The sequence below is a fragment of the Camarhynchus parvulus genome, chromosome 4A, assembly GCF_901933205.1.
Source record: "Camarhynchus parvulus chromosome 4A, STF_HiC, whole genome shotgun sequence".
In the NCBI taxonomy this organism is placed as follows: domain Eukaryota; kingdom Metazoa; phylum Chordata; class Aves; order Passeriformes; family Thraupidae; genus Camarhynchus; species Camarhynchus parvulus.
Genome location: NC_044600.1, coordinates 11849424 through 11907993, shown reverse-complemented (window position 1 = coordinate 11907993; position 58570 = coordinate 11849424). Strand labels below are relative to the sequence as shown.

The window sequence follows — 58570 nt, the reverse complement described above, 5'->3', positions numbered from 1 at the left end:
TGTGTTTCAGAAAAGGGCACAGCAGGGCTCCCCAGCCCTGGTGCACCAGGGGCTGTTCCCAGCAGCTCCTCCTGGGCAAGGGATGGGGTTTTGCTGTGCCACATTGCCATGGGGCAGTGGCAGTGGGAGGACAGGCTGCTGGAGCTGGGGTCAGCCAGGAGCTTTCAGGGACTGGTGCAGGGCCCTGGGGTGCTTTGGTGTTTTTGCCAGGGCAGAGGTGGATTTGTGAATAAAAGCTGTGCCAACCCCTGGCTATTCATGGTCCCCTCCCTTGGGCAAAAGCAGCTGCATGGTTAGCTTTGACTGGGACACTGAATGCACAGCTCCCAGGGCTCCCAGACACGATGGATCCTGGGTTCAGAGCAGCATAAAGACATGTTTCCCCACATGCAGCATGCTGGGGAATGTGGCTGCCCACAGGATGGAGGCAATGAATGCCTGACAGCCTGTGGCCAATATCAGGGCTCGTGCCTTGTCAGCACAGACCCTGGCTGGGCCCCTGCCCACACAGCACATGCGGCCCCTGGGTGCTGGGCAGCCAAGCAGCTGCTCTTGGACACTGAGCCAGCCCCTCCATTTCACACCAGGACAAGAAATCGTGGCTACAGCAGAGCCATGGGGCCACCTCACTGCTGGTACTGGGATTTGGAACACCTGCCTTTGGGGGGCAATCTGGGGCTGAAATATTAACACCTGGGGCTTTCCTGCTCTGCAGGTTTGTTCTGCAGGAAGGGCCAGCACAGAGCCTTCAGGGTAGGAAACACTTGTTTTTAAAGCACTCTTAGTTTTAGGGTCTCCCTTTCCCCATTCTAAGGCAGCTGGGTTGCTCATGAGGATGCAGTAGGAGGGAGTTGTATTTTTGGGATTTTTTTCCACCACAGCCTTGGCACATAACATCAGAGGTGAGGCAAACATATATCTGTGTTAGGGCTCCAGCATTGCACAGTTTGTGGCTGGCTGGAGGGAAAGGCTGTGGTTTCCCTGGCTTCCCCATTAAACCTGCATCACCCCAACATCCCCATGGCTGGTCTGCAGTGTCCCAGCACCACACAGCCCAGCCATGGTGGGTGGCACTCACAGAGATCTCAGAGGTGGTGGTGGATGGGGTCAGGGCCTTGAGGGGTGTATTTTTTAACAGGGCTTGGTAGGGAAGAAGCCGAGGCAGAGCAGTTTTCTGGCATGGCTGTGGTTTTGACAGCAAGTCCAAAAAAAAGAGTTGGTAAGGGGTTCTGGGGGAGGTGGGGGTGGTGGGTGTGCCAGATGGGGCCGTGCCCTGGGCACAGCTCTGCTGATGGCAGCCCTGGGCTGCAGGGACAGAGGGCTGGGGCACAGCCCCTGCTCACAGCTCCCAGCCAGGGGCACAGGAGCTTGGTGAGGATGTTTACATGTTAGACCAGCCTTGCTAAAACCAGAGACCTAAAAATGCACTTTATCACGTGCCCCCTTATTCTCAGAGCCCCCCCAGCCACTGGCCTCGCTGCTGGTGGGTGGGGGCTGCCCAGTCCCAGGTGCTGCCTCAGGGCAGGGCCTTGTTTTCTCAACATGTTCCAAAGGACAAAATCCCACCGACCCTTTCTGGGGCTTGCTTGGCCTTTGCTCAGTCTGCCTCTATCCAAGGGCAAGGCTGAGTCAGGGCCAGGGGGGTTTTGCCTTATATTGTCACTCTCAAAAAAACAGATGGATGAAAGATGTCTTTATTCAGGTTGATTTGTATGTGTTTACCTCGGTGTTAGCTATGACCTGTGCTTTTATGACTCATTTGGAATTGAGGGTTGCTGGTGGGTTTGGTTCATGCCCCCCCAGCCTCCTGCAAGAAAACAAAAGTGTGACTTGTTGGTGATGGGCAGAGGGCAGGGACGTGACTGATGGCAGCAGGGCTGGCCTCCAGTGTCGGTGTTGAGCTATCAGTCATAAATGTTCTGAGGTTTTCTAGTACACAAGTACCTATATACCATAACTATATATAGATATACGTATTTTTAATGTACATTTATATGTATGCAGATGTATATCTATATATAAATATATATAGGCCACACAATTCCAGACCTCTGAAAACACAGGCAGCTTTAAATAATAAAGTCTTGCACTTTTAGCATATTTGTACATATAAGCTAAAGCCTGGTGGGTATAATCAGGCTGATTTGACAAACACAATGAGGAGTTACTGTATATATTGTATATAGTCCATGCAAGAAAAAAAAAGAAAATAAGAAAAACTCTAGAATTGAGTATAAATTTTGGTTTATTTTATATGATGTTGAATATAAATACATTTATAAATGTTACTATTCTTAAAAGTATTTTGTAATGGGAAAAAGTAAGTGTCTTATGAAGATGAACAGTAAAGATTTTATTCTTGTTTTGAATCTATGTCCCTGCACAGCTCCATTGAATGGGAGCCCATGCATTTTGACAAGCTTTAAACAGATTGTACATAGTATTTAAAAAAAAAATTAAGAAATAAAATAATACTTGTAGGACCTCTTACACATTATGTACTTTTGTTATTCCCTGGGTGGTGTGGGTCTGTTAGGGATCTGATCCCTGCTCTCCAGGAGAGACAAGAGCAGCAGCCATTGTGTCCACGTGCATGGACAGCTGCAGGGATGGGGCTCAGGACAAGGACTGGGATTTCTGTGACCAGTGCCAGAGGCAATAGGAGCAATACATAAATTAGAAAGAACAAGGCATCAGGCTCTGCACATTCTGTTTTAATTTGGATGGACAAAGCAAGTGCCAGTACTCAGCAGCCCGGCACTGAAGCCAGCTCGGGCTTCAAAATTCAGGTCTCCATTTTTCCTCCTCCTCTGGGAGGCTGCTGTCCCAGCAGGGGCTTTGGCTTGCTCCTTGTTTTGCAAAGCACTGACTAAATGTGGCTTTAACATGACCAACACTCTTGAAGGAACTTCCACAGCAGGCCATCACAGGAAATAATAATACCTCAAACACAGGGGTTTTTTACTTAAGGGAAACAATATTTTATTTAACACCCCATTTGTCTTACAGTACCTCTGCATACAACACATTGTATAAAAGCCAATCTGTCAACACAAACATGTGCTGCCGTCTTGGTAAAGTGACAAAGCTATAGCAAAAAGACAAAATAGCCTATTTTTCTGGAAACAAATCAGAGCATTTCCTTCTGTTTTAGTCCAGATAACAACAGCAATCACAATCAAGAACCTTGTATGGTACAATTGGATGAGAAAATTCTGATAAAATCAACACACAGCAATTTTTAGTCACTACGGTAGCAAACCCTTCTAAAATTACATTATTATTTAGCCATTAGAGAGATGAACAAGTGGCTTGTTTTCGAAATGGATGGAAAGTGATTTTTCTGTATCACATGGCAGCAGCCACTTCCATGTCCTGGAAAATGCTACTGGTTTAATTACCATCAGTTGTCCCCCATGGTAGAAAGAGCTGGTATTTTTATTATTTGAGCTATTCCCTCCCCTGAGCTGGGCACACAGAGGCCAAGCAGCCAGTTCCTTGTGGGGGTCAGGGCTGTCACCCAGAGCACAGGGAGCAGCCAGGCTCCAGAGCAGCACATTCCATATGGCAAGACCAGGAAGATCCCAGCTCTGCTGGCTGTGTCCCCAGGCACAGCTCTGACAAAAGGCATCTTAGCACACAGCAACAATGGCCCAGCCACAAGCTGGGGCTGTGCAGTGTCCCCCACAGCATGGGTGACCATGACACAGCTGCCAAGTCACACTGCAGTAGGCACTGCAATTGTCAAGCTGGACAAACAGCTGTAGCAATCTACAGCTGTCTATTTTTACTGAATGATGCACCTTCATTTATTTCCTATGACTGAACCTGAAAATAAAGGTGGAAAACTTCATGGAAACTTACAGAAAAAAAGTAACACAGGTGAGTGAAATGACACAACAGAATAACTTAACCAAGCTGCTTCCTGTTCATGTGCACACCCAGCACCCTCAGGGGATGTGATGGGAGTCTGGGGCCATCTCTGTATCACCAATTTCACCTGGCCAAGAAGCAGCACAGCACAGGGATCTCTGTCCCTGACTGTGCAGGGCTGTGAAGTCAAGGCATCACTCTCCAGGAGTGAAGGAAGGGAATGAGATGCTGTCGCTCTAGCTCCACCAGTCCCAGCTAAATCTGCATCTGTTTGTGAGCCAGCCTGTCTGGAATAGGGATGGAAGGAGCTGGAATAGGAAAGGGAAGGAAAGAAGCTGGACACTAACTCCAGAGTTCCTCTGTCACAAGCAGAGCTCAGCTTATGGTGCCCTGAGGAATTAGCTCAGCAAATAAAACATCTGGGTTACACTCGTTGGAAATCACTGGCACTTGCTACATCTACCTCTCCCCAAACAATCAGCCCATGATCCAGAGGTTCCAAAAAGAGGAAAAAGAAGAACCTGCCAGCTAAGTGCTGCCAGCCTATTGGAAGTGACCTCACTCCACCCTCCATCCTGCTGAGACTGGATGCCTGGTCACTGTGACTGGTCTTCCTGGATCAGCCTGAAGCTGTATTACAGGAACAATTTAAAGACACTACTCCTTTTGGGAAAAAGTATAAATAAATTTAACAGAAAAAATCCATGCAGTTAATAAAAGTTAGTGTTCCCCCCTACATCATCACATTAAATCTATTTTGATAAGTAAGCTCTTCATACATGGATATGACATCTGACAAGAGCTACTACCCAGCTGGCAAAAGCTCTGCAGTCTCTTGGGTGGGCACGAAAAGGGCATTGTACAAACTGAGCACCTTTTTACAATCCAGGGAACAACAGAAGGTTGTTGTACTTTGCAAGTTCCTCACCTTCTTCTGCACTTAGATCTTCACATCTTGGCTCTCAATCAAAAAATTCCTTGAGTTTTAAGACTTTTATATCTCTATTACTTTAATTGGCAAATAGTTTACAGCTTTGACTACTTGTTGACATAAACAGCATCTCTCATAAACCTACAAAAGCTTTTGGTAGGGGCAGCTGTATCTGTTCTCATAAGGCTCCATTAATTTCATCATGGCTATTTGCAGAATTACTCACTGATCAAGCCTTATCTGGGTACATCCTGGGCTAGAAAAACATCATCTACTTTGTATTTCTGAACAACTTTGTGAAAACATTTTTAAAAAGTAACACAGTGTGGCCCTATCCATATCCATATAAATGGATAAATTCGGGTTTTTTTTATTTTATACATAAAAATACAAATCAGCAGTATATTGTACCAACTGCAATTACTTTGTGAAGGCTTCTGAAAAAAGCTTCCTCATTCTTCACATATATGATACAGCTTTTGGACTTCTTCAGTAAAACTTTATTTTACATTAATACCTGAGAGTATTGAGGAGAGTGTAAGACATCATTCATAAATTTAACACCAACTGCAATGATGGCATTTCACAAAGTGCCTGTAACACAAGTCAGAAATTTGTTTTATTCTTCATTCATACTAGTATTGCACAAAAAGCCCCCAAAATATACCATCATCCCCATTCTGCTTCTTTATAAAACATGCACAGTATAAAAATAATGCTGCTCTGCAGAGAAAGATTGTCATACAGGCTTTGGAAACAGATGTTTTAAACTAGTTTAGCAAGACTCCCCACTTACTTTGCTGTTGTTGTTAAAATACAAGCTCTTACCCTCCTTCTCTGAATTCCTTCTAGCATCAGCTACCAAAAATTCAAGGTCAACATTTCTCAGCTTTTACACTGGCAGAGCTTTCCTCCACAGGATGTCTACTACATCATATTTTATATATTAAAAATTTCAAGTCAGATTCAAGGGGATTTTCTTGTTGCCTTGAATCCTGACAGAGGGAAAATATTACAGCAGCAACAATCCAAAGTGCTATAGAAAAGCAATAGTAATTACTGGGTTGAGATATGGACTCAGGGTAGGCAAAGAAGCAACTGCAATCTGTCCCTAAGCAGCTCAATAGTCAACACTCAGCTACAGATGGCCTGTGTTTGGGCTTTCCAAACACCAGCAAAACTCCACATTCCATCAACATGCTCCTAAGAAGCCAACAATAGTTTATCTTGCCAGATAAACTACAACCACCATGTAGTCAGACAGATTCAGCCACTGCTTTCCCTTGATTTTAATCAGTATTAGTTTCTGCATCCTTGTGCAGCCTGGATGACCAAATAAGCTTCCATCCTTTTCAGCTTTTCTTTGTAGGAGGATTGGCATGAAAATGGAAAGAGGGGCTGGAATCTACTACAGTCCTGACCCATGGGTAACACTGAAGCAGAGGAATTGTGAGCAGGACAACTTCCTTTTTTAATCTCATGGTCCTGTCATGCTATCACAGCCTCTGTTCTTAGTCTTCACCCTGCTTTGGCCCCAGCCCACAAGCAATTTGGAAATAACTAATTAATGTGGAAGACAACCTCCAAACTGTTGACGCTTCTTTAAAGTGAAAATGGGAAAAAGTCATTCCTTTTATCATAGTAATAGAAAAGAACCAGGAGAACACCTACTCTAACAGTGATTCAGACAGGTTTGCAACAGGTACGCATCCAGTATCTCCAAGCAATGCTGCATGTTTTTATAACATGGTAAAGGCAGTTCATTATTTAGTTCCTATTTTGGAGTGAAACTTTATGAACAATGCAAGAAAGTGACAGTGCTTCAAACTATTTTTATTTACATTACATACCAGTAATCTGATACTTAAAGCTAATTCTTCAAACTTAATTTCCTATGTCAACACCAGACTTGATTTCCATAGTTACAGCCTTCATTGGTAAGCACTTTATGTGATTAATTCAGAGTCAAATGTACAGAAAATTACATTCTGGTTCTTGCTTTAAGTTGTAAATTTTTAGCACTCTCTATTTTAGCTTTTATGTCATGAGGTTTTTCAAAAAATCTCACAAAGGCTGGCTCATTTAATAAGGATGCCAGAATCTGTTCAAAGGCAAAAGACCATTCATGGTTCCCTTCCAAACTCTGTGCTCTACTGCCTTCAGTCTGCTCAGAGCTGCTTTCCTCCTGCCTCTCTCTGGGCACTTCAGCAGCCACTTCTGTAACAGCAACTGGACTTCTGACAGGTGACATGGGACTCTGCAGCCTTCTGCCAACTTCTTCCATTTTCAGCAGGAGGCTGGTGACCACCGCGATGGCTCGGTACAGGAGCTCCTCCTCAGGATCCCCATGGAACAGATTGTAGAGAGTTTTTGAGAACTGGATGAACTGAGACTACAGAGAGATACAGAGGAGATTGCTATGAGAAGAGCAACACAGCTGTTCTGTTTCACTGCCTGCTGTATTCTCAGCCCAGTGCCTGCTGCTGCCTGGCACCTGGGGCAGCAGCTCTAACGACAGCATGGACTAGCCCTGAGAAACCTACGTGTGTCTCACAGTCCCTGCCTTGATACATTACAGCAGTTTTAAAAAGCCACAGTCTAATGACTGATGTGAAGATTTGAAATTAAAGGGATCCTACGAATCCTTCAGAAATATTGTAATAGGATTTAAAGAGTTCTAAAATAGATTTAAATAAGACTCAAACAGTTTACCTGATTCATTCGTGGCAAATCCTTGACATTTTCTTCTTTTTTAAGAAGTTCATCTTGCCATTGCTTCAGATATGCCTGAATGTCAACCTTCCCCTTCCCTTTTTGAAGGGGAAGAAGTGCAAAAAAAAAAAAAAGTGAACAAACAAGAACTGAGACCTTCCCACAAGGGATGATAAGCAAAAGAACTGGCATCTTCAATGTCATTCCTTCTCAACAGAGTGGTGGGGCCAAGGACATACAGAGGACCAGAGTTTACTTTTCCCCTTTTGCTCCCATGACTACACTTACATAAGAGGACAGTATGTTAGCAGCACCCTAAGGTTGATGTTACTTAATATACTCTGCCACCCACACTTTCCCAGCTCTACTCCCCCAAAAGACACAGTTACCAAATATGCCACCAGGATTCTTTTACCTTTTTCTGGGCTGCTCTTCAAAGAACCACTTTCAAGATTATCCCCAACAGATGAAACTACAATTTAAGGGGGGAAAAAAGTTACTTATTTCAGAAAAAAAGGACCAATGTTTCATTTCCCTTAGCAAAAATTCCTTCCTTAAGGCACAAGACCCTCAATGTTCTCAGCACAGATTAGGTCAAGAAGAAACCACATGGCAAAATCTGCATACTTTCTACAAAAATAGAAGTCACTGTGAAGATCACCAATGAAACTGCTATCAATTAAATAATCTTTACAATATTCATGGTGCAGGACTTGAAGAGCAGCAGGAACAGCACCTATATATTGTCTACTTTAGGCAGATTGTAAAACCAAAAAGGGATCTGTCTTCCCTATAAAAATTCCACAGGTTTCAAGAGTATTTGAAACAGATTATTTTATCAACTCCATAAATTTACTAAAGCTTTTTCAGCTCACTTGGTCTAAAATGAAAGCAAAGAATTTTGAAATGCTTAGCACCTCAAAGTAAGTATGGATTTGGTATTTTAATTCTTGAGGCAGAAAATACCATTCCTTTACGCTCAGGATGCAGAAATGAACCAGCCATCACTTCAACACTGCAATAGGCTGCCCACAATGCTGACAAAGCCAACCAAATCCACTCCCCTATTTCCATGTAAACACACACAGGCCTTTGAATTCAACCATCAGATGAGCTATCCACAACTTGTGCACAAGTTTATTAAATTGTAACTATCTACAGAAGATCTTCACAAGGGATTCTGTTAACAGGGATATGATTTACTGGATTTACTTGTTTTCAGAAGAAAGCTCTCCATTTTTCACAGGATAATTAATAGATTCCTTCTAGTATTCTGCAGGCAAAACCTCACACTCTGGAGCTTACCACTGAGTTGGCTGAAGTGCATCAGTTCTTCTTTTGAAAGATCATCCCCTTTGGAAGGGCTTAGAGATTCTACTTCAGTAAAAGCTGCAATAAATAATTAAATAAAGTGGGTTCATGGTACCCAGGCCTTACCAAAGCAGTGACAACAATGACAAAAACCAAATGCCACTGTTTCTCACTTACCTGGAGGGATGTGCAACTTAAAAAGAAACTTGAGTTTGTCAGTGAAGCTTCCATTATACATCGTATCTGTTAGGGGAAAGGACAGTCTATTCAAATGGACCAAACTTTAAAATACCCTCTTAACTTAAACAAATACAATCCAGAGAGGTTGGAACTGGACATGTGCCCTACCTTACAGGGAGTATAATTAGATATGAAGCTTAAAGAAAGTTCTATCACTTGTGGCTGAGCCAGGGGTTAGCCTACACTGATGAAAGAACACTAATAATGTCTATGACTTACTAAAATAAAACCACAGCACCAAAAGAAATAAAGCACTAATGTCTTCAGAATTTGCCTTAAATTTTTGTTTCCTGAACATACCACTTTGAAAACAAGATGAAAGGAACAGAGCAGTGAGCCAAGACAATTTTCAGTTTCCCAGAGGAATAAGGCATTGGTCATCCTGCACAATCAGGGTAAAAGATGACTTAGTATGAAGAATTATCATAAACCAAACAGGCTGGGCAATGAGATCAGACCATTCTTCATTTGTGGATATATTGATGGCCAAGCCACATGTAAATTTAATCTCCAAGAGGAAACTATTCTGCCTGTAATAAAAATCACATTATTTGACCCTGTGTTAAGAGACTCAATCTCCTCAGCTTTTTGTATAGAGTATGGAAGGTGATACACCGCAGGACTACTCCCAGGAGCCATGTGAATGTGCTCATGTGTGTTTTGTTGCCATACCAAGAACACAGGCAAATTGTTTGAAGTTTATAAGGCAGTTGGAACTCTCATCCATCAGTCGGAATGTCCAGAGAGCCAGGGAGTCTCTGTTGGCACAGTGGGACCAGGGGCTCAGGAGGTGGCACAGAACCCTGAACTGCTGGCAATCAACCCGGTACTGCTCAAGGTAGGGCAGGCTGGCATCATGGTGCTGCAGCACAGGACTATTTACACTCCAGTAACAGGAAAGGAAATGCTCCTTCTGCAAAGCAAAGATAAAACATGAGGTTTCAGGAAACAACAAGTCTCTCTGGGGGAAAGATGTGAGGAGTTAATATATACAGCTGGCATATAAAACATATATTGAGTCCAACCTTTATTTACTAAAACCATTTCAAAGTCTACTGTTAAGATGGCTGTTTGGTAAGTGAGGAAAATGGCACATTACCTTGAATAATTCATAAAGCTCTTCAAGATCAGTAGGACTGAATTTTACTTCTTGAGACACAACACGTAGCTGAAACAAAGTCAAGAAAAAATTAATTAATGTGTCTTCCCTCTTTGGAACAATATTATGGGAGATTTAACACTACATTAAGAGACAGTGTTTGCATATTCCAGGTTTTGCCATGTTACAGTTACAAGAAGAGCACTTCTTTTAAAAAGTAATCAGAAGATTGTAGATTAAAATAAATAATTTCTCAAAAAAAAGACAAGCTTAAGGCTAGTCACATTACTAACATACATGGAGCCTACACTATGAAACCCAGGAGATAAAACTCAATTATTTATAATGACATAACATATAGCTTCCTTTAAATGCACAAATGCATGTTCAGCTCTCAACAGTAAAGCTGAATCCTCGTTTTTTTTAATTTAAAAAAATTGTTCATCACTTTTAAAAAACAAAGTTTGCAGTAAGACCAGCTTCTAACTTCACAACATATATGTTTTGTAAAATTAAATACAACAATACCATCTTAGCATAGCCACCAGCACTTAGCTTATGTTGCTACCAGCCACATTTACCACAGAAAGAAGCACTAGGTGGTGGACAGACTAGTATTATCATCAGGTATTGGCAAAGAGCCACTGAAGAAAACAGGCAAACAAAGGAAGCTCCTCACCTTCACTGAGCAGTCTGAATTGAAAGGATGAGATAGACAGATAGAGAGCTGCCACATTACCAGACATTCACACACAACACAGACAAAAAGCAACCCCTATTGAATGCACTACAATAACCTCTTCAGTGCTGCTTCCTGGAGTAAAAATGCAGGTGCTTAATTGTTTTACTGTATGGTGCTCTATGCCTCTAAGAGAACAGCATTAACATCAGCAGATAGAAATATAGGTCAGCCTGTTCCAATCCATGCAAAGTGTGAGAGATGCACCAGCCTTTTGAAGTGGTTGGCAATGGTGCTGCTTGTAAGGAGACCAGAAGGTCATGCTGTGATTTACAGCCTGAAAACATCACAGGCCAAGCCTCAGTTAACAGACACCCTGCAGACATGAGGGGGGTTCAGTATAAAATCATATATTTGGCCTGGAAACTGCAGCTCTTCTCAGAACCTTCCAAAGGGGAATTTTATCAGGAAGAAGGTTGAAACTCTTGCCAGTCACTCACCACATTCTGCTTGGTCGTAGCTTCCAAGGTCTGGATCACATAAAGCCGGTTCCTGCAGCGCAAGCTCTCCACGTCCTCATAGCGAATGTCACCGTACCTCTGAGGAGAAAAGCACCATTGCATGCAATCAACTGCTGGGAGACACATCTAAACAAGCACCTTTGTCTCTCTAACATCTAATAAGCACATTACAGGCATGGACACAAAGGAAGATCAAAGAAACTCTGAGGAAAAAATAATTTATTAGAGCACTAACATTCTCCCTAACCAGTGTAACTTTTAAAAGGGTGTTTGAAAGGGTGTTTCAGAGATTGATGGAGAAAGAAGAAACTGGAGTAGTTCCCTGTGTGGGAAGAAAAAGGAAGGGATTTTACTGTGCGTTGGCTCTATACCCAACTCTGTCATCACATGGTGACTACTTCTGCAAGGCAGCAAAGTCTAAGATGTGCATGTTTTCAGGGACTGAAGTTCACTCTAGTGAAATTAAGAAATCAGCTAAGTTATTTCTGAATCATTCCTGGCTACTTCTGTAATTTCTGAAGGACATGAAAGGTGTCTGAGCACTGGAGTGAATAAATGCATTTATCTTTAAGGAAAAGCGAGATAGGAGGCAAGAACTAGAAAGAAATTACCAGATAAATCATGGAACAAATTATTAAAAAATTAAAATCTAAGCAGAAACCGGTTGATCAAAACAGGACAACATTCTTTATCAAGACCATGTCAAATCAATTAAATTTCCTTTCATGAGGAAATTCAATAGATTCAACTTCTTTTCTGTAAGTTTTTTGACACTTTTCAGCAGCACAGGCAATCAGGAAGACATGGCCTAACCACGACCACCATGTACCATGGGCAAAACTGCTTCTAATAACAAACTTTGAGAACAAATGAGTGATAAACAATGAAATTAGGCAGGACTTCCAGAAGCTCTTCTGCAGTCTGTTTGTCCCCTTATCAGCAATGCCCTTTAAACAAGATATGAAAAACTGCAACACAGACAAGAGAGTCTGAGCACATTAACTTTGATGAAAGGTTAAAGGACTGGTTGTATTAAATCTAGCAAAAGAACAGATCTGGGAATTCCCTTAGAGCAATCTGTTAAAACTCATTCTTCTCACTTAGAGTCATGATGAGGCTGGACTCCAACTGAGCAGCCTGATCTAGATGTCCCTGCTCACTGCAGGGGGGTTGGATTAGGTGGTCTTTAAAGGCCCCTGTCAACCCAAACTATTCTGTAACTGATTCTATGACCAGACTTGAAAGGGTAAATGATGAACAACCACCTAACAGCAACAAGGAGCTATGGAGAAAACCACAGCCAACTCTCCTCAATAGTGCTTTATGAACATCCAACAGAAATTAACTCGATAGCTTCCCACATGGGCAGACAAACCCTATGATGGACTAGAGTTTCTGCAGATTTTCTTTTGTGGAACTGTTTTAACAACACTAGACTTTTCAAAGGATGATCTGGGAGGATGCTGGACAGGAAGCTGAACTGGATAAGCTGTTGAGTTTTCTTCCAGAACTAGCTTTCTGTGTTCCTGTGGAGACTGCTACCCAGCATCCCTCAGGTTTGAAACAAAGTGGAAGCAGAGAGAATTTGCATCTCTGAATTGTAACTCATTCACTGCTCTGGCTTCTGAGCACTGGTATTGGGCAATGTAAGAATATACATACAATATATAATGAAAATCTTAATTAATTTAATGTGATAAAATGTTATACAATCTTCCATTCTCCAGGTAAACATGACTTCTTCATGCCTGATTAGACTTTGTCATGAGTTAAAGGAATGAAACTGAACTACATTTTAAAATTCAACAAAGTAAAGAGCCAAATTTCTACCAATCCAGACAGATTTTCTACCCTAGTTTGTACAATGCAACTGCACTGTTTCAAAGTAGCCCATGAAACATTAACACTGCACAGCATGCAAAAATATGCCCACAGAACACATACTTCATTTGACTCTCGGATCAGATCAGTGATGTCCACTTTTGGATGGTCACTCTTTGTATCACTGAGGTTGGAGCCCTGCTGCACAGCTGGAGGTAAAGGACTGTCTTTGTTAGTGACACTGTCAAAAAATCTGCACAAAGCAAACACATGAGAAATCAGCAGGAACCAGATTATCACAATAAAACAATAACATTGGCATCTACTGAAGAAAAAGTGAGAAGAGAATAGGAAAAAAACAAAGAATATCAGAGTCAGTAGCACAAATATGCTATAATAGTAACAAAGATGAACATTGGAACTGCCCACCCAGAGGAGGTTGTAGAACTTCTAGCCTTGGGAGTTTTTAGGACTGAGCTTATGTGATCTAGTGCTAGCAGCGATCCCCTTTTGAGTGGCAAGTCAAACTAGACTCTTTCCAAGGTCCCTTCCACTTGGCAATCCCCTGGTCGTCTATTTCATTTAGCAAGGCTGTACTAATTGGGACAGAGAAAAAGGCTTGTCCTGAACTGTGAACAAGACAATCTTAATTCCCCCAGATGTATAAGACAAAGACATGCCTGATCTGTACCTGCTTATCTCACCCACATAACCAGCCTAAATAGATCCAGTGGGGAAGACAGATTTTACCATAGACACCAGACTGCATGGTCTCATAACAAAAACTACATTTTCTTCAACAATTCTGTAGCTCCTACCCTATTCAATCATGCACCATGTAAAAGCCTCACTAAACAGAAATTCTTATTATCAGTTCTTAACAGTCATAACTCGTTAACTGCTATAGCACAGCAATTTTCCTGTTCTAATACTCCATGATACACAATCACAGCATCAACAAGAGAATTTAGTTAGTGAAGAAAAAACAAGTTTTGTTTGCAGTACAGTTTAAAGTCAGTTAAAAGCACACTTCACGTTGCTAACATAGAACAAACATCTCATCATGACTGATGAGCTCATCACATTTTCTTGGTCTGTTTTAAGCCACTAACAGCAGAGGATTCAGCAGCCTAAACTACAAGAACTAAGTTGAAGAACTTGCTGCTGTAAGTTGATGCCTGAACTGATGTCTGGAACAGCCATAATGGGCTTTAGATATTCTCATCAAGACAATCTGCCTTCTATACATCATACAAATTCAAGGTTAAAAGCATATAGCTTTTTCTTTAAAATGCACAAAACAGTTATGGTTTTAGTAGAACTTTAGGATGGGATGTTCAGAGGATCCAGGCCCACTTTCCAGCCACCTCTTCCGGAATTTCAGCCTGAGATGAGCACTAATTCCTTTGAAGCCTTTGGAAGTCTTGACTAGATGTCTTCTCAGCTACCTCAGAATGACTTATCTACCTACAATTATAGCAGCTGCTATGTAGCCTGAAAGAGTAACAGTTACAGTGATACCTGTTGAGAACAGTGACTGCTTCTGCATCATCCTTACAAGTGAGCAACTTCTCCATGTTGTATTCCAGCACTGCAAGGCCCAGCTGCAAGATTGCCTTTATTCCATCATAGAAGAAACAGTCCACCACATTGACTGCACATTCAATTGGCAGCACACTGATAAAAAGGGTAAGGAACCAGGAGAGAGAGACCGAGGAGAAAAAAGTCATGTCCGTCATGTGGTCTGTCAACTGAGGCAGGTGAACCCTGATGAGCTCCTCAAACACTGCCTGATCTACCAAGGCACCTGCAGGGAAAGGAAAACAAAACCACCACCCAAATCTTAACACAGAGAAGCACACTTCTCAGAGCACCAGCCAGAAACAAAGTTCCCATCCTAGTGCCTCATTGTTGCACAAGCACATGCAGGCCCAGCTGCAGGGAGCCATTGGCTCCTTCCCCCATGCGGGAAGCTGTGCTCTCCATGCCTGGGGACAGAGCCTTGGGCATGCTCCAAGTGTGTTGGCACTTCGGTGACTACATGGCTGCTTCCAGTGACTCTCCTGACAGCCAGCACAATCCCTCTGCAACAAGAATGAAACTTCACACCCCATTAGCTTCCAACATATACACCTGTAAGAACTGTATATGAGATCAAAGTCCAAGTCTGGACCTGAAGTAACTCCTTTTTCTTTATCTAAACTGGCTAAGTTTCAAATAAATAGTATGAACTGCATTTATAATTCCAAAAGAACAGTATAACAGTCAAACTATTCCCTGAATAGCTATGCCTGGAATACTGACAATATCTGAAAATCACATCCGTGCCTATTTAAGGAGGAGTCATGGAATGTTCTCCATTTTCTACTCCACAATACTGAAACAAATGCAATGGTTTCTCTCCACTGCTCAGTCTTCAGCTCATTCCTTACATTTGTTCTTAATGAATAACCATTGACATTCAATATAGGCAGACATTCAGTTCAAGAGAGATAAAAAAGCAGATGGATGTTACCAATGATTCGGCGATTGAAATAATCAGGGAGCATCCTTTCACACACAGCAACCAAAAGCCAGAATGCTTCCTCCTCTTTAGCATACAGCAGAAGTACTGATGTTAGAATATTCATTGCCTGCAAGATTCAAACAGGAAAGGAAACATTTAAGAGAAAAGACAGAGAAAACACAACTGGTATTATTTCTTAGAATTTGTATTTCTGAAAGCACTTTACAGAACATTTTAAAGTGCAGGGATAACCTACAGCCACGACAAAAGTTTTACTTTTATGTTATTAAACACAGAAAAGAGTATCTAAAGTAGATAAAAAGATTTTTAAGTGCTATATGTCTTGTTAGAATGCAAATGCATATATGAAGTAGACATGACAGCATTTATAAACTAAACCAAGTACAATGTAAAAACTCATTTTACACAATGGCATGAAATAAGCAAAGTAAGTGAACCACTAAGCAAGAAACTATTCCACATTTCTGTGACAGATTATATGAGGTGCTACCATACTGCCATCATGAGCTAATATTTCAACAACTAACACTAAGACTCTCAAATCTTCTATACCTGACAATATCCAATTTGTGGATTCCTGAATGCATAGGCTGTAAGAACTCTCCTGAGGGCAGAAATTCCTGTGTCACTTTGAAAAGCAGGATGCTCAGGCAAGGAGCGACGTAAATCTCGTTCAATTTCATCAGTAGCCAAAGTGCACGTTCCTAAGGACTTCTCCACCAGCTCAGTGTAATAACCAGGGTTGGATGCCATATCATTTACAGCACCTGCCAACACATTGCATTGCACAGTATTAGAGGACAACAGTAAAGCAGCAATCTGATTGTTTGAAATTTGTATAAAAATTGTGGTGACTACTGAGGTACCTCATGAATCTCCAGATATTTCCAAAGTAATGTGTCAGAGTAATTCTACTGGAATTAATGGAAACATTCAGCAATGAAAATTGCCAATGATGACTCCCAAAATGAACCAATTATACTTGTTATGCAATACCTGAGAAGAGCAGCCAGAGTTCTCCTCTTAATGCCTCTGGGATGCCTCTTACAACCAGGTCTCGAGTCTTCTTTGTCCGAAACATACTGACCCCATGGCCCCGTTCTGCAAACAGGATGTTCCATGACTGCTCCTTCATTTTTTCTTTCAACTACCAAAAGCAGAAGATAACAAGCATTAAGTATACTGGTAGATTCTCCTCAAGTGTCAGAGAACAGAAGTAAATTTTGCTCCCAGTTATATTCACATAAACTGGAAACTGCAGCGTTGGCATCCGTATTGATGTGTGAAATGAGCGATGAAGCAAATCAGAGCAAAATCCAGCCCATGCAGAGCACAAATTTAGCATAAAATGCCATCTCATACATGACCTACTATTCTTTAAAGTATGTTTATACAAGATGAGACAGAAGGTAGATCTAATTCAGTATCCCATCTGACAGAAACCAACAAGTGCCACAGAACAGGAAGGTCAAACAGACATTTCTCTGAAGCAAAGCAATTGTTGATCAGGTGCTCCAGCCCATGTGAGGCTCCAGGGCTGAGACAGGGTGAATGTCATCACTACAATTTCTGTGCATGCAGCACTAAGATTTAACATTGTTAAAGAAATTAAAGGTACTGAAAGGAAAAGTAGATTTTGTTCACTTTTGTTCACCATACTATAAGCAGCATTTAAAAATCTGGACTCCCTTTTGTCCTGCCCAAAGGGTATTTGTTTGCTGGTATTTCTAATATAAAAAAATTCATATCCTAATTTACTCTGTTCTGCTGAAAGATTTATTTTGAAATAAAACCTGTCTTCTTTCACATTCTATGGAGAAGCAAAAATTGGATGATCTGCTGCAAAAACAACTACATAAATATTCTCCAGAGCCTAACTCTGTTAGACAGTGGTGCAGAAGAAAGAAACAAGGAAGAAGTTAAATCAATTTCTTAGAACATTCTCCTTGCTCCCACAGTTTGCAGTGACTTTGTATCTTGAAAATTCAGACAGAAATGCAACATGTTCACTATCATAAAACAAACAGCCAACTGTTCCCTGAGGAGTAGAAGAGCAGGAGAAACTAAGTCCACGAAGCTAAAGCATATCATTATTAAATGAGATGAGCAGAAAATTGAATGGAGCTATGAAGAAGCACCCTGTGGACTCCAAATACAGAAAATACAGATGAAAGAATACTGGCAAAGCCCCTGAGGAAATCAGCAGCCTGGCTGGAATTCATTTTGATATACTTCACTCCTTTCCAATTCAATTCCAAAACCTGTTGGCCATTTTATCCCTTACCATTTTAGAGTCAAGGTTCTCAGCATCCTGAGGATGGTAGACAGTCATAAGTGCTTCTGTACTGACAGTTTTGATGTTATCTCTCTGGCCCATCTTTGACTGTCCTGCACCAAAATCCTTTGGACTGTCAGTGGCAGAACCAGCTGCAACCTTGAAAAAAATTTAACAGTGGTACTTGTAAATAACAATCCTCCAAGAAGCAGCACTGATACCAGACCATTACTGCTCATTATATTAAGTTACAGGTCCCAGATACAGACTTCTAAAATAAATGATAAACAGCAGTCCCTGCTTTGCACAGCTGGGCTTTCAGGAGGCTGCACTTGGGAAAAAAAAGACATTTCTCAAGCAAAAAAACTAAATTATGAAAACACAAAGATTCATAATGAGAACTGAGAATAGGAGGATAAGGAGGTCTGACCATTCATCATCACCAAAAAAACCCCATTCATACAGTGAACTATATAGAAAACCTGAGAGCACTTAAAAACCAGCATTACAGCTGGAGTTGTTTTTCAAAACCTGATGAAAAACAAGGTAAAAGAACCCAAACAGGAATGCACTCACAGCAGCACCATTGTCCAACTCATTCTCTTTCACATGGGCAGGGTTATTTATTTTTCTAAACCTTAAAACCAGAGCTTCATGACTTATTCCTATGAGCAAATTATGAGAAATTAGAATTGCCAGAGCAGTTACCTCAGTACTTATGATGTGTTGAGGACTTGCAGTTGCATTGCATTTCATCCTGAGCTTTGCCACAAGCAGTTCAAAATCTCTCACCTCTGTGAAACGAAAAGCTGTTTTCCCTTTGGTACTGATGCTGACTCCTCTGTTGGCTGGATCTCCTTTATCCACCCCTGTGACCTATGGAACCAAGGAAACATAAATTAAGCAAGGAATTTTACCTGCTTACTTATAAAAGAGAAAACCTGTTAGGAATATATGTGTAAATGGAACAGTGGATGAAGAACACAAGCAGACCAGGTAACACAAGTCACAAGTTGAAAGCTCAACTGCCTGTAGTTATTTTAGCAAAAGGCACTAAGTATTATACAACAGATTTTTGACAGAGTACCAGAAATCTTCAAAAAGGTTTTCCCAGCTGTGAGTGCTCAGCTTCTTTGAAAAACCTTGTCACCTTCTACCCACTCAAGCAGTTGCTTTTTTTCTTACCATCCAAAAGCAGAGAAAACATGACTTTTGTAAGTAATCAAATAAAACAAGTTTTACAAGACTAAATTTCCACTGAGAATACCCTGTCAAAACAGCTGTCATAACACATGACAGCTAGAGCTGACTTTAATTGCCATGATGGAACAGTTACAGACTAGAGCAGTTAAAACAGTTTAATCATGCAAGTTCAAGTGTGACAATCATGAGAATCTAGACTGACTGGCATTGCTGATGTATTCATGTTGTTAAAGGTAAAGAATGGAAAACCACTGAGCACATTGTTGTAGGTAAAGAAGGAAAGACCTCTGAAATGAGGTAACTGCGGTCCTGCAGAACAAAGAGTGAAGGTCTGACAACCCACAAGAATAAATTTAGAGGCAGCTCCTTTAACACAGCCTCTTATGTTATAGAAGTCTCTATTGTTTGCAGCACTATTTACATGTAATATACATTTTTTATGTAGGTGGGGAACACCAAGTGTACCGCTGAGATTAGTACAGCTCACCCCCTATGTCAGGTGTCTTATGTTAGTGTGTACACAGTGCATGTAAAGCAATTACAGAGCAATTATAGAACCTGGCTTATTTGCAGGCTATTGTAAAATGTGCCTGGTGGTGATGAAAAGCTTTTAACACTGGACAACTGAAATGTGGCAATGTCCCAGATCACATGAAGTCAAGACAGAAATGAAGAGGGTTGGCTGTTTAGAAGTTATTCTGCAAAATACTATAGTACTCTATTGGAATTCCAAAGCTGTGCCCTTTGCTATATGGTCTTTATTCTGTCCTTATAGTCTGTTGAGATTATCAGCTGTAATGGCATTGCTACTTGCTCAACACCTGGATTTTCCCAGACTTTTGAACAGACAGCACTGCTCAACTGCTGCAAAAAACTGCACTACTGAGCTAAGAAACACAGCAGCATGATTACTGATCCTCAAAGTCCTCTACCCACTACAATTCTTTACTTCTTACCTTGAGAATGTCTCATTAACTCACCCACAAGTACTAAGAAAAAGCTTTTTTATTTAATAAAAAAAAGTATTTAAAAAATTGGATTCTGTACCAAGTTACAGAAATAAGAGGATATAGAAAGGGGAAAGAAGACAGAGAAACAAGTCTGAAACATGAAAGCAGTTCCAGAAATCTACAAACAGAATTCCTACATGTGGTATCCAGGGTAGGAGGAAACACATGACATCACATAAAATAAGGAGATTCTAATGAAAATCTGCTAAAGTGGCATTAAACTACACAAGTGCAAAACTGCTGGTAGAAGTGACTCTGATTTGTATTTTGCATTACCTCTCTCAATGGAATGATTACACTGCACAGGCTGCCATCCTGGCTAGCAAAGCAGATGTAGTTTTCTGAAATGCACATTTTCCCATGGGTGTTATAATGACTGAAAGGAACCCATAAGAAGCACTCATGAACTTCCTTCAAGGACTCTTCTTTAGGTAGCCTGAAGAACGCACTAAAATGCTTACTGTGGGCATAGCTCTCCAAGCCTCTGGATTAAAAACATAACACATGGGTAGAAAAGAGAAAGAAAAATTAATAAGCTTTAAATGTCTCTACAAATATAAAAGTCAAAAATATCTTGGGAAAACACAGTGAAATATCATGCTCTCCTCTCCCATAATCTGTGGCATCGATTTGGAAGGTTCAATGTTTTTCTTGAAGAGGCAACAAAGGGCAAGACACACCTACCTGTACATTCGCTTAATAAAACATTTAAATATGTCACTAAACAAGGCCAGATTCAACAATGTTCTTACACAGTAGAGCACTGCAGGGCTACAGGTAGTGCAGAAAAGATACTAATAGCATTATGTGCTCTGTTTCCCCACACATGAGACTAATCCATTTAAAACTAGAACAAGTTTTGGCTTGATGGAGGGTTAATTAGCTAGAAATGTAGCACATGTTGTAAACATCTGCCAGGGGCTAATTTTTCACAGATAACTGCAGCCAGAAACAGTATTTTGGTTGTAGAGCAGCATCCCTCTCCAGCATTGCTACCAAACTGAGGAATCAAAGGAAAAGGAAGGACCTTAACCATTAAATTACTGGTATTCATGTTTTCCCAACCACCAAAATAATGCTGTACCTCAGGAAAGCCATGCACCCATCAGTTATCATTTATCATATAACTCATGCAGTTATCATCTACACATGTCTATTAAATGATTTCTTCCCCACCTTATCCTTCCTCATCAGGTATCTCTGGAGACACTGTCGCTTAACCTGAATTTTCTAATTCTAAATGCTGCAAGAACACCTTTTCAAAATTCAAACTAATATAAACCTTTTACTTGGAAGACCAGCACTGAAGATTTGATCACCTCTTGCCTTCATACAGACTTTGGATCCTGAGAAATAATAACAAATTACAATGCCTCACATGGCTTTGGTCCAACGTTTTAATGATTCACTTGGTTAAGAAAATGTCAGCTTTGCTAATATTTACAATCTCCTTGAGACAAGGATTCTCTTCCTCTTTTGCTTAAACAAATACTGGGCCCAGAACAGATGAACTACAAGCAATGCATTACCTCTTGGTGATCTGCAGAGGGTCATGAAGGACTGGATCATTCTCAAATGTCTCCTTGTCAAAAAGTCTCCTAACTGCATAGTTTGCCAGCTGCTCCATGAGCAGGAATGTTTCACTTATGTGCAAAAACATGGAAAAATAATGATCTTCCCCATGGGAGCACACATGAATGCTCTCTGTCAGAATCACATTGGAAGTTTTCTCAAGTTTTGATATTTCATCCCAGGAGATAATAAGTTTTACTGAAAATAAAAATGTAAGGACATATGAGTCAGTTCTCACTATCTGCCTGTATTAAAAAAGAAATGCAGTAGTAGCAGCTCTAATAGAGTATAATTAAACAACACAGTCAAATGATAACACACTTGGAAAGGACTACAAACTAATAAGCACAAAATGCATTCTCTTCACATTTCCTAAAAATTAATTCCATTAGAAAGAATTTCATAGAAAAGCATTAAAACACAGACCATGTATGACAACACAAGTTTACACCTCCTTTTCCTTGCTCTTATATGAAACTGCAAACAGCAAATAAATACCATCACACAAGCCAACTCCCCTTCAACAGCTCACCAATAGGGCTTCTTAAATTAAATCCATCATGTGTTGGCATGGAGAGGAACTGTGCCCCTTAGCTATGGCATTTATCAATACAGACCAAATCAGCTTTGAAAAGATCCTATTTTTTGTATGTTTTCCATTTTCCACATAAATACAGTTATAGAACACACTATTAGAAGCATTTGTTTGGGCACTTCAAACTAATGTTACACAGGGAAAAATAGAGTTATGTGCAATTATCACCAGTGTGTAGTGCAGCCATGTGAAATATCAAGCTTGTGTGTAAAGAAATAACTGAAATCCTCATAGACTTAATATTGCAGCATGAACTAAAGATGATGGGCAACTTCTAGCTACAGTCAGCTTCTGGAAGTCTGCCTTCTCTCTGAAGCTTGAATTAAGGAAGCATAATAATGGATATTGAGTAGTATGTTACACAAATGTATGCATTTCCATAAGTTATGTTGGCAGTTTCTGCTCATCTCTGTAGACATCTGCTCACATGCCAAAATAGCTCCCTTAACACACAGGAAGAATCCCTCCTAATCTGAAAGATGAGCAGTGCAGCATGAAGGGACACAGCTCAGCATCAAGGCTTACTTACCTTCTGCTCCAAGCAAAAAGGAGTAGAAGCTCAGGAAGTTGGTACTAAGATAGAGCCATCCTTGACAGGGCACTCTGCCCTTCCAGTAACTGCATGAGTAGTAGGTAATCAACTTCTCCTGCTCTGGTAATCCAAAGCACTTTTCAAACTTCATAAGACCTTCACGAAACTTCTCAGGATCATCTTCTCTTACAAAAGAATATTTTCCCTCTTCAGCAATCAAACCCTACAACAAAAAAATCACATTACTTTATGCATGTGTCCATGTGGGTGGTTGTCATATATGCACCTGCATGCACACAGCACAGTTCCTGCTCTCCCAAGAGAAGATAAGTTTTAGAAGGGGAAGAAGAGTCTGAGGATCAAATCAAAAGTCACAAATAAAATGTGCTATTTCAGACTCATCCACCAAGTCTCTGACACAGCTTAAGCAAGACACACATTCCTGTGTCTCCTCCTCTGAAACATACATATTTTTCTCACTTAATCCCAAGAGTTCCTGGGCTAAATATTTAGCATATATGGAGAAAAAAAAATAGACCATATGCTTCCCAGGCCCTGTTAAAATTACTGTGAAATAATTTATCAATAGTTTTAGACCGCTATCGAAAGGCATTTGATGTGTCATTTACTAAGTGGAGTTTATGCCCGACAATCTTACTTAGATGTGGGTGAGACAGAGGAACAATGGCACACGCTAAAGTGAACAGTCACATACTGCTCAATCAGAATAGGCAGCACTACAATGCTGTCCTTGAATGTTCTATAGAGAACATATTATTTGTGTACAGTTAAAGGAAAAAGAATATTTAGCCTTTCCCAATTATGCCTGTTACTTACTCTTATCTTTCCCTGGACAAAGCTTGTAATGTCTTCATTTGAATCAAACACTGATAAAGTCTTCATAACATTGTGTTCTAACCACTCCCAATGTTCTGTTATTTCTTCTCTGCTGGATCCTATTGAAAAAGAAAGTATTGCTTTAAATTAGGACAGACTTAATCATTTCACCAAAACTATTCATCAAGAGAATACTTAGCAAATTCCTGAGTCACAGAGCAATTTAGATACACAAGTCAAAATCACAAGTTTTAAATTTCTTGTTACCCCTTGTGAACACTGAAAATGTATTCAGTGTACATGAACCATATGCACTGTTTTTATCTTTCAAGTCCTTTACGCAGCTCTATTTCTGGTCATTAAATCCAAAAGCATCTCAGCTTTGTCAACATTATGTGGCTCAGTCCTGAAGCCTAAGTTGGACTGACAGTTCCTTCCTGTCAGCAGCACCTCCCCAACACAGACAGCACAGCAGCACTGCAACACTCCCCTTTTAACAGGCCAGAATGTGGGAAATGTGAGACCAAATCCATGAGGCTCAGCAGGAAATTAAATCTGTGCCTTTGATATCCTCAGCTTTGATCAATAGCCCACAACAGTTTCCAGAGCAGAACTTCAAGACCAGGCCCTGCTGTGCAAAATCCCTTACACGTGCAAGGATGTAAAGCAAACATCACTGGAACCAGGGAGGCAGCAAGGACTGAGATGCCACGAGTGAAACTGCAGCGTTTCAGCAAATTCAAAACAGACTCAGTGCTTAAAGACAGTGACTCCCCATCACATGCTGGGGGACAGGGAAAGTGAGAGAACTTACACAGGTTTGAATAAAGGCATTCTAGAATATAAATTAATTGGCAGCTTTATCCTCCACAAGAATGCTCACCAATCAAAGAAGGCAGTGTGATCATATACTGTTAATACCCTCAAGCAAGAACACACCTTGAACACTTGCTTTTTTTTCAGCTTACTTTGTAAAGGGTAATTAACCAACTTTCAATGGACTCCATAGAATTAAAGTGGCCCTGTGAATGAATAAAAATTGCTCTAAATATAGTTAAAGAGACCGTATTACACTGGGTGGATTTGCAGCTACACTTAACAAATTATATGAAGAGTAATTAACATAGCAATTACATCTCAGAAGTAATTCTTTTTCTCAGACTACACATGTAGGCCAATTATTTGAGTCACAATGTGAATCAGAGGCACAGAGGTGATCTAGAAATAATGAAACTTTTTTGTAATTGTTTAAGTGGTTTAAGTGCACTGTTTCAGACTCTTAATATGTAATAGCAGGAACAAAGTGTCAACCCTTGAGTTTCTTCACTGAAGAAACAATCTAACACAATTAGGACAATTATATTATGTAGCTTTCTGTTATAAAGAGTATCTATGCCTCACAAAATCTATATGAATTCAGTCCTAAAACGAAGATTACCCTTTGTATTTTCCCAAGGGCTGACCTGATGGCAATAGAATTCCCCAGAGTACACTTCCAACATACATATTAAAGTACTTTTTTGACAGCCTATCACCCGGTCTGACTTCTTCAGAAGTGGTCATGAAATGTTATTTATTGTCTATTCACAAAGTGTTTAAATTCTTTAAGGCTGCTCTTTTAAAGTGACATAAATTAAAGCTACAAGAACAAATCTGTATTTACTTTTCCATTCCCTGTTGATTAGTAATACAACATAAAAAAGATAGAATTTATACTACAAGAGCAACAGATAGAAGGAAGAATTCAGCTCTGACGATGACTGTGAACCTGCATGTTTTAACATGCAAAGACAAAGTAAACAAAAATGTTAGGATAAGCATCTACTGTTATTCCTACCTACAGCACAGTTTGGAATAAGGTGAGATGAGCTGGGAGCTCATCCTGAACTGTGTCAAGTTATCCTCACACCTCTCAAAAGATTGTGCCTCTGTCACTGTAGCAATGTGCCCAAAGGCTTTGGTACCTGAAGGGCTCCTGCAGAAAGCAGGTAATCAGAAGGGGTAACAGGAAGAGTCCATAGATCTATTCTGAAAAACCGGAATCACACTGTGCTGTCAAATGCTTGCAAATGCTCAAATGCTTGCAAATGCTTTTAAACCATTTAGAGGTCATGAGAATGAGTGACAGTGTGAGAGGATTGAGCCAAAGATGAGCCCCACACTTTGCAGCCTCCTTGTGCCCTGTCTGGCTGGGCTGGTCCCGCACACTGTACGTACCGCACGCGATGGACCAGTACACCTGCGAGTCGGGCGTCTGGTGCAGGATGCGGAACGGGGCCACCTTCGACGTGGAGTCCAACACTGCATCCAATGTTCCCACAAGGAGACCTGGTGTGTCCAAGAAAAGTACACAGCACAGTGAAACTCGAGTTCTGAAATGCACATTCCCCTCTGATTCGTTCCTTGGGGAGCAGGAATGCTGCCCAAGTAAGGACTAATGAACACTGAGAAAAGAAGAAGCACAATCAAGAAGAACACAAAGTATTCCCAGAGGAACTTCTTTGGGATGTGATATTTTGATCCAGTAAAAAGCACAAGGCACAAATGAGGGTGAAGAAGTTTCTTGAGATGGCCCCTGTGGAAGTGACAGCCGTGCATATGTGTGAAACCAGAGCACAAGCAGGGCTGTCCCAGCCTTCAGTGAGCACAAGCAGTAATTGAACTACCTCTTAATTAGTCATTTACTGTTGTTCTGTTTTCCAGGCACAAGAAAGAGCCCTTCAAGACCATAATTGGCTGTCACCTCCCTGCCACTAAGTATTGAATTAGCTCCCATTAAATAGGGTTCAGATGAAAATATACTAATTTCACTAAAAAGACAAACTTCATCTCTCCAGAACCAGGACAAAAACATTGTCTGGGAAAATGAGGGCGCATTTCATAATGACTCAAAACCATTCTCTCTCACTGTGCAGTAATAAAGCTATTAGCCCAGATATCTTAACTGATCCTTTAAAAATCAGGAAATTCTAAAAGAAGAAAAATCAATACTGAAGAAACAACTGAAACTTGGTTCCTGATGCACCATAAAATCCTTTCTTGTTACAACAGAAACAAAAATACAATCAACAGGATCTTATGCTTCTTTCCTGCATTTCCTATGTCTGCCCCCTTCTAACATGGCCACAGAAACAGAAAATTCAATTGAAGCAAAGTTACCAAAGCAATCACACTGGGCTCTTAGTCTCCTACAGAAGAACAGAAAAATAAGAAATGAGATTACCCAAAAAATCATGCCACAATTACTCAAAGAGCTGCTGTAAAGTCTGTTTCAGAAACCTGTTGAGATTATGGAGGCAAAGCATTCCCAATAAATGCCAGTAGAGAGCTGAAATACAAAACTAACATAGCTCTTGTAGAACCTTTATATCTTTAAATACTCTTCCCTGTTTAACAGAAAATGATTTTTTGATTATTAATATTTTGTAGAAGCACTAGATTTAGAAAACTTCAAATGCATCCCTCAAAAGTTATTTTGGAAGTTTTTGGTTGGCTGCTTTGGTACTTTGGGTTTCACTTTCTTTCCATTAACCCCCTCCCAAATTATGAAAAATATAAATTGTGAAAGAATACAAGGAAACAAAATAAAGCAGAATTTATAAGTCTAGACACTCATCCTCAGAGCATGGTCTTCCTGAGGATACACTTTCAGCATAAAGCCTGTGGGACTACCTCACTGTGGCTATTCAAGTTTCAAATGTTTTTGCTTCTCCTCAAAAACATGGAAGTAAATAATTACCACAAACCACAAAAAAAACCCCAAAACCAACAACAAGAAAAACAAAACAAAACCTTACCAAAAACCAAACAAAAAAACCAAAACCAGAGCAGTACATTACATCTCTGGTTTTGTCTGCAATTAACAGTTTGTAAATTGCTGTTGGAAAGTAGAATTATTTTGAGTTCCTGACTGAAGACAGACATTGAATAAGTAACAACATTTATGTCTGTTTAAGCAGCTTTTGCTTACTGAATGAGTCATGACACTGAGCTGATATCAAAGATGGCTTTGCTTCAGCAAACATTGCATTATTTCATTCACAAATCTCCTAATAACATTTTCTGTTACACAGTACAAGGATATTATTCACCATTTATAAGGCTAACTCAGCTTGAGCCAATGGTTAGCACAGTGCACTACAAAGGAGCACTCCTCAAAATGCCATCACAGCTACTGTCTCCTTGGAAGATCATCAGATTTCAGACACAATGAACTGTACCTGGTGAGTATCCTTCACCTGAGCACTGCCACAAGTCATGAATGGGATCCAGACTACAGGTTTGATCCTAAGGCAATAAACAGCCCCTCAGTACAGTACACACTAATTCCATGGCTAAGGACCCTGGCATCACTGTGAGGAACAAGCAGAGGCTCACTCATCTTCTCATCCCAGTCCTGGAAGTCCTCCACGAGCTGCCAGTGTTTGGAATTCTGCATTATTATAAGTCAGGGTTGCTGTACCCTCCAGTTCTTGTGTGTTTCTCGAACCAGGCACTCCCTTGGACTGCTATTTCCCAATGGGAACCAAGGGACAACTTACAGGGCGCAACCCTACTTTCATCTCTGCCTAAAACTAGAGTTTTTCCTGGGGATTCCACTTAATTATCCTCCTGCTTTGCTCAGAGAAGGACTTCAGCTGTATCTATGAAAAGTGATGAACATTTATATGGAAAAAAGGCTCTGCTTTTAGAAGACATTTTCAGTTTTATAGCTGCCTGAGTAAAACTACTGGGAAATACCCTAGATGTTTCACTAAATAGAGTAAAATACTCTAGAAAAGAAAATAAAGGACAAAGATTCAGAACAGCTTTGAAGTACAGATGTGTCATTCCCAAGATGTCTCCAAAAGACTCGGTGAGAAAAATATCAACATTAGCTCAGAGACATGTCACAAAAAACAGCATTGAAATTTCAGTGAAAGGTTGGAACTTTATGACACCAAACACTCATTTGCATCGCTATTCCCAGCATACCCATCTCCTAATCAAGGTCCTTCCTAAACCAGAACCCAAGCTAGAGCTCTGTGACCAGCATGCTTCATCCCACTAGATTTGAGTTACAGCACACATATTCACAACTATATTCTTATCCACCCACTCTGGAAACCTGATCAGCTCTCCCAGAGTGGCTCTGCAGGAGACAGAACCAGAGGACATGGTGTCACACGGCTGCATTGTCAGACAGCACACTTTGGGACAGCCCCTGCATGATGAATAAATTACCCAAGGGAGCACCACTCAGACAGGTCCTTCAGGAGCTCTAAAACAGAGAATGAAGTGTGAAGCTAAGCAGGGAGGGAGGCAAGGCTGAGCACAGCCAGGACAAGGCTGTTGAACCTGTTCACAAGTGATCCACACAAGCAAACTCAGAAGGGTGGTGTGTGTGCACACAAGCTACAACAGCTCCCTGTGACACCTAAAGACCACAAACTGGCCCTGGCCCTGGGTCATACAAACAAATCCAACTGCAGGCTTCATTCTATTCCTAGGACAGCACCAGAATTCCCAATCTTCCTCCAGGTAAACACCTATGTATCTTTCTCCAGGTACTGGCTGCTTCCTCAAAACTTCCCTCCTTAGAGCCTGTCTTACCAATTGTACTCCTGTACTTTTGGGAATCCTTTGTCCCGTCCCCATTAGTGCTATTCAAACCCAGCAGCACTGCCCATCTTTGTCTCCACTCCTGTCCTGAGGCATTGTGACTCTTCCCTTGTGACTCTTGCACTGCTGCCTCCCTCTTTTCACTTCTCAGTGCTGCCAGTCACCTCAGGCCTTGTCTCACCAGCTGTAAAACGCTCTTCAGGAGAACAGGATTGTACATTTGGGATGATTGCATAACACAGCAGCTGTGCTTTGCTTTTTCCTAAAGAAGTGCTAATTTTCTCAAGCAACATGCAGCAATATCAAATTAATGCTGGCTTATACCTAGGAGGTTTGAATATTTCCAAACCTGCTAACACAAATGTGATTGCAGTTTTATGCAACTGTCTTGTTAATCTTGCTTAATCACAATTTTAATTCAATAACATCTCACTCCTTTTGTTTCTGTCCGGGGAAAAAGGTAACTTGCACAGAAGAATCTGTAAGAATTTACAAGAAAAGTTACAGAAATAAAATGTGCAATGCCACAGCAAAAAAACATACTACAGCAACTATCCTATTCAAGTGTTTTTCCCACACTGTCAACAGCCACCAAGAACAGGAGAGCAGCTACAGAAGCCTCACCTTCACCAAATCCCAAAGGGCACTTGCAGGGCCAGCTGTCTACCCAGCTGTAAGCCTATGAGGAGGTTTTCAGAAGAACAGTTTATTCCAGTTCTCATTGTTCCACTTTAATCACAGTCCTTCAATGAATTTTATCATGCAGAAAGTCAGCCTTCATAGCAACTTGGTTTCCTCGGCTTCCAAATAAATCAAGGTAGAGAACACGCCATCAAGCCTGATCCCCACAAGACATCCAAGCTCACAATATATCACCCTTAGTTGTAAGCCAAGGCCTGACATCACCTATCTGCTTGTAATACTATGATATGCATAGCAACCTGGAATTTTGGGATGCTTTCTTTCACACTTTTCATGTGCCCTGCCAGTGGTTCAGATGCCAATGAAGAATGCCCCACCTCCAGCCCAAGGGCCATTTCTATACCTGAAATTCACCAGCCAGAAGTTTGAATCTTGTGGTTTTATTCAATAAAATTAATTCCCACACGACAATTATGCCTTATGGTTAACACAGCTCGCTTTAGGATGACACAAATTAGAGAAAGCCTAGAAAAGCTACACAAATGCAAAACACTCGAGAACCACATCCCACTGAGGAATGACTTTATGCTGATTCCCTGTAGCATTTCTCCTTGACAGGGTCAATGCCAGATGCCACCAGTCTCTGAAGGAGTCAGTTCTAGTCAGAATAGCTGCCACCATCACAGAGGTCTCAGCAGCAGCTGGATCCCCTGCAGTGCCTGATGATACAATCAGGCAAGAATTATAAATAGAAACTCAGCTCCATACCTTGAAGTTCTCACGGAATAAAGTTTATTATACGATGATCAATTTCCTGTCCCACTCCTCTGTCACTCTCCTGACCCACCACTGCTGACAAGCCCCACCAAATCATATGCTTGCTTTTAAAACAAGCAATCCGAAACGCCTGAGCAGGAGTTCATCTCAAGCAGCCCCACAAAAAGGGATTTGGAAACGAGCATCTTGCCAACAAAGCAAGACAGATCAGTCCTTCTTCAGACGCATCCACTTCCACCGAGCTGCCCATGGGCTGTGCGGGCTCCGCCGGAGCAGAGGCTCCTCAGCCGGTGCCGGGGCTGCGCTGCCCGCGGTGCCCCGAGCCCTGCCCGCTGCCGTGCCCGCCGGACCCTGCTGTGCCGGCAAAGGACGGCGGGAAGAGCCCCATGAGAAACCCAGGAAGGGCCGAGGCTCCAGAACCCGAGCGGGTCCCCTTCCTGCGCCTCTGGCTGGGAGTCCCGGGGCTGACAGACCCCCGTCCTCCCGCTCCAGCCCTGCCCCGGCCCCACGGGGGCAGTACCTGCCAGCCCGCCTCCGCCCTCCTCGCCATAGCCCCGCCGCCTCTGCAGCACGAAGTACTGGTTGGAGCGCTCCTGCACCCACAGCTTGAGGGCATTTTTCAGCAGCACCTCCTCGGGCTTCAGCCACATCGCGCGGCCGCTCACGGCGTAGCGCTTCCAGCGCCGTGCCCGCTCCGCGCTCGCAGCCGCGGTGCCAGGCAAGGGAGGGCGGTGCTCCCAAGGCATGCTGGGAGCTGTAGTCCTTGCGGCCAAGGGGCCGCGCTGCTCTGCTGCATTAGGACTACAACTCCCGTCGGCTGTGCGCTCCCCTGCCTCGGGACTACAGCTCCCGTCGGGCTCTGCGCGCTCCGTGCCGCGTGGCGGGGCGGGGCTGCTCCGCCCCGTTAGCCCCGGCGGCCTGTTCCGGAGCGGGGCCGGGAGTCGGGGCTGTGTGTGCCCCGGAGCGTGGATCGGGGGTGCGGGCTGTGTGTGCTCCGGAGCGAGGGCCGAGCCCCGGCTGTGCGGTGCCCCGGAGCGGGGCCGGGGATCCCGGCTGTGTGTGCCCGGAGCGGGGATCGGGAGTCCCTAGCCCCGGCTGTGTGCCCGGGGAGGCTCCTGTGCTCTCCCGCACACAGCCCTGCCCCGGCGTGCCCGCTCTGCCCATGGCACGAGTCCCGTTTTCAGTTCTGGCCGAGCCTGACCCCGTTCTCAGTCCACAAGACAGACAGACAGACGTCACTGGGGACGGGGTTTGGCGCCCAGGTGTGTTTTCCACTGCAGGCGGGGTTTGGGGCGCAGAGGGAGGCTGACAAAAAGCACAAAGCTTCGGAGGGCTGGACGCCCCACTGCCTGCCCTGCTCAGCCTCTGGTGCCCAGGACTTCCCAGAGCTGCCATCTTTTCCCACCTCCGTGTACGATTCACTCCTGCTCCTAACACAATCTGTCATTCAGTACAAACTGAGTGACTGAGTCTTCCTGATTCCCAGGAACTTCTGTGCACTTCTCTTAGCACTCTATTTCTATAATTGACCTTCCTAAGATTTTCAAGGATAATGCTTTATTGATTGTGTGTCATACAAAAAATTCAGCACAGACAGTTGTTTAAATTCAGCCTCTGCTTTGAGCTCTTTCTAAAAAAAAAATTATGCCCATTATGCACTAATTGTACACTGCAACCTTGGCACTTTTGCTTTGTACTGCCTTCCCTCATGCTTTTCAATAGTACTTCACAACCAAAAATGCTGCTGCCAGCACTGGCCTGTTTGTGAGCACAGGCACACTGAGGTTTTGCCAAGCAGTCACAGAAATTATTTGGCAATGCCCATCTACAGCCAGCTGCACAAGCAATCCCCTACGAAAGGAGCAGTGTGAAAGCAGACCCAAGTGTGCAATCACATTTAACTCACAGGAAACTTCAAAACTGGGTGAATTTTTTCCTTTTCAGTCACTCATTGCACCACAGCAATGGAAGCTGTAGAATTGAAGAGCTGTACTTTGGGGACTGGATATAGATTTAACCATTACTATTCTTTTACTTGTTTTTTATAACAGAAGAGGAAGCAACAGATTTCTGGTGGTCTGTCTTTCCTAGACGGGAAAAATGAAAGTCATTAGGCAGCACATGGTAACTAACACAGCTCAAACATTAATGAGAGTCCCTGATACCCTGACACCCAGCCCTTCCTGAGGCAGTGTCTCCAATCCCCCACCTGGAGCCCCAGTAACAGACATTGCTGGGGATTTACCAGCTGAACTGACTGAGTGCTTCCTGCATGGATCCTGCTCCTCTGAGAGCATTCCCACAGAGAGTGTTAACCATTTAATTTTCTCCAATTAGACAAGCCCCTGGATACAGGAAATTAAGGACCTAACACAGATCTTCAATTCTGATGCTAATTTTAAGGAGAGATGCCCTTGGCATTTCCTACCTTGCCTTTTGGCGACTCACACACACACTGGACACGTTAGGACATGTGTTACTTGCTTATATAACATTCAAACTTTGTTAATTGGTTAATATTTAACAGTAAAATGCTACTGCTTGGAAAATGTCTGTTTTGTATTTCTCACCATGTTTCAAAGTCTTGAATGTCTTTCTCTTTTCCAGTTCCCTCAGGCACTGGATTCTTAATCAAATACTGCTCAGATGCAAAGAGTACTCCTCTATGGGCATGGAGGAATTTATTTATAGCCACTTGAAAATCTTCTTAATCAGTGCACAATCGTGCTGCAGTGTAATCAATGCCTTCTACAGCAACACAGATCTATTTAGTGCTGCAGAATTTTTCTTTCACTTATTCAAGACTTATCCTAGAAATTGTAAATTACTTCCCTCAAATAACCATGTCAAGATTACATAAATAGCTAAATAAATAAATGTTGGCTTCACTCTGTATAACCAGCAGTTGAACAACCAGTGCAGAGTTGCTCTAGGAGAATTATGTAATTTTTAGTTCATACTGCATGAACGCTGCAATTTGATTTCAATTGTCTCTCGAAACCAAAATTAATTGCTGAAGGCAGTAGATTGATTTCCTTTGATCTCTTCCAAACTGCAGACATTACACCCCTGCAGGAGAGGAGCCCATTCACATCTGCACAGGAAAGGCATCAGTCTGAGGGAAAAGGCAGGGCTACCTTCTGTGCTGGTGTGTTAAACATGGAAGGAAATTACATTAAATCACACAGGCAGGGTAGATGTCTTTATTTATTATGTCCAACTGTTAGGTCACTTGAGAAGTGCAGAATTTTCCCTCTGAAGACTGAGATGGACTAAATCTCTCCATTTTATGAAGAGTCCAACTGCCCTGATGGCTCAAACTGCTTTTATATGTTTGCAGCCCTCATCACAAGTCCTGCTTTTCCCTTTAAACAAAATTCCCACCTGAAACTATATTTCTATAGAGACACCTGAAAATTTTACTCAAGATGAGAAAATGCTATTATTTTGATTTGAAATTTAGAATGAAGCCCTGCTGTTGTAAAGCCTGAATTACAAGAGAGCACAGTAATCCAGCACCAAGGCTTCCTCTCCTGCAGGGATAAAACACCTTTCCCAGTCCCTCTTTGAGAGCACACAAGTGTTTGACTGAAGTGTTTAGATCAGAGCATTCCTGAGGGACAGGGGTAACTCCCTCCCTTTCCCTGAAGGAGTGAGCAAACACTTGGAGTGATGCCAGAGCCTGTTCAGTTTGCTCTCTGGGGACAGAAGAATTGACATGTCTGTGTGACTCAGAGGGAATATTAACATAGTCAACAGGCAGACATTTTAGCAACTGCACCACCTGTGGGCTCATTATGTCCATTTTCTTAGACATGAGCAATAGCATATCTATAGAAAACCCCAAAACTATTGCACAATAACAGCAGGTTTTTATTGCTTTTCAGGAACAACCCTAGCCCCAGGCACACTCCTGTTGGCTTCTTGCTTAGAGGAAAGAGTCTGTCATGCCACAGCATACACACACACAAACATATATACACATGACCCAGAGACAGTCTAACCTGTGGCATCACCAAAAAAAAGTGAATATTTTGCTGCACAGTCCCCTAAGCAGGGTTGGTATAGACAGCTGCTATCCATGGAAATTGGAAATACAAAAAAAAGTCATAGTGGATCTTTGAAATTTCTTTAAGGCAGTCTGAGAGCAACAGACCCAGGTTTAGTATCAAGATGGTGTTCACAAAATTTATACTTTCATTTTTTAAACCAAATCCCTTGCATAGCTACTAATTACAAACCAATCTGCAGAGATAAGAACATAGCAGACTTGCAAGTCAAGCTGCAAAACTGGAGAACCATTAAGTTCTGCCTAGCAGCAGCTCACACACTGCTCAGGTACTGACCCTGCACGTGTTCCTTTAGCAGTGGCCACATTTGATATGAGAATCCCTCTGAAAATTTCCTTCTGAAACAAATCTCTCTCTGAAAATTAGTGTAAGTGCCCTGAGCAAGCAAGCCTGCCTAGAGAGATCACACAGACTTCATCTGATCCTGGAAGGCTCATCAAGGAGAGCTTCTGTACCCCCCCAGTTCTCCACTGGTGCATCCCTTGAGAAAGGGCTCTGCACTCACCTGACCCTTAGAAATACAAGTCCTGGGGAAAGGCAGTTTGTTGCTCTAAAAAGGCAGTAAATGTAAAGCTTGAATTCTATAAACAAAGCAACCCAAAAAGTGCCTTTCAATGTATTGAAATGATCTGAATCCCTTCCCCTTTTTTTCCTTGAACATCAGCTTTTGCTCCTATTGAACACAAAACTGGCATCATGAGTCTACCCTCATAAGATTCTACTACATTGCAGCTTACACACCACAATAAATTTATAGCAATTTTGTGAAATGGAATGAAGTGATCAGGGGCTGCGTATTTACTGCTTGGCTGTTCCTTTCACTGCTCTGCACTTCAGAGGTAGAATAAAAAGGCAATCACAGCAAATGACAGCTTCAGAGTGGAGTCTGATTACAGTCAGCTTTGCAACTGGAGCTCAGAACCAACTGGTATTTTCTAGACTAGACTTGGAACTGAGCTATAAGGAAATACAAGACTTAACTGCTCCCAAACCAGCCAGAACAGAAGACAAGAAATAATTTTTAAAATGTTTTTTTTTTCCTTAAAGCAAACATAGACTTTGGAGTAAGGAAGGATGCTGAGCAACCTGACAAAGTGAGATGCAGCCAGTCTGGTCTGAAGTTCACATGCCTACCAGCACAATTCAGCAGCTCACTGAACACATCCTAAGGTGGCAGGATTTTCCTTACAGCTACTAGGTTTCAGCATCTCAACACAATTTCAATCCATGTAACAGTAGCATCCTGCACCTAACTAGCACTCCTTATTCCAATTTCTTTGAGCAAACACTGCTTCTTTTGGCCTCCCAAAAGAAGGATGTGTTTCAGGGCAAATTCAGCATCTGCTTCCATGAGAGCTGATAATACTTTATGTCAGTCGGGATCATCAAAAATAGTGTTTTATTTACATTTACATTTTCATATTCAAATTCAATACAAATTATGAAATATTTACAACCATTTCATTTGTACTATAGCTAAGAAAATGCATTGCTTTCCCCCCCAGATTCTTAAGTTATTTATTGGAGGCTCTAAGACAAAATCCTACTAAACAATAGAAACTAGTCCAAGATGCAGAGGTAAAAAAATAAAGTGCATTTAGAAGATGTCCTTAGTTACCTTCCCTGGACAAGGCCGAGTCACTTCTATTGAGGCACCCAGTGCTCCTACTTGACCCCATCTCAACTCCACACAGAGGACAGACAGCTTCTCCAGCCCTCTGTTACACTCACGGGACATCAGCTCTCCCTGCAGCTTGTGCACTTGAGCAAGACAATGTACAGCAACAGTCAGCATTTCTCAGAGACTGGATCATTTCTGAGCAAAACACAGCAGATCCTTCTGTAAGAACTATCTTTTCATCTTCAGCTGAGTCTTTCCTGAAGTCATCCCAGACTCCCACAAAGCCAGGGCTCTGCCATATTGCTGGTGCTACAGATGGTCACAGCTCCTCAAATCACTTGAGGACCTTTCAGACTGACAAACTAACGAGGTTTGAAAAGTTCCTGCAGTTGTTCCCTTTACAGTAAGTGAGATTTGGCCTGTCAGCTTGCAGCTCTCTTTTCTTCCCCTTCAGGAATGTGTGGTTGGCAGGCTGGAGTTGAGAGGTAGAGAATCAGTCGGTTACTAGAGAACCAAAGACACTGTGGACAAAATCCAGTTTGACAAGCATTAGTTTGCACTTTCTCCTATCAAAATAGTGCACTGAAACATTAAATACCATGTTGCTTTAAACAAAACTGTCTCATAAATAAGTATCAGAACAATCAAAATAAATTTGTTGACAATGAAAATCCACTTGAATGAAAATAACAAACAACAAAAAACCCCAACTCAAAACAATTCCCAGTGGAGACAACTAGGAAACAAAAAAATCTTCTCACTTAAACATGGTAGAGAAGCTTTGCTGAAGATGGAATTCTTGTTTTAGTTAAAATCTGCTGGTTTTCTTTATATTTAAGACAGCTTTATCTGGAGAGTGTTAAAGACTCCTGTAGGAAATACAGTTTTAAGAAAGGCAAACCATACAATTACAATTTGGACAGGTATATTTATCTAAACATTGCCAACGCAGGATTTTCTGCAACAGTCTTGCAACTTTTGGTTCATATGGAATGGCAGTAGGCAGCTCCTTGCAGAAGGCTTGCACCACGTGGCTGGGCGTGTTCTTAGGACATGACTTCACGAACAACTCTGCTTTCACAAACTTGTGTTTCATCTCCCTCAAAACCTGGGTTGTCACCACGTGAAAGGACAGTCACAGTGGAGGGCTGGGATTCTTCACTCACAGGATGTGTGTTGTCACCTGTCCAGAAGAAAACCAAGTCAAGACAAGTTAAAAAGTGCTGCAGCCAAGTGTTACCATCCTAAAGCAAACCACACAAACTTGATTTGCACAAGCTCAAAAAACTGCATTTTCCTGCAGAGATGGAAATCCAAGGCCATGCTCCAACTACCTCTCTCCTGCTGCCCCTTGTTAGTCTGGGAGATCATTCTTGCCCCTGCCTGTCCTTTCTGGAGATGCCTGCTCAGCTCAGTAGTGCTGAGCAAGCTGAAGTTGTGTGCATAAGCCACAGAATCCAACTAGGAGGATATTAGCTGGTCTGTTATCTTAAGGCTGCTGAAGGCAGGCATCAAGAGCAACTCCTAGAGACCAGGCTCAGGATAAACTGAGGGGAACCTGGGCTGATTTGGAGAAGGCCTTCTCCCTGCAGACTAACCTTGTCTGGCTGATGTCCCTGTGTGTCCTTCCCACTTCAAGTGAGAATACATGAGAATGACCCACGTCATGTAATGGCCCAGCATGCCTTGAATTGCTTAGAGGGATGCAATTTCAACTTCTGATGTTTAGCCTCATAGGAAGTGTCCTCTTCCCTATTGGGGTGCTTCAACAGGGCACTCCCAAACACACACCACTCGCTGTAGCAACATGTCCTGCAGGAGACAGGCAGCAAATCCCAAGTTTTCCCATCAGCTAGGCTTCCCATGGGAAATGGAGCCTCCCCTTCCTAAGGCCAGGCCACAATTCAGGGGATAGTTACTTTCATTTGTTTACCTGCAACCTTTTAATTTTTAAAGCTAACAGCAACACTGAGTATGTGTGTGTAAAGCCGAGCACTAAAAAGACATTTTCAATTTGTTTGCTCTTGTTTAAAAAGATAAAGTATTTGGAAAATCTGATATTCTTTACAAATTAACACTCTCCAAAGCCAAGGATGACTCAGCCTTGGCAAATCTGAAATTCAATTGAAGTATCTGTCTTCTCTATCTTGCACCATCTAAGCTAGAGCAAGACTGACTCCCCACAAGTTTTTTGTAACTACTTAAAGCAGACAGATCTGGCAGCAAAGCAACACTCACTCATCCAAATGAAATCTCTGAAGACAAAGGGACAAGGGACATCTTTGGAAAAATCTCTTTGCTCTTGAAGTAGTAAGCCTCTGACTTTGAACTATTCTTTCATAGGCTTTGTCTTTTAATTCACATTAAGGTTGTGTTTCATTTGAATACAAAGACCAAGTGTCAGAGCTAAGGGCTAAAACAGAAGGGAAGATTAAGATGACCCTGAAAAACAAAGTATTCAAGCCCTGTGAGATGCTATGAAGGCAACTCCCCCTAATTCACAGGCTAAGCAGCCAAGTGCAAATGATGTAGCAAGGCAGATGAAAGAGCAGACATACTTTCTGATGGTGCCTGTGCCTCCTGAGCAGATTCATCTGGTCCCTGTACAGAATCATATCCAGATGATGCTGTTTCACTAAGGTTGTCCTCTTCATTAACTATAGTGACAGTGGATACAGGTCTTTGGCCACTGGATCCTGGGGCTTGCACAGGCTCAGAGCGTGGTTCTACATCCAGCTATGTGAAAAGAAGAGAAAATGGTTAAATTACAACTTGGCAGGAGGGTGCATCTTTCTGGGAGAACAATGCCTGCAAGGACTGAGTCTGGAGCACTTTTACACTCACAGAGGGAAAAACGTGAAATGGAATAAAAGCTCTGCTGTTATCAGAGGGGAAATCCAGTTACTGCCTAATTGAGTGGGAAGCTCACAGCTTCTGCATTTTTGCCCAGTATCAGGAAAAGTCTTCTTTCCACTCAGTGCAGATCTGTCCCCCCAGACAAATGCTGGCTCACAGTTTAACTGACCCGGGCAGCATCAGGCACTGGCAACAGCATCTTCCTCTGGCACTTGCAACAACGAGCAATTACAGAAGACATCATACTCCTGATGTATCCTAGGAAGTCATGCAGTTCCAGAAATTCATACCTGCTAACACATTCACTTTTCAAGGGCTCTGGGTACTGAGCAACTAAGAGAAGCTGGTTTCAGGGACAGTGTGAGTTGTTAAAGTCTGCCTGAAGATTTGAGAAACACCCTTAGCTGTGAGCACACAAGAGTTAAGAGCAATTTTTCCATCAGGCATGAGTCAGCTCTGGCTGACATTCTGCCCAAGCCTTTAGGTGACACCAACTCACCAGGTCAGCTGCAGGCTTCCCTAAAAGGGGGAATTATTCCTACAGCATCTGGCCACACACATGGCACACCTGTGCCCCTCTAGGGGCAGCATGAAAAAGCTGAAGGAGTGGCCACAACACCAGGGTAACACTGTGACTGGCAGCTGCCACCACAGCAGGCTGCTGGCTTACCTCAACACCCAACACTTTGAGGATGTCACATTTGCACAGAGGACACGTCCCGTGTTCCAGAAGCCAGGGGTCAATACAGGTCTTGTGGAAGACATGGCTGGTGGAAGAAGGTAGCCAACAGGTTAGGTTTCATTCTAGGAAGAATTGCTCATGTGCCAGCTACGAAGGACCCTTTTGTAACACCAAGAATTTATTTCCTCTAGAATGGATGACCTTATTTTGCCACAAGTTTCAGCTGAAAGTTATGGATAGCTGATCTTTCAACCTGTACCTGGATTGTGCTTATTAGTACCCCAATACAACTTGCTAGGATTCAGCATTAACATTTTTGCTACACCTCAACAGTCTAAAGCTGTTTTTCCAAAACTGTGTACACTACATTTCCAGCTGATAATTTAAATGATACAACTATGGACATCTCTGCCTTAGCTTTAAAGTTAACTTCTGTCATACAGATGTAGACTAAATAGCATTTGTTTCTGTTGTAATTACACAGGCAAATCATTTCACAGAGTTATGTCCTCAAGATAAACTGTACTCCCACCCATTTACTGTGTCTGTGCAACCACTGTGTATTCCAAGTGGATATTTGGCAGGCTGTACACTCAAGAAAGTAAATATAGCTCAGCCATCACAGATGCAAATGTGTGCTTCTATTAAGACACTCAATTCCACAATGGGTTTAAATTAGGCCACAGATTTAGGAGGATGACTTGAAATCTTGTGATCTGCCTGTTCCCTCAGCCTGAATAGAAACAGCAAGGCAAACAAGCACTGCTCAGTATTAATCAACCCTATTATGAGGTAAGTGCAAAGATCACACATCCAGTGCTCAGCAGCCCACACTCCAGCAGGAGCCAAAGATTCTCCAATTCAGCTCAAACCACTGGCACTTCCTTCCAGCTGCACCCACCTCATGTTTGGTATAAAATCTGAAACTTTCTTAATGCCTGACTATTTTAAGTCCTTAAACTTAATACTGGACTTGTGAACTTCTGCAACTATAAATGCCTTCAGTTTGACTCTCTGGGCAAGAATGCCCTTGGCAAATACCCACACCCCAGGGACTCAGATACCATCAATGTGATTCATAGGAACATTCCTTTGATTGGTTCTTTCATAGATACAGTTAAATGCTTCCAGCAAGTAGGGTCTCAGTGTTGAGGTCAACCACCAAAATCAAGCATGTTCTTGCAGTAAATATTAGTTTAGAACTCACATGAGGGAAAATTTAATATGGTTGATACTGGCAGATATCACCACTCATGAGGATTATCAAGTCCATGAGTCATTTTAAGCTAGCATGCCTCTGAGAGCTGCATTTGGGCCACAGAGGAAGGAAACATCACAAATGTATGTAAAAGCAGTATCAGAGCAAATGCAGCAAATTTGTGTACAAAGAATACAATCAAAAGACGTTACTCCACTCTTACCCAAATAAGTCATGCTTTGTTTGCAGGTTCATACCAAGATTAGAAGGGTTTATAGGAAAATAATGAGAAGTCAGGTCTCCTATCAGGCAAAGTGTCTAGAGCCTGTCTACAAGTTTCTGTACTCATGGCACTTAGTCCATTACTAAACAAAACTACCCATGAGCATAAACATGACAAGACAACTGGATTATCATTAACATACATGCCTGAAAGGTTATTGAGTTTTGGGGTTTTTTTTAAGTATTAAGCATTAGATCAAGGGAGTTGGTTGATAACACCTTAGCAGACCAATGTTGTGTTACCAAAACAGCTTAGAGGTCCTACAGCTTGTGAGCAGAGAAAGCCTTTGCAAAGCTGTAACCTGGTGCACAGGTAACTCCAGCTGAGATTTGCCAGTGTTTGACAGCACTGCTCAGCACACAACAGCAGCTACCCATTTTTCTATTCTTCAGAACTTCATTTTCCTACCTCAAAATGTTTACAAGTACTTTTTGTAACCCTCCCTGAGGGTCATGACACCTCTTCCTTTGCACAATTCAGGCAGTTCATGTGGCAGCCCTCTGATTTTAGAAGCTTGGCCAGAGCAGTCCCAGCCAGCAGGCACAGGGGGAAATCCCACAGAACAAGTTTCCTTAAGCCCTGAGGCAGCTTCATTGCTCACCTTAGGAGCAATCACATTAAAGCCTTAGAGCTTCACTCCTGGGCTTCCACAGCAGCACAGCAGTGAGGTACAACAGGAGAGAACTGTAGAAAAATAAACTGCTATAGCTCTATATTGCTCTCTGTTTCAGAAGATGCATACAAGAACAGAAATGCTTTCCTCTAAACTACAAAAGCCAGCATGTTTTAACAAATTTAGCAGAAACACAACCCTCTAGTAAACAGTAATTAACAGAATGAGAAACAGGCAACGTTTTGCCAATTACCTGCAAGTTAGTGGTAACATTCTGATACACCAGCAAAGGAAGAAATCCTTAAAAAATCCTGGCATCCCACAGGGACACTGTGGCCTGCCAAGTTATGTGTGTCAATCCACTCACAGGGGAAGTGATGAACACAGGCCATGGGGGCACACTACAATTGTGTATTCACACTGTCTCTGTTGTCCAAAACATTGTTTTGATAGATATTCAAGAATTCTCACTGTACAACAACTTGAGGAAAGTTTGTTAACAAACATGGCAGAATTTTGGATAAAGGGCCAGTCTGGAAGACAACTTACTTGCAAGTCAGAACACGCATCACATCATTTGGCTTGTACTGCTCAAAGCACACAACACAGGAATCTCCATCTGGACCAGTTTCCTAAAACAGTGAAATGAAGTTACAGCTTTAACACACTTTGAAAGCTTCCTCTGAACTCCAGTCAGATTTACTTTATGAAGGGGTCTAGCTAGAGTCATCCACGATGCTCCCAAATAGAATCTTATAGAAAGACACTTCGTGGATTACTCAGAGTCAAGCTGACACTTCGAAAGAAGCACTGGAAGTTTAAACCCATGGTTTAGAATTCCAGCTGAAACTGTTATTGGATTACTGGAGGCACTAGTGTAGGGGTTTAGAAACTGCTGCCTCCAGTTTTAGTTACAAGAAGAGCGAGGGAAGCTGATGAGGTACTAGTTTATGTTTAGGCCTTCATGCCAGCAAATTACATCCTCTCACATCAGCAAGACTACAAGCAAGCAGCTAACAAAATAAACTGGTTTATATTGAACAGAATTCTTGAGGCATGGAAAAGGACCTGGTCTGAAAGAGGAACTGTGTCTGCCACCAAGAGTTACAGGCTCAGAGAGGCTTCTGCCTCCTGCTCCAGTACCAGGGAGCTGCCCAGGTTTCATGCCAAGGCTGTGCTGAATGCAGGGGGGGTCACAGGGTCAGTCCTACCTTGTCCCCTTCCTTCAGGGTGCGCAGCTGCATCTGCTCAATGGCCTTCTTGGCCCTGGCCCTCAGCTGCCTCTGTGGCACAAAGCAGTCTTGGTCAGACACTGCCATCTCATATTCATTTACTAATACTTACCCAGGTGCCCACTGCAAGCAAACAACAGCTTTAAAACCCCCATGTTATCAGAATAAGCCAAGTAAGCATGACCATACTATTTGGAGTCAACATGAAATGGATTTTCAGGACATACTGATGCAGCTTCTGACTGGATGACACACCAGACACACATTTATGTCTGCTTTGGTTGTAGCTAACCTTCTCACAAAGCACAGGAATTATAAGTGTTTTTTAGTTTGAGAAGATGAAAGATAATACCTTGATCACATTAGACCCAGCTAAAACACATTGAAGCTTTCAAACTGACTTGGTACAGAAGACTGAACATGGAGTTCAACAATCAATTGTTTTATGTTATACTCACTTTAGGACATCTTCCTGCCACAAACATTCTGGTGAAAGGTGAGAGAGATTCTTTACCAATCAGCCCACTTAGCACCATACACCCTGAACGGCTCCTCTGCTCCCACAGCTTTACAGCTTGCCTGGCAACTGCTGCTCTCCAGCTGTCACTGCAGTACCTGGGGCTAGCCCAGGAGCCAAGCTCTGTGTAAAGGCCACAGGTTGGTGTTCCTGACTCCAAGAATGGCACTGTCCTCTCCCTACCTGGTGCACTTCAGGCAGCTCTGGCAGTGCCATCCCAGCACAACACTAACCTCGGGGACACACCAGACTCGAGTTTTGCAGCTAACCAAAAAGCCTCTTTCCAGTCCCACTGCTCTGTGCAGGAGTCCCACACTGTTGCCTTTCCAGCATTCCATCTCCTCAGGCATTTTAGCTCAGTTACATGAAAATTTCCCAAGTGCTGGTGGCACAAGTACAGAAGGACAAGTGGGACGAGGGCTGTTGCTGACACCTAACAATCTTGCAAGGACTGGCCATTCAAGTCTGCACAAGATTCCTTGTGCTAAAGCAGTTAATAGCAAACAAGTTGATTTATACATCCCCCTGGGACCCTGTCAAATGGTCCTAGCAGAAAATGAGCTATTTTTGTATTAGTATTGATTTTAGGAGTTTAATAGCTAGCAGCTACTAACAACTGTCAAGGAAGAGAAATACAATCCAAAGGTGAGGGATGCAGACATGCACATTTGTTTATAAACAAGATCTACTGACATTTTCTTGCAAGTTTGTGAAGTTCTGCTGAAGGCATCAATATATGTTTCTGTGTGTCACTTATGGTTAACTTTGAAATGATGTTGCCCTTGTCAAGGTTTGAGGCTGAAGCCACAGGGCAGCAGCCACAGTACTGCTGCTTGCTGAGGGCCCCAAAAGTCTGAGCAGCAAACGTGGCAACATCAACTGAGCAGGAATGCAGCAAGACAAACACTTCTCATACATGGCCAGCACTGTCACCACTACTTGCTCTTAACTGAAAACAAAACTTTCTAGGAATGTACTCCCTCAGACAGTATCTCATCTGCACATCTATGTCAGGCCAAGCATATTAGACAGGACCCAACTGGCTGCACTGTTAATAATTTACTTGAAACAATATTTTAAGTTTTGCATGGGCACCAGTTTAATTGCTTCTCGTTAAATGCATCAATGACAAAGTCACCTTTAACACTGATTTTGGCAAGTACAGCAGAACAGCCCTCCAGGGGATGGAGAAAGGCTGCAGAAGAAGCTTTATGTGGAATAGTCTACCAGGATACTCAAGCCTGGAATGTCAAAGCATTTTGTGAAGCCAGGTTTTTCAAAAGAATGTGACACATTAATTATATTAGAACTATAAAATCCCCAACACGGAAAAAGCTAGAAAAACAAAGCTAAGTTGAGGAAATAGAATCAAGATATTACAAAACAGGTCAGGTCCCAACTCCTCTCCAGGCTCTGGCAGGTAGAAGTAGTGAGGTATCTAAATGGGAAAATTAGGTTTGGAGTCACTCAGTCCTAAGTCTTCCTTGTTCAAAGCCGCCAATTCTACCTCCAGCCCCTTCTGCATAAGGGTGCCTTCCTGGCACCCTGTGAGCACAGCCATGGCAGTGCAGACCAGACAGCTCTGAGGAGGTTGGGAACTCCTGCTTTTCTCCTGTAAGCTAAGGAAGTTCTTCCCCACAGGTAGCCATTGCCATTGAAGCAGTTTTGAATTGTTGGAAAGTTGAGCAATTTGCCTCCTCCAAAGCCATTAATTAGGTAATTTCTCAGCTGCAACATCTAATCTTTATGAAATCAAAGGAAGCAAAGACTTGAGCTGAAATTAGAAACCAGGCCACAGATAACATCATGGGTCATTTTGCTCTATTAAGAAAGGTTACTATATTGAGAACTGAATTTGTCAGTACTCCACTGACTAGAAAGGTAGAAAGCCACCTACCACACTTGCCTCAATTATCCACCTTCCTGCTACTGACCTCCCAGTGCAGGAAGAAACTGCAGAGGTGGAGACTTCAATTTCAGGCCCAGAAGAAAAGAGGCATTCAAGAAGGAACTAGCAGGTTGCACAGTGTAGCTTGCTCAAGAGGAAAGAACTGCTCTGGTTTAACTGTTGGGTTAGGACAGATGTGCTACCAAACTTCTCTTTTCACTTGGATCAGAAGCTGACATGACTGGCTTTTCTCAATATTCACTCAAGTCCAAGCAACCTGGGTTTTCAAAGGGCTGAATGGTGACAGGAAAGCCACCAAGATGTGCCATACAAGCCAGGAGGTTGTTTGACTAACATTCAGTACTTCCTGGAGCCAAAGCACTTAAAACTCTCAAACTCTGATCTGCGCTAAAATCTAATCAGCAGCTAACAGGGCACATGGCAGCATCACCTTTTACTAGTTCACCCGAACTAACAAGCATTTTCTTGTTATTCTTTACTTACCTCATCACTGTGAGGGCAGTGTGAGATGTCAGGGTATAAAAACAATTGAAAACAATTCTGGATTGTCTTAGAGTTTCACTTTGACAGAACAGTATATTTTCACACCCTGACAGCAGAGAAGGTTTCTTGTATTTTTATACTCCACAAAGCACTTCTTGGGGCTCCTTGATTTCAGTCCTGCTGAAATCATGTGGAACTGGCATGTCATTTATCAGTGCTATTTTTTCAATCTGCAGCAAGCTCCTTGTGCCCTTGGAACCCAAGACTTCTAGCCAAGCAGACTGCATTTTCCCAGTACCAGCTATCACTGAGGCATTAATAACATCTGCAGTTTCCTGAAAGCCTTATAGCTCACAACTGCACTCTTAAGTACCTTCAAAGGAGGAAAGATTTAAATTTGATTTAATGAACAGTGCATAGGGCACCCAGATTTTCCTGCTCGGATTTATTTAGCATTGTTAAACAGAGCTGTGAGACTAAGACAGATGGCAGGGTATTGAAGGAGGGGATTCATCAGCAGGAGACTGCATCTCTGTCCACAAATGTCAGCAAGAGAACAGCATCAGCTTAGAGACAACTCCACATTTCATCCAGGAGTGGCAATGTTACTTCTCACAGGCAGATGACAACTTCCAATATTTCCAACCCTGAGTCTGCCACTGTAATTCTCAGAAAGCTTTCAATCAGAAAGCAGCTTTCAACAAACAGCAGCTTTCAACAAGCAGCAGCCCCCCAATCTGTAGCTAAAGTCATGCCCCATTTTGCAGACACACTTCCAGCTGTGCCTCCTGTTATGGCAAGCACATAGGCAATGCTATGTGGGAAGGATGAGGGTCAGCTAAAAGCAGTTTAGCTCTCTCACAGCCCCCACTACATCAGCATTGGGGCTACACTGCAGTTCAGGGAATATTTGCAGGAAACACAGTTAGCTGAGCACAATCAACTTTTCTCCATGCAGTTTACTCTTGGCTGTACTTTAGGAAAGTTTTAAGCTGAGCAAAGATGTATCTCTTAGCATTTTAAAGATCAAACAAATTCAGTAATTTTGGTACTTAACCAAAACTTACAAACCTCAAGATCCACACCGTGGAGGGATGGAGGTATAAAGAAACAAGAGCACAAACTCACCTGCTCCCTGGACTGGGCCCTTGCCATGATGAGTCTCCGAGCAGAGTAAGAGACATAGCAGCCCACAGTTGCTGCTGCCACAACGAAGAAGGACACAGAGATGAAGAGGATGGTGAAGATGTTCATGGACAGACTGCGCTTTTTGCCCACTTCGATGACCATGGTGACCCTCAGGCCGCTCTGGATCCGCTGCAGGATCTCCATGCCCTTCAGGTTGCCAATCATAATTGCAACAATCTTTTCAGCACCTGCAAAGAAGGGGAAGCCATGCTCAGTTCCCAGCTGCTGTATCAGAGGCATTGTCCTAAATGTCCTGCTTCAAGTGCTAAAGAAATGGCTGTGGGAAGTTTCTAAATAGTATTTATAGATTCAATATGAACTGATGGAACAAGTGTCACCACTGTGTGTTTGTCCAGCTGAAAGTGTGTGCCATTACCTATGAGCATAAGTGAACCATGTTTAGGATTCATTCCTCTCCACAGCATTCCTCACTCCTATATAGGACACAGACTGTCCTATTTTAGACACAACACTTTGGTGATTTACATTTTAACATGCCTTTGAACTACATGAAGTTAAAAATAAATCCTCTACAGAGTAAGGTCACTGGGGATTGTGATATCTGTGTAGGGATTGCTTCCTGTAAAGGATCCAACTCCCTCCCTGCTGCTTCTTAGCACCTCTTTTCTAAATTTGACAGTACTTTTGAGTACTTCCCCAGACACTGAGCAATCAATACATAGATCACTCTTCACTTCTGTATTTTCAGTAGCAATAGAAAAATTATTGAGGGAAATTGCATTGTGAAGTCTAAGTGTTTTTATGAGTTTCTACTGCAGATTCAGAGGGAAGTAAATATGAAGGGAGATGTGCTCCACTTTTAAACAGTTGGGGGCAAGATGCCAAATGCCATCCTGATTTTAACAACAGGTTTTATTGGCTTAACTGAACACCACAACAAGTCAAAGGAACCAAGGTGTTTATGGGAGGAAGAAATTTCAAGCAACTCCAGGCAAGCACAGACCAGAGCAAACTGGTTTCCTTTCAGTGACATGCAAGGGCTGGAAGACACTTGATACCATTTCCAGAAACATTAGAAAGTCCCAATATAACAGAGAGGCTCTTAAGAGGGTAAAAAAAGGGAGAAAGGGTGATGAGTAAATTATCACTGCTCTCTCTAAACTAAAAACAAGAGACCAGCTAATCAGGAGTCTCACTGCATTAAACCATCACCTGAAAAATATTCATAATAGACATTGCATGGGGGAAGAATAAAGACTGCTACAAAGTGCTATTTTTAGCTAACCCCCCGGCCAAACACTCGTTAATGGGAAGGTCAATTGTTTTTCCCTCTGCTGAGTTACTCAAGTTATTTCCCTCTGCTGAAAGTTATTCAATTTTCAGCTACCAAAAAACCCTAGGATTGGTGTTAAACCACAAAGGCTGTCTTTGGAGAAGTGTTTATTAGTTTTCCAGCTTGTTCACACAATGCTTGTGATCCAACACAGCAAGCAACTTTCCTCAGTGGGACAAAACTCATATTTTATTCAGAAAGCTCCTCGTAAAGACAACGACATCACACAGAGAAGAGGAAAAAATAAGTCTCCCAGACAGCAACTACTCTTAAGGATGAACTAGGGCTTATACATCACATATAAAATGAGCTGGAGTTAGGTGTTAGCAGCAAGCAAAGAAGTCAGAAGCTGAGATTGCTTTAGTAAGCGTGGAAGAAAGTGTGGAACAACAGGCTGCAACAATGAGAAAATAAAAAGTCTGCAAAAAAAAAAGGCAAAAAACCCCTGTTCCCCTATATTTCTGCACGTCTCACAGTAAATCTGTCTTGTAACCACACATGCACAACACAAGACACAGAATAGCAATTCCTATTAATGAAATGTCACCATCAGCCTGCAAAACCATTCCAGCTACTAAGCCATCCTTTGTGAAAAAGTTTTACCCTTAAAGAAAGAAACCTATTCCATTTAAGGTTCAGAGTGCATAGTTCACAAGGATGCCATCAGATGACAGCTTCAATCCTCCCTGACTCTTCTCAACCCCAGAGATTCCTGCTGCAATTTCAGCTCTGCTTTAGATGAACACATGTGAGTGGCCAGCTGGTGGCCCTGGCACTGGCACAAGGGCAGAAGTGAGGGGCCACTTCCATCAGCACATGCTTGTGACAACTTCTGTGCTTCTATAACAAAAGCAAGAGGATCACCCCCACCCAATACATCCTGAGCTGCTGCTTGGGTCTCATTATGACGGGAACTGAAACATGTTATGGTGGCCTTGAGACCACCAGCCTAGACAGGAGTCCTGACAGGGCTCAGGCAGGAAAAAAGGTGTTAGAGGGGTGTCTTAGGTGGCAATGCAAGATGCAACCAACAGTATGTATTCTATTGCCAGCTGTTAAAACCAGAACAAGGAAGAAGCCAGCATGTCAAACACAGCCTCCAACATTTTGGATCCCATCATTTTTTCCCCCTCAGCTTTCTCAAGAGTCTGAAGTTTTGCCTCATCTTTAATCAGACTGAAATTAAGTGCCCACAGTTTTACCAGTATTCCTGCACTCTTTCCAGAGAGCACCCTGTGCAAACAGTGCCTCTGCTATGGCACAGCCACGCTGCTTCTGCCCCGGACCAGCACAGCTCACCCCAGTGCTGCCAGCACTACACTTGGGAATATCCCCACCCCATCCTTGCTGCTGGTGGGATCACCAATCCATTTCAACAGCCCAGCTGGCAACCACATAAGCCACCCACTCAGAAAAAGCAGAATGGAAGAAATTACTTTTGATTTTGAATGTTTCATATATTTCTAAAAAAGAAAAAAAAATAAGGGAAGTGCAGACTTTTGAGTTTGAATTCTCAAAGAAGGAACAGGTTCTCCTTAACCACAGCACCAGAGCAGAAATGCTATCTGAAGGTTCTTTCAGGAGATCAAATACAACTCCAGCCTTGGTGCCTGGATCATTGTTTTTATCTACAAGATACGGTGCTTGCAGCACAGAGCAGTAATAGTTGTGCCTTATGCCAAAGGAGCTAGAGGTATTCCCCTGGCACCCCTCCAACCCCTCCATCAGCAAAAAAGGCATTAGGAGATCAAGCTATCTCCTGTTCTTTAACATGAAAGGCACTGTCAGTTTACACTGCAACCATTTCGTACCAGTTTGGCACACCTGGCTCCTCAGGCATGTCAGAGGAGTATCTGATAGCCTATCTTCCATGTTCAGAAAAAACAAAAATACTGTGTCTTGAACACTGCTTATCTCACTGCACTTGAATAGTAAGAAACAGGATTTCTGGTGGTTATCAAACAGGCTGGTACAAGCTCACTGCTATCTGCTACTGTAGGAGGAAAAATAAACTAGCAGTGTACACAGGCTGAGCTGGCATTGCCAGCCTTACATAATTCACCTCAGACAAGAGGCCAGCACTGCACAGAAAGCCATCAAGTCTCAGCAGCACTTCCCACTCTGGGACACAAGGGCTCTCCCTGGCCTCAGACACTGAAACCAGACCCTGCAGGCCAGCTCTGCTCCCATCCACGCTACAGTGTGGATTAAAAAATAAAGTGCTGACTGCTGTCATCCACAGGAACAAGGCAAAATCTCATCAGGAATGTGCCCATGCCCACAGTCATCCTCCATCCCAGACACTGTCAGAGGAAACACCTTTATTACCCTGTGATAAGCTCTCCCCTTTGCAAGAGGGGAAGGTGATTGAACTCATAGTTCAAGAGAGAGACATATAAGCCTGGATAAGCTGACATTGTAGGCTTGTTCCTTCTTCCCCTGCTTTGCATGCTGTGCACAAACATTACCTGGCACCAAGATAAAAGAATCATTTACATTCAGGTTATTTTGCAGTCATTTAAAGCTACAGCCCCTTATGATCTAAACTGCTTGACTGAACTGCCTTTTCCCTCACACTATTACCTAAGCTTAATTAAATCTACTTTCAGCTTGCTTTACTTGACATAAGGCACTATGTCTGATCTCTTCCTCCTAAACACAGAAGCCTTTCCACATACAGGGGCAAACATTCACACAAAATCATGGAATGGCTGGGGTGGGGAGGTTCCTCTGGAGATCACCTAGTTCAGCGCTAAAGCAGGGTCACCCAGAGCAGGCTGCACAGGATCACATCCAGACAGGTTCTGAATATCTCATGAGGGAGACTCCACAACCTCCCTGGGCAGTTTGTTCCAGTGCTCAGTCACCTTCACACTAAAGAAGTTTCTCCTCCTATTCAGATGGAACTTTCTGTGTTTCAGTTTGTGCCCACTGTCCCTTGTCCTGCTATGGACACCAACAAAAAGAGTCTGGTCCCATCCTCCTGATATCCACCCTTAACACATTTGTGTGCCCTCATGAGGTCCCCTCTCAGCCTTCTCACCTCCAGCCTAAACAGGCCCAGTCCACTCAACCTTTGGTTGTATGACAGATGCTCCAGTCCCTCATCATCTTCACAGGCCTCCTCTGGACTCACTGCAGGTGTTCCATGTCTGTCTTGAACGCAGGAGCCCAGAACTGCACACAGAACCCCAGCTGAGGCCTCACCAGGGCAAAGCAGAGGGGCAGGACCATCTCCCTCACCTCTTCCCAATGCACCCCAGGATCCCACTGGCCTTCTTGGCCACAAGGACACACTGCTGGTCATGGACAGGAGTCCACCAGGGTAGGTGGGGCTTCTTCACAGAGCTGTTTTCCAGCAGATCAGCCCCAGCCTGTACGGGGGTATTCCTCCCCAGGTGCAGGCAGCTGCTAAACTTCATTAGGTTCCTCTCTGCCCAGCTCTCCAGCCTGTCCAGGCCTCCCTGAATGGCACCACAGTGGAATACTGGAGCTGGAAACCAACCTGCACTCTAGTCAGTTTAAATAGTGTTATTATTTGTCAAGTGAATCCCAGAGTTACTCACCCTTTTTTCCTCCCCCTGCTTTTGAGCCTTGAAGTCTCACAGAAATGCTCCCATCCCCTAAATCTTTGAAGATTTACAACATGAAATCATGCTCTAAAACAGCAGCCAGGACAGTAACATTTTTCAAGGGCACAGCCATGAATGAGATCTTGTAGGACAGCTCTCTTTACATGCTGTTTGGGCAGCGGCACCTGCAGGACTAAAGTACCACCCTTCAATCTAGCAAACAGCATCTAAAACCTCCTGGAGAAACAGCAAGCAAAATTCCTAATGAAAATTCTTTGGTGAGTTTACTCAACAGTTTTCAGCAGTTTTGATTTAGTAAATACGTTGCTCACCCTCTCTGAATGAGAATGAGCTCACCACTAATATCCCTGGCTCCCCACATGCTGGTGGCAGCTCAGTGTTCACTGGGAAGAAGAGAGCTTGAGAAAGCTAATGGTAAAATGATGTAAATGGGCACAGTCTCAGCTAGAAAGCATCTGTCTGTGAAGCGATGACAGGTCCCAGGGGACACAGTGGGGAGCTGTGCTGAGCTGACTGCTGTGTGCTCACCAGCACACTCAGGGCTGGAGGCAAACAAGCACTGTCGTTGTTTTAGTAACATGATGTCCCTCACAATGAAGCCTCTGCCACCACAGCTGTCGCTGAGGATTTTAATTCATCCCTTCACATTTCAGCAGCCCAGTAAACCCAAAGTGCAAGGGCACTTCACAGACCTATGCCAGGCTGCCTAAGGGATGATGCCTACCCTACAGTTTTCCATGGCACAGAGGTATCTAAGTTATATCAAAAAGAGCAAGAGCAGGGATCAAAGCTGTCAACAGCACCAGCTAGTCCCATCCAGTTTCTCAATGCCCCTCCTGTTTGCTCACAGACTGCTGTGCTGGGGGCAGGCCCAGTCACTGTCACCCCACCATCCCCTGGGGGTGGGGGATCAGGGTCACCAGCCAGACCCATGTGCTACACTTGCTTATCTGAATGCCACCACAGCTGTGACATTAATTTATTCTAAACCAGGCAGCCAGGAGAACCAAACTGAGTTTGAGTGCATAAAGACACAGCTCAGCACATACACATCAAAAAGCTATTTTCAGATGCAAAGAACTACAAACTCCAGACACTACAGACTGCAAATACCATCCAGACACAGCAGATGCATGCAAGGTCCTTCTCAAAAAGGAACTGTAGGAAAGGCTTAATGATCTGCAGAGGCTCATCTGGCCATAGCCAAGGAACATGAGCCAAGGTCATTAATTGGATCCTCCATCCTCATTCCTCTCCTCAGATGTTCTCAGCACAAATCTTCTCTCACTGCAAAGTGAGGTGCACTATTTGTTTACTCAAGGCTTACAAAGTCTCAACACAGCCTGCCTTGGGATTACAATTCTGACTCAATCTTTAAGAGTTCTACAGCTCCCATCAGCCTTTCTATACCTTGGCAAAGTTTTAGCTTGTTTCTGAAATCATACCTCACAAAAAGCAGTGGAGCACAGCTAGACACTTCTGCCATACACTGTTTTCTCCAAGCATATGGAGGCAGGGCTTCACCTCAGTGAAACTCCTGCAGAATAAGGTAAGCAGCAGTGCTGCATATTTAACCTTTCCTTCCCCTTTCACCCACTGATGCATGTTTACACTTGAACCAGACCTTGTTAGCCTGATTCACGCTGTTACTGCTTGAGGCAGAACCATTCAGTTGTGTTCCCCCAGAATAAGCCCTCTGCAGATCAGGTGATGTGCTTCTCCAGTCTAGAGTTACACCATAGGACAGAAACCAAAGAAAATGACCACAGTTGCTTTCTGACCTGCAAAGAATCCTTCTTCACCAGCTGCAAGGAAATACTGAACAGCAAAGAATGCTTCCCACAGGCACCACCTTGCCCTCAAGCCAAAGCCACCCAACAGCCTGGTTCTACCTTAAGGCAAGGTCCACCTTTAACACAGACCAACTCTTGCCCTGCAGTTCTTTCCCCACATGCTGCTGGTTTTCTCCAATCAAATGTCTTTTCCAGAAGGTCAATAGAGATTACAGAGAGGTGCAATTATGAGCACACAGAACTGTACTTTGAAACCCTGCTCAGCCTGACACAGAGCGGTACCATCTTAAAACGTGCACAGTTAAAACTCAAGTTTGCTAATTGATATGGGTTTGTGCTTATAAACCACAAAGTAAATTTTACTTTGGACTCCATTAAATTCTTCATATGCTACCTGTTATAGATGATTAGGCAGGATTTGATCATATCTGATTTGGCTATTCACTGCATTCTGTTGTTTTAATTGCCAGAGTGGTTTGCTTTTTTGGGTAGCTTTTGTTGGTTTTTGGTTTTTGTTGTTGTTGTTTTTTTGTTTTTTTTAAGTTGGCACACCAAAAGGTTATATGGAGCACTGATGCAATGAAGAATTCATCAGACTAAACATGATGATTATAAGAAAAAGAGTCTCTGGAAGCAGGATGACTAGGACAAACACTGCTGCAAATAGAGGCCCATTTAAGTCTCTAAACAAGAAAGTTGCTTCAAAAGCCAAGTCTGAAGGCCCCAGAAAAAGGCATACTACACTTATAGACAAGCTTCTGTTAATAACTGTGTGTTTTGTTGCTGCCAAAGTTCTTTAAAGAAAAGTGTATTGTGCCATTCAGAGCCCACCCAGAGAGATCTTCCTTCTCTGCCAGGCAGATGACAGCTCCATGCCCCACAGGTGAGAGGAGAGCACTCAGTACTGCTGGTTTAATTGCCCCCCACCCCAGCAAAGCCATCTCCTGCTACTTCCTACTGCCTCAGCTTGGAGGAAGCATCTGGCCTTGCTTGGTTTCTCTTGATGGCATATGGCCCCAGCCAGAGCAGAAATGCAGCCAAGTAGGAAACCCAGACTGCAAAGTCACCAGCAGCACAGCTACAGCCACTGCAGACATGGTGGGAGGTGTAGTTGCACAAAGCCCATTCTTTAATGGGCATGGCCACCTTCCCCCCAGCTCCAGGAGAGTCAGAGCAGCCAGTGCCAGCAAGGGGGCCAGGAGAGGGGAGCCATCCCAAAGCACAGCTCAGCAAAGGGCACTGTGACCACTTCACCTCCCGAGTTTGAGGGGCAGTGCTGCAGGCTGAGCTCATCCGCACTGCACAGGGGATACCTGCACCTGGCAAACCGAATGAGGCTGATGACTTGCAGCCAGCTCCAGCCTGGCCACGCTGTGTTCAAAGCCTGCAGTGTTTGTCCAGTTTGACCAGAGAGCCCCCAGCAGGGGCAGGAGGCAGGGCTGGCCCAGGCACAGCTGTCACCAAAGCCCTGTCAGCAGGAGGAAGAGCCAAGAACAGGGACTTGCAGACAGACACAAAGATGGAAAAAGAACTCAAGTCCAGAGAATAACAAAAGGGTAGGTGGAACAGGAAAGAAAGTGAGGGACTAAAACAAAGACAAGCAGTAAAAGCAACAGCAGCAACAAGCTTAGCCCAAGCTTAGGTTAACAATTGCGCTAGGACATGGCAAGGAGGAGTCAGGCAGATTAAATAAGTGGTTGGACAGAGGCTGTCTTCTCCAAAGAGTCCCTGTCCTATTTGTCTGCAGCTCAGCTGGGAAGTTTCAACATGCCCTCGAGTATCCATGCCATCATGCAGGATAATCAGGACAGTTAGAGCCACTCTGACATAAATGCCTCAGCAAAAGCTTAAGGACAGCACAGGAAAGGAGGGAGCTCCTCTTGGAGCAAACCCTGCCAAGAGCCCCTGGCTCACGTCGAGAGGCAGCTCCCAGCAAGGTTGAGATGCTGTAAGTCTCCCAACAGCCAGGATGGAGGAGGGGCAGGAGCACATGGTCCTTCCCCTCAAGAACAGGTTCAGCAGTGACCCAGCCAGGCCAGCAGTGCCAAGGGAGCTCCTCCAAGAGCTGCAGGATTAGGCAGGCACACAGAACAGGGCTCAGGGCAGGGACGCTCTGTCAGTTCAGCAGGAGGAACTCGCCCAGCAATAGTCAGATCTCAATAGCATTTGTCAGCTGATGATTTGATTACATAAGAAAGCCTTGCCTCAGAAAGGCCAGAGCCTATCCAGACTGTATGTTTTGAATTCTTAAAGCAGAGTAGCAACAGTCCTACAGCTCTTCAAGATTCCAAGCTCATTAAGACAGCAAACCTCCAGAGGCAGCTACTGTTTTCTTGTCTCACCAGAACATTTGCCTCCACTGCTACCAGAAATCCTCTCCAAACCTTCGAAGAGGGTTGCTGCAGTGATATAATTATTTTTCAAACCACTCAGAGCTTTAAGACACAGCAGTCATTTTCATTGGTCAATTTCTCACCAGAAAACGGGGCTTCCCAAAGCAGCGTCACTTGACAGAACTCCAACACACCCACGAGGGTGCATGTCTGTCCAACAGCTAGACAGAGCCACCAAAGCCACTCATCCTGTCACACACAGGGCACCAGAAGGCATTTACACAGCTTTCAGCCTAGGTCTGTTCCTCAGGCAACATTAGCCTAAAACACAGCCAAATCTCCCTCTTCATTTGAAAGATGGGCAGGTCAGGAAAAGCCTTCCACTAAGTAGGAGACTTTCTATAGCAAGAGAAGAGGAGCTCTGTTATCAGCCTGTGCAAACTGGAAAACAACCTTTAAAGATCTTCAGCTACTTGCATTAGAAGAGGCATTTTGCTGCTGAAAAGTTACCCACAGAAGAGTCTCGTACTTTGCTTATGCCCGAGCTGGTTAGTGTTCAGGGCATGGGGAGAAACAGCACCTGAGCATGGAAACCCAGCCTACTTTACAGCCCCAATCAACTCCCACAGTCTCAACAGGCATTAAAAACCTCAGCATCCATCACCCCTTCAGGCTCGGGCCAGAAACCCAGGGCCCGGCCCGGCCAGAGCCCACTCGTCCTCAGCCCCAGCAGCAGCCAGAGATTTGGGACACGGTTACTCATTAATCGGAGAAAAAACAACATCATCAGCGCCTGAAACAGCACTGGCCAGTCCGGGCAGAAACTCCAGTGGCGCGGGGAGGCAGCGACATTCCCGGCTGCTCCCGAGGAGCCGCGGATGTGCGGCCGGGCCGGGCCCCGCTCCCGCAGCCCCCGAGGGAGGGAGGGAGGGACGGGGCCGCTCCCAGCGCGGGGACCCCTCTGTCTGCGAGCCCCCCGCCGCTCCCCGGCGCTCACCGTGGTGGGACATGGGCAGCACCTCGTTGCCGGTGCCGCGGTAGTTGTAGATGACGGCGGCGGCGGCGCCGCGCTCGGCGGCCCGGCGGATCTTGTCGGCGAAGGAGCAGCCGCCGCCGCGCTCGATGAGGGCGAGCCAGCGCGGGGAGCCGCCGGCCGGGGGGCGCCCCGCTGAAGTTGGTGAGCGCGCTGCAGGCATTGAAGGCGTCGGGGCTGTCGGGCAGCACCAGCAGCCCCTCGGCCGGCTGCAGCGGCGAGTCCAGCCCGTACAGGCCGCTCTCGCCCGCCTCCCAGCCGCTCCGGTTGCGGTCCACGCCGTTCTCCCAGGACACGTTCAGCCAGGCTGTCCACGCCGCTGCCGCCGCCGCCCCGCGGGGACCGGGCGGCGGGACGGCGCAAAGCAACGCGGCCAGCGCCAGCAGCGCGGCCCCCGACGGCATCCCAGCACGGCCCGGCCCGGCCGCCCGCCGCCTAAAGCCGCGCCGCGGCTGCCGGGGGAGGAGCGGGCGCCCCCCGCCGCGGCACGCCCCCGGCACCGCGCACCCGCGCATCGCCGTACCACCGCGCCACACCGCACCAGCGCATCACCGTACCACCGTACCACCGCACGGCACCGCACAATCACACTGTACCACACCGCACCAGCGCATCAGCGTACCGCACGGCACCGCGTACCACCGCACCAACGCACCACCACACTGCACCGCACCGCACCGCACCATCGCACCGCACCATCGCACCGCACCGCGTACCAATGCACCGCACGGCACCGCACATCGCACCGCACGGCACCGCGTACCAATGCACCGCACCGCACACCACACGGCACCGCGTACCACCGCACGGCACCACCGCACGGCACCGCCCTCCGCCGCGGGAACCCCGCCAGGAACGGGCCCCCAGCGCTGCCGGGGAGTGCGGGCCCCGTGCGCTGCGGTGCTGCGGGGGCGCATCCGGGCGTTCCCCCTCGCTGCGTTCTCCCGGGCGCAGCGCGCCACAAACCCGCGTTTCTCCCGAGGGGATGCGGAGGGTCACCCGCCCGGGCCACCTCTCAGAAGTGACGGCTCCTCCTGACATCATCTCTCGGGGTGATGGGTGATCCCCGAGTGCCTCCAGGAAGGGTGGCTCACCTCCTCCCCCAGCCCGCCCC

At 43.8% G+C, this 58570-nt stretch overlaps 2 protein-coding genes across 3 annotated transcripts; both read right to left on the bottom strand.

The window, feature by feature from the left end:
• Positions 1 to 2998: 2998 nt before the first annotated feature.
• Positions 2999 to 31463, bottom strand: TBC1D8B (TBC1 domain family member 8B). 2 transcript variants are annotated; one of them, XM_030967721.1, is made up of 21 exons: positions 31279 to 31463; positions 25956 to 26066; positions 23739 to 23857; positions 22899 to 23124; positions 21732 to 21972; positions 20479 to 20686; positions 18698 to 18865; positions 17999 to 18148; positions 16711 to 16861; positions 16267 to 16481; positions 15703 to 15820; positions 14709 to 14994; positions 13311 to 13440; positions 11346 to 11444; positions 10167 to 10235; positions 9740 to 9980; positions 9005 to 9070; positions 8822 to 8905; positions 7932 to 7988; positions 7517 to 7614; positions 2999 to 7196 (listed from the first exon to the last, which is right to left on the bottom strand). In XM_030967721.1, exons 1-21 carry the CDS (start codon positions 31406 to 31408, stop codon positions 6786 to 6788), a joined length of 3378 nt encoding a protein of 1125 aa, XP_030823581.1. In that variant the 5' UTR covers positions 31409 to 31463; the 3' UTR covers positions 2999 to 6785. The 2 variants fall into 2 exon arrangements, 1 of the variants encoding a protein (XP_030823581.1); XR_004061458.1 differs by lacking the exons at positions 2999 to 7196; positions 7517 to 7614; positions 7932 to 7988; ... (2 more) ...; positions 9740 to 9980; positions 10167 to 10235 and having other exon boundaries at positions 13311 to 13396; positions 31279 to 31408.
• Positions 31464 to 36236: 4773 nt separating this feature from the next.
• Positions 36237 to 57860, bottom strand: LOC115914833 (E3 ubiquitin-protein ligase RNF128-like). Its single transcript, XM_030967620.1, is given in 8 exon segments — positions 36237 to 37632; positions 39008 to 39185; positions 39976 to 40072; positions 42631 to 42713; positions 43293 to 43364; positions 47351 to 47598; positions 57421 to 57583; positions 57585 to 57860. Coding segments are annotated over 8 exon segments (1254 nt in total). The 3' UTR covers positions 36237 to 37495.
• Positions 57861 to 58570: the final 710 nt, after the last annotated feature.

Excerpts from the sequence above, each read along its gene's own strand:
- TBC1D8B (XM_030967721.1), bottom strand. The coding sequence starts at position 31,408 with ATGTGGCTGAAGCCCGAGGAGGTGCTGCTGAAAAATGCCCTCAAGCTG. Across the intron at positions 26,067-31,278 it reads GGGCGGAGGCGGGCTGGCAG|GTCTCCTTGTGGGAACATTG; the intron begins GTACTGCCCCCG and ends TGGACACACCAG. Across the intron at positions 16,482-16,710 it reads ACTCTGGCTGCTCTTCTCAG|GTGCTGTAAATGATATGGCA; the intron begins GTATTGCATAAC and ends ATGTGTTGGCAG.